Source organism: Cyprinus carpio, chromosome B16 (genome assembly GCF_018340385.1).
Source record: "Cyprinus carpio isolate SPL01 chromosome B16, ASM1834038v1, whole genome shotgun sequence".
NCBI lineage: Eukaryota > Metazoa > Chordata > Actinopteri > Cypriniformes > Cyprinidae > Cyprinus > Cyprinus carpio.
This window is the reverse complement of record NC_056612.1, coordinates 27425517-27497605: the sequence shown is the minus strand read 5'-3', so window position 1 is coordinate 27497605 and position 72089 is coordinate 27425517. Positions and strand designations below refer to the sequence as shown.

At 32.6% G+C, this 72089-nt stretch overlaps 1 long non-coding RNA gene and 1 pseudogene across 1 annotated transcript; both read right to left on the bottom strand.

Moving 5' to 3' along the window:
• Nucleotides 1-35962: 35962 nt before the first annotated feature.
• Nucleotides 35963-38804, bottom strand: LOC109082395 (annotated as a pseudogene).
• A 630-nt stretch (nt 38805-39434) lies between these two features.
• Nucleotides 39435-42666, bottom strand: LOC122134299. The gene is made up of 3 exons (XR_006156783.1): nt 42634-42666; nt 39829-40013; nt 39435-39727 (listed from the first exon to the last, which is right to left on the bottom strand). It is a non-coding gene; the product is annotated as an uncharacterized LOC122134299 (long non-coding RNA).
• Between the last annotated feature and the right edge of the window lie 29423 nt (nt 42667-72089).

Here is a 72089-nt window from a genome sequence, read left to right as displayed (position 1 = left end):
CAGCTTTCACAGTCTCTAATTAGCCAGCTAGTCAAAGTGCAGCCTTAATTAGGCTCGGTGTGTGAAGCCAACGCGACTGTAAGGCCTGCAGTCGAGGGCAAAAACGACAAGCGCAGGAGCGCAGGACCCCGCAGGGCTGGTCTTAATGAGCTGAACTGCAAGCAGTGCGTGGGACGAAGGTCAGCTCTCACCCGCTCCACGGAGTAAGTGAGAGGCTCTCTGCCCCGCGGATCCGGTTCAGTCCAGCTCAGCACGGCGTAGGTGTCGCTAAGCTCACAAACGCACACATCGGTGGGGGGGAACGGCACTCGGATTTGACCTGTGGACAGTAAAGAGGAGACACTGAGAACGGTGCAGAACACTGGCAACATACAGCATGCAGAACAGAGCAGGAGAGCGAGGGACTCATGGAGACTCATGGAGACTCATACTAGAAATACAATAAACATTAACTGAAATAAAAGATATAATATTCAGAAAAGATATAATTTAACCTCTTAAGACCCTGCGACCTCATATGAGGACATTATATTTTAGTGAATTTCTCTGAGACTGTACATGCCACAGTTTTAAGTCTGGATGTCCTGTACAGAACACATTCAGGGCTTTTCAGAGATACCAAATGATTGGATGTTTCACCATGACCACTCCCTCTCCTTGGTCATCAAAAATGTCTGAAATTAATTTAGTGACATTATGGAAATATGATAATATTTTGTTATTATCATTTAAATCTGTCTAATTTTTAAACTGTGTGTCATAAATCAACATCTCAGGAAAATGTTATGGGTTTCAAATCAAAATATGACTTTCTGTTACAAAACAGGACGTTGATTTCATAGATGTCCACATATGAGGACACCGGGACAAAAAGCATGTTTATTATACATTTTGGGAGCCATAACAAATGAACTGGGAAAGAAATTACATTTCAATATTCTATGAAATATTATATATTATTATGAAAATCATAAATATAATATTGCTAAGTATAAAAAGGCAACATTTCTCATTGTTATTCAGTCTACAATGAAAAAAATATATATTAAATTGTTTTAAGGTAAATGATTGCAAACAATTTATTTTAGCTACATTTAAAAAATAAAACATGTTAAAAGTTAGTCAACTAAAATTGTTTATTTAAATGTACCTAAAATAAATTGTTTTCAATCAATTACCTTAAAAAAAAGTAAATTCAATGAATCATGTTTTTTTCAGTATAATTCTAGATACTAAAATAACGACAACTAAATATATTAAAACTATCAAATAAAAATTTATAAAAACTATACATACATATATTACAAAAAACTAATAACAATGACAAAAAACCCAATACAATTACCATAACTTTAACTAAAATTAAAGTGAAAACAGAAAATATAAAAATAAAAACTAATTCAAAATATTATTAAAAACTATAATAATATATAATTTTTATTAAAATAACATTTACACAACAAGGCAATACAAACTATTTTTCATTAAATATGGGTTAATATAACATAAAACAAAGCAAAAGCATTTGACATTAAAATTTATTTTCAAGAACATACATTTCACCTGATCAAAGACAATATTTGACCTGCAATATTCCCCCCCCCCACACACATTTTTAGTGAAAGAAAAATGTCCATAATAATAAATAAATAAATAAATTACAATACAAATAAAATTCAGATACACCTATTTTTTCAATAAATATGGGATAAGACAACATAAAACACTCTCAAATTTGTCATAGCAACCAAGTTTGCCATTAAAATATATTTTCAAGGACATTTAGGACATCAGTACTTGACATCAGTATCTGACCTGTAATATTTTTCTCATCATGTTTTCGTGAAATAAAAATGATAACATTCCAAAAATTCAAAACTTTTGAAATGACAAATTTTGCACAATTGCAAAAGTGAGTTTTAATGGGGTTTTTTTATGTACTTTTTCAGTAAGTCATAGACAAATATTGCCCAAACAAAATATGCATAAACAGTGCTCCCAAGATGCATGAAGAAAATATATCATCGTAATGAATGCATCAAGGGTTAAGCATTTTGATGCATTTTTATGTATGGCTTCATTGCTAAACTATACTGAAATCAATTGACAGTCAATTTAGGATGCTTTCTTAGAAGACAACTGCCTTGTAGATCACAAACAGCAAGGACGCTCACTAGGGTTTGGAACAGAGTTCATTTATCTAGTGATGAGGATGCATGCAATGCAGACTAGAGTTAAACTACATTGGGCTGCACTATAAATTTCTATGCATGAATGCAAAACACACACACACTGCAGTACTTGGTAAAACCTCTCATGCTTTATAAAGAACAGGTTCATGTCGGCTCTTTGCATCTCCTCATAATGGCCCACGAGTCCCTGGTGTTGCCATGGCAGTAAGCAGCACAGCATACGACATTTAAATCTTTGAGCTTCAGACACATATCATCATCTTTTTAATGCTGAGTGCCAATAAAACTGCCTCGGATTTTATAGGTATTGCCTTACAGGGGAGCCCAGACCACCTGCGAATGCTTTATATGAGATCTGCCCTCTAAAACAGAGCAAATTCATCATCATAGCTGTTCGCCGTACATTTTTTAGGGTGGTTAATTCGTGAAAAAGCAATAGGTCTCAGACGAGACGTCAGGAGCAACAAATCTGTAGTTTAAGGATGAATCTCACGAATCTTGTCGATAATATGTTCAGGCCATGTTTCCCTTTAAAATCAAAGAATAAACTTTGCATAAAGAAAATTAAGCATTGGGAAATTTATTTTCATGACAATTGAGCTAATTTTTCACTAAAATTCTCATGCAATGTATTCCGCAATGTTATTATTGTATCATAAAAAAACATTTTCATTACTTGAAATAAATATTAACTGGAATAAAATACAATGGAATAATAATAATAATAATAAATACTATACAGACATATAAAAATAGATATGACAAACATACTAAAATTACTAAAACTTGAACTAAAATGAGTTGAATTGAAATGAAATGAAAACTGAAAATATAAAAATAGATATACTTATAAAATACCAATAAAAACTATAATATGAAATCAATAATACATAAACATAATATAATATTATAATATTTATTTATTTATTTTTTAAATGTTTATTATTTTTAATGGTGAATCTTATTACAGTAGATTCTGCCTGCAATATTTATTTTTCTCATTTAAATTAGAATTGATGGCAACAAAAACAGCCATTTTACATTAATTTTATATACATTTTATTTGCAAATTAAATAATAAATATATTTATTTTTACTTTAAAGTAATGATTATATAAAGGTTTACTTAATTGTTATGAACATAATGTTACAATTAAAACAGTATATATATATATATATATATATATATATATATATATATATATATATATATATATACATACATATATATATATATATACACATATATATATATATATATTATTGTATATATATATATATATATATATATATATATATATATATATGTATGTATATACACACAATTTCTTATTTCTTTTGATTTGACTATTTTTCCCTTAAATTCTCATTTATGCAATGTATCCTGCAAGGTTATTATTGTTAACTAAGACTAAAACCAAAAAAAAAAAAATATATATATATAGTAAATTTAATATACTAAAATACCATTTTTTTTTTCTTTTGATTCTAGCACGAAATGCGACAGAAATGTTCTTGACCATTTTTGTGAGATTCAACCCTAGAGTGTGATTTGATGCAATGAAATACCACATGTTAAAGAATATCATCGCAATGTACAGTAAATCCGAGCTCGTCTGTGAGTGTAGAAGCGTGTATTTCTTCTTATCTCTCCACTCGACTGCATCAGTGTGAACTCAGGAGCGCTGTGATCTACTCACCCTCCAGCTGGTCCTTAGTGATCACAATCTCTCCACCTTCACCACTGACAGACAGAGACGAGAGCAAAGCAGGAGATCAGAGATACAGACGGATGCTGCTAGTCTCATAGAAGAGACTTTATTCAGAACTCATGTACAAACCCCTAGCAACAATTTAGACCAAAGTTTGTCTATATAAATTTCAACAAATATTGTCTATTTTGTCTTGTGTGTATTTTTATATATTTTTTAAATTCATCTATCCTTATTTTTATAAAGAGTATTAGCTATTATTTTTGTCTAACAAAACAATAAATGGCAATAAATGTCTTTCTGATTCTAAAACTCATTAAAGCACAAGAAGGACAAACCACATGTTAGGATATTTAGAAATTCAGTCCACTTTTCACTCAAACTATTACCCTTATAATATAGTTTCATAATGAAAATATAACTGTATAAAAAAGGCAAAACTGAAGCATTTTCTCTGGTGTTCTCAGACTTTTGGACTCCATAAATATGCATAATAAGATGCAATTATCTGCAAAAACTAAACACAAGCCAACAAGTCTGAACACTGTAGAGTAAAGCAGGATGTTGCTAGGAGACAGGAAGGTTAGGCTCTCGTACTCTCTCACTATGATGTCTTTCATTTCAAGTTTTATCCCCCGAAACAGCTAGAAGCTGCTGGGATCTCTCTCAAGATGAGAGCGACCATCAGAGGAACACCACGGATCATGAAGTAACCCTGCACAGCAGCGGCTCCGTCTGCGCTGGGAGGAATCCACCAGAGGTAGACGTAATCCCGGTTCACACTCAGACAGAGAGAGAGAGAGACAGACAGACAGACAGAGAGAGAGAGAGAGAGAGAGAGAGAGAGAGAGAGAGAGAGAGAGAGAGAGAGGGAACAACACAGCATATAGCACTGAGCTTGAACTTTCCCGTTCTTCAGATGCTTCTCCTGAAATAAAGGCCCTTGTAATCTCAAATGCATCTCTTCTTTCATTTCAGAAAAGATCTCAGCAATCTCAGCTCAGATTTGACAAAAAAAAGTGAGAGCTCAGTATGAACTCATCAAACTCTTACAAGATCAAATGATCTGAGCTGCTATGCATATTTATTTTAGCTCTATGCATGTCAGCAATATACTCATTCATCAGTGTTATTTTATTATTATTATTATATTATTATTTTAGTATTTAGATTTGTTTCTTTGTTATATGCTTTTGTCGTATTTATCATTTTTTATATGTACAGTACAGGTCAAAAGTTTGGAAACATTACTATTTTTAATGTTTTTGAAAGTAGTCTCTTCTGCTCATCAAGCCTGCATTTATTTGATCAAAAATACAGAAAAAAACTGTAAATATATTGTGAAATATTATTACAACTTAAAATAATAGTTTTCTATTTGAATATACTTTAAAAAAATAATTTATTCCTGTGATGCAAAGCTGAATTTTCAGCATCATTACTCCCGCCTTTAGTGTCACATGTAACATCCAGTCTATCACATGATCATTTAGAAATCATTCTAATATTCTGATTTATTATGAGTGTTGGAAACAGTTCTGCTGTCTAATATATTTGATGAATAAAAGGTTAAAAAGAACTGCATTTATTCAAAATAAAAACAAAATTCTAATAATATATATTCTTATAATATATTTTCTTTACTATCACTTTTTATCAATTTAACACATCCTTGCTGAATAAAAGTATTGATTTTATTTAAAAAAAAGAAAGAAAAAAAAATTACTGACTCCAAATTACTAACCAGTAGTGTATATTGTTATTACAAAATATTTAAATTTTAAAAACATAGCTTCTTCTTCTTTTTTTTTCTTTTTTTTTACTTTTTATTCATCAAAGTATCCTAAAAAAGTATCACATGTTCTGAAAAAATATTAAGCAGCAGAACTGTTTCCAACTTTGATAATGAATCATCATATTAGAATGATTTCTAAAGGATCATGTGATAATGATCCTAAAAATTCAGCTTTGCATCACAGAAATAAATGATAATTGAAAGTATAATAAATTAAAAAACAAATTTGAAATTGTAATAATATCTCACAATATTAAATTTTTTTTTCTGTATTTTTGATCAAATAAATGCAGGCTTGATGAGCAGAAGAAACTTCTTTCAAAAACATTAAAAATAGTAATGTTTCCAAACTTTTGACCTGTACTGTATATATTACTTGTTTTTATTGCAGTTTTTGTTTTGTTTTATTTCAGTTAGTTAGTTTTCTTTGAATTTTCTTGAGTTTAAAATTTTCACCTAATATTTATATTTCATTTCAGCATTATTTAACTTACTGAAAAATTATTTGTGAGAGTTTCAACTTTAGTTAGCAACAGCAAAACTGTAATGACCGTCATTACATTACAATAAATATTTATATTTAATTTTATTTCAGCTTTATTGCAATACCAAAAATTATTTTTAGTAGTTTTAGTTCTAGTTAACAATAACAAAAACTGTCATTCGTGTAATTTTTATTCCTTACTACATAAATAAATAAATAAATAAATGGGAACTCCATTAATTTCATTTAAGCTTATTTATATTAAGTGTTTCATTTATTATTTACTTCAATAATTAAAGTTATTTGTAATAGTTTTAGTTTGTTAACCATAACTTTCATCCATGTCTATTTTTTATTTCTTAATAATAATAATATAGAAATAACCAGGAACTTCAAAAATTCCTTTTTAATTCATTAATCCATTAATTTTGTTTATTTTTTATTTCAGCTTTATTTGAATACCAAAAATTATTTTCAGCTGTTTTACTTTTAGTTAACAATAATCATTCATGTCTATTTTTATTTCTTAATAAAAAGTAAATTACTGGGAACCCCATTAAGTTTCCCTGACCTATTAATGAGCAGCTTCTGAAAAATGAAATTTCTCTCCACAGCAGAGTTAAGCTTACTTCAGTAAGTTTCTTAGAAGAGGATGGCTGCAGGGCTTCTCACGCTCTTATTTGTTTAATCGCCACCAACAAGGATGAAACAGACTCATAAGAGCAACCTCCGGCTTCTTCCTGTTACCTGGAAGATTTGTAATGCAAATTTTTCCTCTGAGATTAAGTGAGGACGTCACGCGCAGCAGAGTGAAGCTCGCTTTCTAATTACTACACTGCAGGCTTACAGAGCGGCCCACTTCCTTTGATGAGACAGGAAATTCAATTCCCGTCCTCGTCTTGCTTTTAAGGACTTACGCTGACAGGGGAACTCTGCTCTGGAAAGAACATCACAGATTCATGAGAATTAAGTCTCTGATGAGTTCAAGTTTTACATTGCTTAATTAGGAGAGGCAGGCGACAATTGTAACACACTAAACTTCTTCAGTCGCCAATAATCTGGAGTGATGACACCCAACAAATGATCAGTCAGGGGCAAAAAAAATGATTTTGTGAATTGCTGCATGTTTTTTTTTTTTTTTTTTTGAGATGTCCAATACTTTTCCGAAGCCTTTCAGTTTAAGCTCGTATATTTTATATGGAAGCCCATTTTCAACACTGAATACAAAATAAAAAGGTAATTGCGACTTTTCTGTCTTTTTTCTCCCAGTTGTGAGCTATAAAGTCAAAATTGTGTAACATGAAGTCGCAATTGTGTATTATAAAGTCAGAATTACGAGTTTATATCTCTCAATTCTGACTTTTTTCTCACAATTGTGAGTTTATATCACAATTTTGACTTTTTTCCTCACAATTGTTGAGTTCGTATCTCTCAGTTCTGACAATATACATATATCTCACAAGATATAAACTTGTAATTGCATGGAAAAAAGTCAGAATTGCAAGAATAAAAAAAGTCACAAATGCAAGAAAAAAGGTCATAATGTAACGATCAGTCCACTGAAGGCGAGTGTAGATGAACCCAAGTGCAGTTTATTTACAAAAGGTGTAATCCAAAGTCCAAACAATAATCCAAACAAGATACACAGACTTGACTAGAACAGACTAGACTCACCGACAGCAGGCTACAACATTACATTAATACACGACAAGCGCCAATGACAAAAACATGACTACTTATAACAAACAATCCAGGTCACATGACAAGAACAAACCAATGGGAAAAAGACACATGACTAAAGCAACCAATGAGAACAAACAGAACTGATAACCACACGACCAGACAATAACCAATGAGAACATGACACATACACAAAGCAGAGATACATGAGGGCAAGGGAAGCATGACACAAACAACAACATCAAACTACAAAATAAAAGACATGAAAACATGAACATGAAACAACCCAAAACAGACATTACACATAATTGCGGGAAAAAGTCTATATACTTGCAATTGTGAGAAAAAAATCTGAATTGCGAGAATATAAACTTGCAATTACAAGAAAAAAGTCAGAATTGCAATTGCGAAAAGAAGGTCACAACCGTGAGATACAAACAAGCAATTGCAAGAAAAAAGTCTTTATTGTGGGAATACATGTCTGAAAACTGAGATAAAAAGTCGTAATCAATTTTTTATTCAGTAGGGAAACTTCCACAATTTTATATCTAGATTGAAGTTATGAACTTTCTATGACAGATTCTAATGGTAGCTATCAGTCGGGGTGATAGTTACACTAGTTATAAAACAAAAACTGCGTGACAATCTAAGAGTAAGAGTTTCTGAGGATCTTTGACATAGACGTAGGCTCTGTCTTCGACGGTCCCGTCCCAGGTGCGCAGACCGATGCTGTACAGGCCTTCATGTTCCTTGTGCACTCGCTTCAGGGTCAGTCTGGCAGATCGCTGACCTGTCTGCAGCTCCACACGACTGGACTGACGCAACACCGGCCCTCAGCAGACAGCGCATCAGTATGTGTGTAGTAAACAAAACAGTGCTTCATTCACTCATTCATTCATTCATTATTGAAATCATGGCACCTTGTGCGTGATGTCAAATTGTCCACAGATTTGTAGTATTACTCAGAGATGTTGAGAGACAACGGCTCTGAGTAATACTACAAATAATGCAAAATGTCAATAGTAAACACTCAATTTTCAGTTAAAGGCATGCAGTTCATCATTGAATTTAGTGATGTCATCATCCAGCTCAGGGTTAGGTTAGAAAAGATGGAAAAGATGAACAAAAGATGTTGATCCAGGAAAATGTCTTGCTTGGCAAAATCACGGCGATCTTAATCAGATCTTGTGTTAAATGTTTGCTGAAATAAATACCGGAAAAGACCGATTTGCGGCTTTTAAAAATCGATATCGAATCAATGTCATTTAAAAAAAACAACAACTATTAATCGAAAAGTACCATTTTTTAGAAAGGAACATTTAAAAGAAGAATTGGGAAGAAACAATAAATTATTAATAATTTAATGCCATTGTGAGTTCATGTAATTCAATAAAAAGTAACTGTAATCTGATTATGAGCATTTTAAAATGTAATATACTCTAATTACAAGTACTTAATTTTTGGAATTTGATTAATCAGTTACTACCCAGCACTGTTAATATGTTACTTTTATAAAGTTATTAAATTATTAAATGACATCCCTCCTCTAGAAAAATAGTCACTGACAGTGACAGTAAACGCCAATAGAATGATCCTAACGAACCATACATCAACTAAAAGCTTATTTATTCAGCTTTCAGATGATGTATAACTCTCAATTTCCAAAAATGTAACCTTATGACTGGTTTTGTGGTCTTCTTAGGCTACCCTTTTTTTTAGCTCAAAAAAAAAAATTTAAAAATGCTTGCACTTGTCCATCCAACTTTTTTCAATCTTTTAACAGACATGAAATTATCCCATGCAACTCATTCCATATTCCAAGTGTACTGAAGGCATATGGTAGGGTTTGGAGAGAAACAAATAAAAAAATGTAATCTATTATTAAGCAAAAGAAAATTCATGCATTTATACGAGTGTGCGGCAGTTCGCATGCCTTGAAAACACACAAAAGAGTCGTCTTGAAACATCAAGACAAATAAAATTATGACTTGAAACACAATACTTTCTTTACTGAGGTGAATATTTATTTTCTAAGACAGTCAGACAGTATTATACAGCCTAGAATGGCTCATATAATCACTAAAAGCGGTCACTCACTTGACGTACCGTTCATAAGGTTCGCAACATAGCGTGAGTTTGTGTAGCCACTATTATATCACTACATCACTATAGTCATGTAGTACTGTATATACATTGTGTTCCCCCTTGAATTTCCCGTAAAAATCAGCATTCTATTTCTCTGATATAAAACTACTCTTACAGTTTTGTCCACAAGGCCCACTTTTACCTCAGAAAGAAAAGAATGATGCCTTGCTGGCATAGTTACAGGAATCAAGTCTTTAATGTTTCAATTCAGTCACTTTTAATTACATTTATGAAGTGACAGGCAGTAAGTAGCTTTTGTTCATGTCCTTCATGCCTTCGGCAGGCTGTGAAAATGAACGTAGGAAAAGACTCAATTAAGCCATATGTTGTACGAGCGAGAGAAAATCACTGGAGTGTAATGGAAAAACTGTTCTGTTTTCCTTCAAGCTTCCATTCCTGGCAAATAGCACCGAAAACCATCCCAAGGATGAGGACAAATATTAGTGTAATGAGACAAATGCCACGGCTGTCACAGAGGGCCGATGTTGACAATGTTTGAGAAGACGTGCTATTTGTTTAGCTATGGTTCTCGGTGAAGGGACAGGGAATTGAGGCGAGATGGAATTGGAAGTGATTCGATAACACAATTCAGCATGCTTGCAAATGCAAATTAATTGTGATGTTGTCTCATATCAGCAGAAGGGCTGTAATGGGAATTCAGATTTGTTTGAAAATGCTGTAGCTATATTGGATGAAGTAATGAAGTCGTTTTGCTCTAACCGTGTGCTGCGCTGCAATAATACATGAAAAAGTGTGTTTGCATACAAAACTCAGTGTAACAATGCTAGGCTGCTGTGGGTTCAGGCAACATTTTTAAGAGTGCATCTCTCCTGATCCAAAATACACCGCTGTTGAAACGTTTGGGGTAAAAATGCAGTAAAAATGTGAAATATGATTCTTCAGAAATCATTCTAATATGCTGATTTGCTGCTCAAGAAACATTTCTGATTATTATCAATGTTGAAAACAGTTGTGCTGACCAACATCTTTGTGGAAAATGTGCTACATTTTATTTTCCAGGATTCACCGATGAAAGGAAAGTTCAAAAGAACAGCATTTAGTTGAAGTAGAAATCTTTTGCAGCAATATAAATGCATCCTTGCTGAAGTACATCAAGTAAATTAAACAATTAAAATTAGAAATGTTGTTAGAAATAATAATAAAAAAGATTTAATATTTTATTTCATTTAACATCTAGTTTATATATATATAAACTAGATGTTAAATGAAATAAAAGAAAATAGAATATTTAAATCTTTTTTTATTATTATTTCTAACAACATTTCTAATTTTTTTTAATTTTTTTTAACACCATTTAATTATATATAATTTATATATATATTTATATTATATCGATATAATAGATATATATATATCTATTAGTATATATATATATATATATATATATATATAATGGTTTTAGTTTACTAAAATAATCCTGCTACATTTCAGTCTGTTGTATTATAAAAAGCTTAATAATATAATTATATAACAGCTCATGCTTTTATGGTGTATTTAGTATTTACTGGTCCCCATTTACAGTACCTTCACTATATTGAAACAAGTGACCAGGGCTGTGTTTCCCAAAAGCATCGTAAGCCTTGTTGATCGTAGCTCTATTGGTGGCAATGGGTCTACGATGTACTTAGTTTTGTGATTATTTTGGTTTTGGGAGATGAGGATCAGTATGGTCTGGAAAAATATAGCTGTAGGGGTTAGAAACAGCATGAGGGTGAGTAAATGAAGCCAGAATTTTCATTTTGGATGAATTATTCCTTTAAAACTAGAAAGTGAATGCACTCAGGTGTCTTGAGATGTGCAGAGCAGCGATTGTTGTATTTTTAACGCTGCTCTCAGTCTTTGGTGTGTCGATCCTCGAAGGTCAGAAATTGACTTGGTAGCAAGATGCAATGGATTTGTAGTAAGTGTTTTATTTGGATTGATTTTATTTGTTATTTTTTAATGTTGTGACCTGGAGAGGATTTTATTTTTTCCAAAAGTGCTACTTAATTTTATCACACTGGACCAAAACTTACTGACTTTGCTCAAACATTGCATAACAACTTCCCCCAAAAATTTTATTTATATATTTTTTTGTACTTTTTCTGGGATTTTTTCCCACCTTGTGGTGTTTCTGGTCAAAAATTACCAGCCTACAAAAAATAGCTTATAATTCGCTCATTATGCTATATTTTCAACAAATATTTCACAAAAATTAGATTTAGAAGCAATTTTTTTTTCGAAGTATGACTTTGTGCCATTTTAACTACTTTATCTATCTATCTATCTATCTATCTATCTATCTATCTATCTATCTATCTATCTATCTATCTATCTATCTATCTATATTTAAATATTAAATAAAGGATGAAAAAATGTCACACTGTGTGCTTAAATGTTTAACCAGGAAATATTTGAAATGCTTTTATTTTGTACAAAATGGCACAAAGTCACACTTGTGGGTTTCCTGGTCAAAATGACCGGCCTACGATTAAAAAGAAACATAAAAGCTGTCCTAATTGAAAGAAAACAAGCTGACTGATTTTTTTTTTGTATTTTTTCCGTTTAGTACAAAATAAAAGCATTTCAAACCACCAAGCTTCCTGGTTAAAAATTAAAACACAGAATGCAGATTTAAAATATTTTATTTAATATTGACAAAATCGATAATTGTTAAAAATTAAAATTTTCAGTCAAAAAACACTGAAGTGCATGCAGATCAGAATGAGGCCTACGGATTCAATCGTTTAAAAAAAAAAAAAACAAAAAAAACCCCCCCACAAACCCCCCACACCACCCCATTTAGTACTTTATGCGCATTTTGGTACAAAATAAAAGAAAGACTTAGTGATAGTTATTGACTAACGAGTGTGATTAACTAAGCAACGTTTTGAAAGATGGCTGTTTCCGTGTAGTGATAGTATTGCATAACGAGTGATTAACAAGCAACCTTTAAAAGGCCAAGGTGTTTTCTGCACAGGGAAAAAATAGTAGTAATTTTTTAAAAACAGTTTTTGGAGGGTTGGTTTTGAAGTTGAATTTTCTTTGGGGTCTGAGTTTTTATTTTGGTTTTCAAGGAGGTCAGCAGGAAAGGGGGGGCTCAGCGAGAGGTTATCATAGGGGTCGGTTTTAGGTGATTTAAAACGTCTGACTGCAATAAGAAGTTGCCTTTCTTTGCTTTGACACTTAGCAGTTTTGTTTTAGTGCAGTGGCGCCGTCAGAAAGATGAGTGCAGAGTCTCATATGAATGCATTTATGTCTAAAAACTAAGCCTGAAAGACAGAGAGATGTGAAAAACACCATAATGGTCCAACTTATTTACACATGAATGTGAAAAGGATTAATCCAGTTTCAGACGGAGACTGAAAACACGTCTGCAGAGACAATGAATACTCCCTCTCATTCCTGCTCTTTTGTTATTTCTATTCAGCCGATCATTATATAATCCTAATTAAAGCTGAAAGTTTTAGGATTTTGTGCACCAATATTTCAGTGCACTCTTTCTGTGACTAATCAAGTGTATGTAAATGAGCGTCACTGATCATGTGACAGATTTTCATCATGCAGCTCCAGTGTGCTGCTGGCATTAAAAAAACAAAAACAAAACAACAACAACAACAACAACAAAAAACACATAAATGGTTAATCTGATAATATAAAAGGGATATATTATGATTACATATTAAAGGGGTCATATGAATGCTGCTAAAAAAGACAATATTTTTGCTGTATTTGGTGTAATGCAATGTGTTTTATGCGGTTTAAGGTTAAAAAAACACATTATTTTCCACATACTGTGCATTATTGTTTCTCCTCTATGCCTCGCCTTCTGAAACGCGTCGATTTTCAAAAGTCTCGTCGCTCTGAAAAGAGAGATGTGCTGTGATTGGCCGGCTATTCAGTGCGTTGTGATTGGCCGAATGCCTCAAGCATGTGATGGAAATGTCACGCCTCTTAACATATTGTGATGCCTTGTCCTGCTGGAGTGACAAGACATAAACATAAAACCCATTATAAACGTGATATAAACATGATTTCTAGTTGTGTCTTCTTTCGGAAGGCAAAAACAAAGTAGCTTCACTCTCCGCCACCCCTACGACACACCACATGGGGCTGACACACACAACCGGCCTTGAGTGAGCCGCCGCCGGCCGGCTTGAGAAACAGAGCGCAAGGCGGATTTTCTATGGTACCTGAGGAGCGTACCTTTGGGTCCGTCAACCACATGTGATGACGACCCTCTGGAACGTGGACCCACACCTACCATCCCTCAACGGTGAATCTGTGAAGCTGATCCGTGAGTCCAACAGTGCAAAAGTTGATGTAATTTTCCTCACAGCGGACCAGCATGGATCAGCTGCAGGCATGATGCGAATGCGGATATCGTCCCCTCCTTTGGAAGGCCAAACAAAGTAGTTTCCGCTTTACAGTCACCGTGAAACACACACTGTCTATATGACATGGCGGCGGCTGCAAAAAACTAATACTCCAATATGATATAAAAAGCCACGTCAAACTACTGTCGTTCTTTCTATTGCCCGTCACGACACCATCTCCTGGCGCCCCCCCCCCCCGCCCCCCTCCCCCCCCCCTGGGCATTATGCAAATCTTCCCACTACTGACGTAGAGATGTGGGTGTGTGTGTTAGACGAGCCGCGTTAGGCCGGGGCGGTGGACGAGTCTCAAACTTTGACCATAAAAGAATATCTCTAAATATTTACAAACAATCAATTAGAGGAAAACGAAGGAGAGATACAACAATGTGCTATTATCGAACGCAAAACCAGTCAAAGCAGGTCACAGGTATATTTGTAGCATAGTTTACAATACATTATGGGGTCGAAAATTATCCATTTTTCCTTTTATGCCAAAAACTATCATTAGGATATTAAGTAAAGATCCTGTTTCCTTATAAGGATATTTTGTACAAAGAAATATATCCAAACTAATTTTTGATTAGTAAATGTATGAGAGCATTGCTGTGTAAGAAACTTCATTTGAAGAACTTTAAAGATGATTTTTCTCATATAGTTTAGGATTTTTTGCATCCTCAGAATTCCCAGAGATTTTAAGAGTTGTATCTCAGACAAATATTGCTCTTCTTACAAACCATACATCAATGAAAACTTAATTTTCAGCCTTTCAGATTCATTTAAAAACAAAAATTGACCCTTTAGGACTAGCTTGTGGGGCAGGGTCACAACCTCAAGATATACATTTCACTAATGGTCATTTGTCTTGACAAAACAGCATGGATATTTTTCAGGCTCGTTAGTGGGAACATGAAGACGGAGAATGACACTTATTCATAAGAGTGAGATAACACGCCTTGATCTGGCTATTGTCGGTCTGCTGTCTCACCTGTCACTTAGACTACCCGACGGCCTCGGACACTTCATCCTGGTGCTGAGATAGGGAATTTATCATCATACATTTTTTCAACGTCATCCTGGCGTATGAGGCCTGATTTCAGACTCGGCTAGCTAGCAAGCAGACTCTTGTCGCTCTCAGCGCTCCTTCCTCGGTGCCAAGGCAACCCCGCCGGCAGGAGCATTCATTCCTCTTCCTATACATGAGGATGATCGGCACGGGCTTCCATGAAACAGCGATTACCAGCCATCCAAAACTAAAGCCGCTGCCGGCACGCTGTCAATTTGCAGGACACCTGTTAAGCGTGAGGGCAGTGCACACAGCAAGTACTTCAGGTAAACCTGTTAAGCGTGAGGGGTGAACACAGCAGACGTGCCCTTCTCATAATGCTAAGCGAGGGTATGAAGGTAAGATTTGAGGGGTGATTTGGTTAAGTTAAGGTATGTTTGTAAAATGTAAAGAACATGTTCAAGTCACATTTCAATATACAAAAATATAAGCTCTGTTTGCACTTGCACAGTAATGAGGAATTTGGGAGGGAAAGTGCCTCTTGGTTATGACAATGTGGCCACTGGGAGACCACCTGTTAAAATAATAAAACCTGCAAACTATCCAGTCTATTTTCATTCTTTTAATTTTGACCTAGACAGATTTATTCATATCTTCACTTAATGTATATTCCAGAACATCCACTTTTATTTCTTTGGAATTTTTTGAAATATAATACCCAGCTTTAGGCATTTAGCACCGATTCCTGCAGGGTTTTTCTTGCTGGATGAATTTGCATGTGTCCTATATTTTTAATGCAATGTAACCCAAAACTGTGTTTATGTTTCAGTGTTTATTTCTGATGCAAATCTCCAGCTGAAACTTTGAGAGATTTTGATGCAATGAGTTGATATGTGTTACCAAAGACATGTTCACGTGCTGCTAAAGACTTGTAGTGTAGTGTGTGTGTGTGTGTGTGTGTGTGTGTGTGTGTGTGTGTGTGTGTGTGTGTGTCAGTACCATTGTGTCGGAGGCTGTGGGAACTTGGGGTCCGGTCAGGATCTCCTTCAACAAGACCATGCCATCACTGGGAATGATGGGTGGATGCTTAGAGTAGTCAAGAGTACACACAAATACTACTTATAGAACTACCATTTTAACTGTATTTTACTGCTTTGCATTAAAAACATGTTAATCAACAAATAACACAAACAAAAAATGAAATAAAGTAAAGCAAACCTAATATTTTGACAACATTATCAAGAACATGTTCAGTTCATATATACCAACAAAATCAATTGGAATGAAGGAACGAATGAATGAATGAATGATGAATAATTAAATTATTTTGCTGAAAGAAATTCAAGGCTTACTAAAAACAACAACAACAACAACAACAAAATATTGCTATTTTTTCATTGTGAGAATAAACAAACAAACAAATAGGCTGAAAATATTTTAGAAAATATTTTGATTACATTTTGCTTAAATAAATTTAAGTGATTTTTTAAAAAAACTATTTCTATTTTTTATATTTTTATTTTTTTAAAATGTAATAATGTAAAAAAAAGAAAAATATGTATTGATTTTTTATTTTTTTTTTTTTAAATTTTTTTTTTAGAAATTGTTTTTTTTTGATATAGGTTATTTTTGCATCAGGATTTTTGTTTAAAAAAATCTCACTGACCCTAAACTTTTTAATGATATATTTGTCTTTCTTAAGTAATAGTGTCCTGTGTTTAAAACAGCAAACCCATTTGAATACATCAGTAAGTAAATAAATAATAAACCGACGTACCAATGCCGTAAATCCCAAATATATTTTGGCCACAAAATAATTGTATTATTTATTTATTTATTATTTTTACAAAACTGTTTCTGCATTGTGACAATAAATGAATCCAAAAGGCTGAAATATTTTAGGTAATATTTCGATAATTAGTAAGAACATGTTTTCAGGTAAACTATTCACCCCAAAATGCAAATAAAATGAATTAAGCGAATACATATTTAGATATATTTGTAAAACTTTTTTATTTTTTCCCTTTCTTTTCTTTCTTTCTTTCTTTATAAAATGAATACATTTATTTCTTCTTTCTCTTCTCCTCTTTCTTTCTTTCGGTTAATTTTTTTTCATTGCGTCATTTTTTCTTTTTACAACCTTTTGATTTTACCAAGAACATGCTCATGTTATTTCACCCCAAAATGAAATGAGTCATTGTGGTTTGTTCAGTAATTGTGTAATTCAGTGAACAGTAGTGGGCGCTGTGAGCACTAATCAAGCTCTGACAGTGAGATTACTGAACATCTAGTCTTTTCTCTGTAGAATCATGATTTAAAGTGTACATGTATGGCCGTTACAGTATGTTCAGTCTTTACACTAGAATGCGAAGCCTGCTGATGACAGTACCTGATGAAATAATCCTTCAAACCTCAACAACATCTTCCTTCAGATAATATATTCTTGCACAATTCTTTCATTTTGTGCAGCTGCAAATGTGTAATATATAACTCCTTACATTTGAACCTGTTACTGCTAATAGATGTTTAAAGCAGCATCACTGATATGGAGAGAGAGAAAGCAAGAACGGTGATGTCTGTACCTGTCTGTCATTCTGTCATTCTCGCACTGAAAGCTCTGTGCATCTGGTACAAACAACATTCACAGACTTTTTCTACATATTATACTCATCTCGATTTAGTTTAAACATCACTATACTGTTACTCATATTCAGGTTAATTCAGAAGATGCACACCAAATCTCGTCCTGTTTGATTTTATTTTTAATTAAATTAATCTAAATTGAATTGTATATTTTATTGTACTTTCTAAATTTACATTAGTGTATGTAATGTAATTTAATTTAAACTTTACTGAAAGGTTAGGAATATAGTTTTATGTTCAGGAAATGTACAATGTATCCCCATTGTTTGTTTTGTCCTTTTAATTTTAAGTACATTAATCTTATTTTTTTATATTTATTTATTAGTTTAAAATTAAGATTTATATAATTTTATATGTATATTTAATTTAATATACATTTTTGGTAAGTTAATTTATTTAACTGAAAGATGTTGGAATATATTTGTGTTCAGAAAATTTAACAATTTAGTCCTATTTTTATTAATTATTTTATTGTTTAATGTAATATAATAATATATTAAATTTATTTATTTAATTTAATTTAATTTAATTTAATTCATTCAAATGTAAATAATTGAATGTTCAATTTAATTTACATTGTATTTTCCTTATTTTATTTTCAAATTAAAATGTATTCTAAGTTTAATATTTCTTTTTCATTTTACTTTTAACATTTTTTAAATGTTTAAATGTAATTTAACTTTAATTTTACTAAAGGTTAGGAATATATTTGTGTTTCAGACAAAGGCAAATCGAGTCCTATTGAATTGTATTTTTATATTTTATTAAATCGAATTCATCTTATTATTTTTTTTTAATTTTAAAACAGATGTATATTTAATTTTTATATGTATATTTCACATGTAATTAAATTGTAAATATATAAATAATGATTAATTTAATTTACTCGAAAGATTGGAAATATAATTTTTTGTGTCCAGAAAATGTACTACGCTAGTCCTATTATTATGTATTATTTTTTTTTTATTATCTTTATTTTAATATAATGTTATATTTTAATAAAGCCCTGTGAATGTTTGAACAGTATATTAATCTTTCTTAAATAACATTGTCCTGTTTTAATACAGCAAAACACATTTGAAAACATAAGTAATAAATAGTTAATTAAATAAACCTACTGTACCAATGAGTAATGCATAAATAAATTATTATACAAAATTATTAATTATTATTATTGTTTTTTTTTTTAAGTTGACAACAGTTTTTTTTCTTCTGTTTTTGTTGGGTTATTATTTTTACTTGGCTTGATATATCTGTTTGTACCAATATAGATTCTGATGACAGACTTTGGAATTTTGCTTGTTCTTGTGCATGTAGTTTCTTTTAGAAGTATGTATTTGATCAAAATAACGTTAAAATAGTTGCGCGTTTCAATGTGTTCTATTTGTGATTTATTTTATTTATATTGAGTTGTATTTTTTGGAAGTTTAGTTTTTATTTTTTGTATTTTCATGTTTAATTTGTATTTGAATATACTAAACTAGTAATAGCCTATATTTTCTCACATAAACACACAATCAGCACGGACAGCCGAGGTTCAAAGAAAATTTCCACTTGTATTATGAAAACTTTTTGTGGTGTTTTATGTGCTCTCAGTCTCAGATACAAATCCTTTCGACACAGTTCCTTCAGTCAATCCAGATCCACACATAATGTTCAGATCTGTGTTTATTAAAGGCCGTCCCGTTCTTCAGAGGACATTTGGCGACTGACACAATGACAAAAGCAAATTTAATCTGTATGTTTGCGGATCTAACTGTGTCCGGAAAAGCAACAAAAAGAAGAGGAAGTGGTGACTGCGATTTGTTTTGTATTATGTGTTTGTGTGGAGTGTGGATGTTTGAGATTCATTTGACGAACAAACACGGGTCGTTTTGAACTTTGACTGTCAAATCGCCAAAGAGAAGTTCAAGTAACTGGAAACTCACCACTTTGGCCAACAATTATTGTATTATTGCATGAACTGGAAACGTAAACAAGGCTTTTTGTCAGTTAACGGCCTGTGCGATGCGTACAAGATTGAGTTATGCTTTTTGTTTTTTACTGTATGCTGCCTCGAATTTTGGCCAACAGCGTGGAATTCTCATGAACCGTCAGAAAGCCCGAAATTATATTAAGCTCTGTTATCCACTTAAAGTTTAGAATAATTCAGATTTTTTTACGAGTCTCTTCGCTCCCAAGGCTTCATTTATTTGTTTAAAAGTAAGTGAAAGAGTAATTTGAATATTTATTACAATTTAAAATAGCTGTTTGCTGTGTAAATATCTGTTAAAATGTTATTTATTTATGTGTTCAAAGCTGAATTTTCAGCATCATTATGCCAGTCTTCAATGATTCTTCAGAAATCATTCAATATGATGGATTGACTGCTCAATAAAAACAGTTTCTGATTATTATCAAGGTTGAAAACAGCTTTGTGCTGCCCAAATTTTTTGTGGAACCTCATACACTTTTATTTTTCAGGATTCACAGAGAATAGAAAGAACAGCAAAAGAACAAAGACAGCTTTTTTAGAAAATAACCTTTCTTATAAATGTCTTAACTGTCACTCTTGATCAATGTAATTGGGTTCTTGAGAATAAAAGTATAACTTTCTTTAAATCAGAATATTAGAATGATGCCTAAGTGCACCGAAGAACTGGAGCAATGATCCTGAAATGCAGCTATTGATCACACAAATCATTACATTTTTAAAGATGTTCAAATAGAAAACAGTTATTTTAAACTGTAATAATATTTCCAAATTTTACGACATTTATTTTTAATCAAATACAGCAGCCTTGGTGACGAAAGCGAATTCTTTCAATAAACCTTAAAAGTCTTAATTACTCCAGATTTTGACGTGGCACGAATACTGTATTACAATGTGCAATTTAACATTGATAAATTAAGCAAAGGTACAAACAATATAGGCAATGATGCCTTAAGCATGTCCTTGCCATGTTTGTCTGAGGCTTGTGTGTTTATTGGTATAGATCTTGCCTTGAACGTCAGAATAACCGTACAGCACAGAGAACACCTGCGCTTCCCATCATAATTGTCATATTAACTCCACATACGATCACAGCACATGACATCCCTAAAAACCCCCCCAAATGTGCAACACTACGCAATCACTGTTCTCATTAAAGGAGCAGCTCACCTGAACATTTTAGCACCTAAAGTCATTTATTCACCCACAATATGTTCTTTGGTGTTTAGGCAGAATGAACAAACACGTTGTACAAATCATATGTGAACCCTGGATCCAAAACAAGGGGTCAATTTTTCAAAATTGAGATTTATACATCATCTGAAAGCTGAATTAAAATAACTTCCAATTTTTGTCTGGTTTGGTAGGAGGACAATTATTGGCTAAATACAACGATTTGAAAAATCTGAATCTGAGTGGAGCAAAAAAAAACAAAAAAAAAAAAAATTGAGAAAATCGCCTTTAAATTGTCCAAATGGAGTTCTTAGCAATGTCTATTACGAAAGCAAAAGTAAGTTTGATATTTTACTGTAGGAAATTACAAAATCTCTTCATTTACCATCACTTTACTTAAATCCTAATGATTTTTGGCATAAAGACAAATGGATAATTTTGCCCCTACAATGTATTATGGCTATTGCTACAAATAGCCCCCAGCCCACTAAGACTGGTTTTTGTGCCTAGGGTCACATCTACTGTATGATATGGGTTTTGAGACCAAAACAAGGACCCAACTTTAAGTCATTATTCATTGATAATATATTTCTGGCGCATATTCACATTTAACACACACTGCGTTTGTCACAATTATAACAACAAAGTTTTTGTAGGAGGTACCGTGGGGTAATGTACTATTGTCCACATCCACTTATTATAATTACTTTGTGTGTTTTGGGGGTTTTTTGGATTCCTAACGTGCACGCTGTAAATATTATATGATCAGTCATGGTTTGCCGTCTTCCTGACTTAGATTCCATCCTCAAAGCTAAAATAAAGTAAACAGCAGATGTCAAATATTCCTACCTTCTCCCTCCTATGCAGGTGAAACATTTTTAAGCCTAGATTTTTTACTAATGTCGCCATATGTGGTGTAGGGATTAGAACAAATACAAAAAACCAACAAAAAAACACACACCAGTCCGAAAGCTGTGGTGCATCAAACCCAAAAAAATCAGTATCTGGCAACAACACTGAACATTATAGCCTCCACTAAGAATGTTGATAATTATTGGTGTGTCTTGACACCAGCTGCGCTCTGGATGGATTGACCGCAGTCTGAAGGCTGGTGGTAAATCAGCGGATGATTTACATTGGTTTCATGAAGCTGTGAAGGCATTGGTGGCTTGCTGGGCGGGTCAGGCATGTCTCTACCCTGATTTGGAACCTTCTCTTCTTGATCATTGATGGACATCTGCATTGCGCTTGAGAACATCTGCTCCATCTAGCTGCTCCTGCCTATAGCTCACCGTTACTCGTTCTGTTATGACATTGCAAAGCTCTCATCAGCAACCTTCATGGAGCAAAGCAGCACACCAGCTGTCAGAAAGACATAGAATCACAGCCGTCACAACCACACCGGAAATTCCACAGCCCATTTCCATCGCATGAAAGCATATTCATACAGTACACGTTGCAATGTGGAAGGGATGGTATGCATACCATAGCTACTGCTCTAACATGTTTAAACCCGATGTGACTCACAAAACCTGTCACAGGAACATGACCCAGTTCACGCTACCAATATTAAAAGAAAAGAAGCTGGTTGGATAATAAATGAGTACTTTTTTAGGTCCCATTCAGGGTTATAAACAAACAAACAAACAAAAAAACAAAACACTTTGATTTTGAGCAGTTGCAAAAAAACAAAAACAACAAAAACAAACAAACAAACAACCAAACAACAAAATCAAAAATTTTTATATTTTAGAAATATTTTGCATAAAAATGAAGCCTGCTTAGAATTCAGGGTTGTTATTCAGGAGTTATTATTATTAACTAAAACAAAACAAGTATTATTTGTACATAAAAATAAAACATCAAACTGAAATAGAACGGAAGAATATAACAAATATTAAAATAGTTTTTGCAGGTAGTTGCCAAGAAAAAATAAATACAAGAAAAGATATGTTTGATAAACAAATAAAATAAAATAGACAGAAGAAGAAAGAAAGACAAGATGTGTTTTATATTAAAAAATAATAATATACTTGTATGTTAAATATTAATATATTTTCATATTTTTATAATATTTAGCAATGAAAATGAATGTTGAAGGGCCATTTAGAGTTATGATCTGAAACTAAACCTTAACTAATAATACTATAAAATTAATTAGATTAAGATTAATATAAGTATAGTAATAAATATTTTATAATAAAAGCAAACATAAGATGAAAATAAATTGGCCAGTTCAGTTGTTATATATCACTAACTACAGTAACAATGAAAATCCTACAGGCTAAAAAATAAAACCAACATTATTTTTAATTATTGGAATAAAATAAACATTAACTGCAAATACAATCAAAATAATTTTTTAGCTTTGTTACCAAGGAAACATTGTCTGAATTTAGTTTTGTTTTTTTATTTTTTTTTTTACTTATTTTACAGCTGATGACCTGACCACACAGCACGACACACACAAAACAAACACCCACACACACACGCACGGCACACGACACACTACACACACAGCACACACACTCCACACCCACATGAAAAACTAAAATAAATTACTGAAAATACTGCACTAATTCATAAAAAATTCCATCTTCGTTTAAATGTAACAATCTTTCAAGGAAAACGTTTTTTTTTTTTTTTGTGTGAAGATGTGAACTTGGACATGTGTTCCATGAGCCTTCCAACCACTACACACTAACTACAGCAGGTGAGAGTGGGAAAAAGATAAAGAGGGACCAAACATTGTGTCAGAATCCTGTTAAAAGTTTCCCTTTGTGAGAATAAATAAATCCATTAGATGTGTGGCTAGATGTGGCTCGTGAGAGATCCCACAGTCAAAGATCAACCCGTCGCCCATGCCCAACATGAATCAGGTCGCGTCTGAAGGATGGCTTCATTTTACCCAAACGCTACAGCAACCACCTGCTGTTACCATCAGAGGCACCTCTGCTTTAAAACACCAGATTACATCTACAGCCCGGGATTGCCCTTCCCCTCTCAACCCTGGCACCACTAAGTTGTGAAACACGGCTACTAAAGGTTGGCTGTCGCAGCACAGACATAGAGAGAGAGAGAGAGAGAGAAGAGGAGAGAGAGAGGCGACAGAGAGAGAGCGGAGATGTCATATACTGATAGGCAGGTGTCTGAATCCTCTAAGAAATTGAAATCACGGTTCAGAGAAATGCGATTATAGAAAAACACTTCTGGAGGTGAATGGATGAACAGACTCAGACGGGAGAAATATAACTCCATAAATGCCAAACTGCAGGATTTTTTCTCTTGGCTTTCCAGGACGCTTGGGTTACCATGGAATGCAAAGAAGCACGACTAAAGTGTTCATTAGGAAATTTCGAATTTATGAACAAAAATGTGAGCCGGTGCTTACCTAGCTCGGGTGTTTACTCACCCAAAGTCCAACGAGGTATTCACGATACACAATAAAATGACTAAAATTGGTTAGGTAAGTTAAAATTAAAATGAAAGCAAAAAATAACAACTGATATTGATAAAAAAATCATAATCAGCATTTAAATAAAAAAGTTTTAAAACCGTAACACTGGATACAATAATACTGGAGACCACATTTTAATTATTTTAAATTTATTTAGCATTATTTTCCATAAAAGTTGAAGCCTGATTTACATGCAATTTTCTGTTACTGGGATGCAAAAAAGAAATGAAGTAAAATAATACCAAAAATAAACATTATTGAATGATAAATAATTGTTTATCTCAAAATAATGAAATTAAAATTAATTGTTTTCATAGTATGCAATATTATATACCGATAACTGGGTTATTAAATGAAAAACACATATCATGAAATGAAAATTAAAATAAAATAACTATAAAACTGCCTTGAGTTTCTGTCTGTTAAAGAAATAAAGAAAGAAATAATTAAATTAAAGAATTTATTTCTATGTATTTGGTCACTCTTTAGTTTGAATGGAATTGTGGGCTGTTAAGATAGACACATATGAATCAGTTCAATTCAGCAGCCTTTCTTGTTGGTTTTTCAACATGCAATATTCAGCATGACACAAACTGTACAGGAAAAACAAGTTGTGCAATGCACTATATCACTGAACACATGGGGACCAAACCGTGAAATAGTGTTGTAAAATTATCAGTGACAGTCAATTAAATTTTTGTGATGATTAGTATTTTTGCCAGCATTTTCAGATGGAGAAACCACTGTATCTTCAAAAGTACGTACTAAAGCGGAGGAGAAACCGCAAAACAGATTTGATGTTTGGAGTTAGGAATCCCACTCACGTTTAGTCAGGCCTTTTAAGATGATGAGGCAGAAGAATCTCCTCCTAACCTCGACCTTTTCATTTGTCTCTACATCTTCCTGTTCAAGTCTCCTTACGGTCTCACCTCCTCTACACTCTCCCGCTTCTCCTGAGGGATACGAAGGTGGTGTCCTCAACCGCAATAGATCCTATCAAGGTGGTAATGATACAGAGCGAACAGCAGGCGCAGCCGATCAATTCAAAGCAGCCAGATCAGTACTTACAGTGAGATCATGAGGACACAAGACCTGGAATCACACGCTGGGCCGCTGCATTGTGGGATCGAGGAGGCTTTGGGAAAAGCGATCTGTGGGAAACATGATGAAGATCTCATCGAATAGTAAAACATGCTCAGATCTGACATTAAAGCTTTTTGAAGAAGAGATCAGATGAGATTCTACAACGTTTGTCCTGTAGTCCACAGTATTCGATTTTGGAAATGACCCCAGATCGTCACTAAGAAAATCTCACTAATTTTTTAAACCCTGTGCTTATTTGACAAAAGACATCAAGTCTGCAGGCGTTTTTAAGCTTGTTTTGAAGTTTAAAAGCCGTTGTAAAAATCACTATAACGCTGGTTTTGAGTGGCTTAGTGTCTTTAATATAATTCTTAAAAATAATATGATAAAACACACCAGTGTTCACTATAAAGTTGCCTTTATAAACATTTATAATTGAAATAAACATTATAATTTTTTTTTAAATGTTACTACAGATTGACAAGCACACTAGTTAAAACCCTAGTGCATTCAAAAAAAAAGGTATAAATAATTAGTTTAACCTGAAAAGAAAATCACATATACTTAAAAACTTATTTAACATAATTTAAGAACAGAAAAAATTTCAACTATTTCTGAACCACAAAATATAGCTTAACAGAAATTAACTAATTTAAATAAACATTAAATGGAAAACTGAACAGTTTAAAAATAAAAGGTAGTTCAAAAAATTAAATAAATTACTATTGTGCTGGAAGTACTGAAATTAGTATAACTAATACTGAACTATATAAAAAAAGATCTAACAGAAATATTTAAAAATAATCCAGACTGATGAACAAAAATAAAAGCAACAAAATTACGTTTTAGGAAGAAGGACACAATTATTTTAATTAAATTGCCTAATTTATAAAAGATCAAAAGTAATTAAACTGAGTAGACGAGACTATAATATTACCCAAATAACATTGAAATTAATGGGTAAAGTCTAGAAAACTTAAAGTCGAAAATTGATGAAAAATGAAAAGCACAAAAAAGAAAAAAAAAAAGTTAAAATAAATAAGATTAAATATGAAAATGTAAAAATAAAATCTAATTCAAAATATGAATAGATACTATAATAGTACATAAATAACATTGATATGAAAATGTAAAAATAAAATCTAATTCAAAATATGAATAGATACTATGATAAATAAGATAACAAATAGGAATAAAGAAATATACAAAAAGAAACTGATGGAAAATGACAGCATAAAAACATTCATAATATAAAAGATTCAAAAATAAGATAAAAAATAAAAATTAAAACGGAAAATGAAAATAAAAGTAATCAAAATATAATAGATTACTATAATAGTACATAAATAAACAAAAATTAATTCAGTTAGTTGGACTTAAAATAAAATTATTACAATGAATTACTGAGCTACAGAATAGCATTAAGCTACAGTAATAGCAAAAGTAATTAAAAAATATATAGTTTAACATACATAACTCAATTGTCACTGGTGTGTCACATTTACGTTTATCATTTTTTACAAATCAACTACAAATGATGTGTATTAAATGCTTTGTTGTGTTTATCTGCATTTACAGCATCTTTAACTGCAGTTTGTGTAATTTAGAGACTTTATAGCAGTGCTTAGCGAGTGTCACCTGTATGAGTGTGAGCAGACAGTGACGTGTTTGAGTGTACAGTGTGTGATTCGGGTAGAGTTTAGGGTGTGAGCGCTGCTCTGGACTCACCGTGTTATTTATAAGCATTTACTGCACCTGCTGCTCAAATACCGCAGTGAACAATGCCAACCACTTCTACCGTTTCATCTGTGACATTGAGACTAAGAATAAATCTCGTTACCAGAACAACAGCAGGCCAGCTTTGTCTGTTCCCATTGTGATAAATGAAACACAATCCAGGAACATGCACTCAAATCTGTCCTGTTCAGAGACACACGATCTGAATGTCTGACTGCGTCTGATAATGCGTGATAGATGTAAAAAATCACACACACATTTAAACAAAGAGCTCAACAAATCATGAAAAATGACTTTATTTACTAACCCTCGTACGGTCTCAAGCATGCCAGGACTGCCAAGGACACAAAACATAACAAAAACATGCAGCATTAACCATAACAGTAGTGCATATGACTATATTAAAGTCATTAAATACTTTGTGCATTGAATCAAACACAATCAAATTGAATGTTATTTGGAATTTTTTTTTTTAACTGATAAAATAATAAACTATAATATCAAATTTATTTTTTTTTTTATTTATTTTGTAGCATTTAAATTTTAAAATTTTTCTTTCTAATTTTTTTTTTATTCAAGTATTTTTTTTTTTTTTTTTTATTTTTGTTTTAAAAATGTTATGTTATTAACTATATCACTATTATATAGTTTTTGTTAATATTTCGAATTTTGTTGTTTTTTGTAAGTTTTACATACAGTATTTTAAGTAGTTTTTATTTTTTTTTTTTTTATTTTAGTTTTTTTTTTTTGTTTCATTTTATTTATAAATTAATTATTTTTTTTTTTTTTATTGTTGTTATGATGTTGTTTTTAGTTATTAAATTATTTTTTTTTTAAATTTGTTTAATTTTATTTTTTTTACATTTTAATTTATTGTACTTTTTTAAAGTAGATAAAACTGAGAAATGTTGCGGGAAATAAATAATTAAAAGTTTTTTAAGTATTATTTTTAAAAAAATATTTAATTTTTGGGAATTGTAAATAATTTATTTCATTAATTTTTTTTTAAACTGCAAGTTTTTTTGTTTTTTTATTTTTAAAAAAAAAAAAAACAATTAATTATTCTATAAATCACTATTTAGTTTTTAATATTTAGAATTTGTTGTGTTTTCGTTTGTAAGTTTATATATTTTAAGAGTTTGTAATTTTATTTTTTAAATTTTTGTATTTCAATTCAAAAATGAAAAAAAGTTTTTTTTAATTTTTATTACAGTTTGCTTATTTTTTTTAAACAATTTTTTTCATGGTTTTAGTTTAAAGTTAAAATATAACCTTTTTAATGCAAAAATAAACGAAAAAAGGTTGCAGTCAAACCTGGTGCATTGTTCTAAAATGCAGGGGACAGAAAAAAAATTTATGTTATTTGCAATGTTATTTTAGTATCCGATATACGTTTATTTTTTTGGGTAAATTTTGAATTAGATTCTATTTTATATTTCCTATTTTTATTTTTATTTTTATTTTTACATTTTTATAGTTTCCTTATTCATTTTATTTTTAGTATTTTTTTTTGTATTTTTTTTTTTTAAATTTATTTTTTTTTTTTTTTTTTTATTTTTTTGGTTTTTTTTTTTTTTTTTTTTTTGATTGATTGTGTGTTTTTTTTTTGTTTTTTTTTTTTAATGCATTTCGCAACAATTTCATGAATTTCCAGCATGTTGCTTTGTGGTGGTTGAGTAATAACCCTGCTGAAAATCTGCGCAAGGATGCAATCAATAGGTGTTGTTGATAAATTGGGGGCAAGGAAATATTGTGATTTTTTTTTTTGAATGATGCTGTTTTTGTTTTTTTGGATGTAATTGAGGTGATGAAAATATTGACATTTTTTCAAAAATCACATTAAAATCCAAAAGGGAGGAAGAGTGGCGTGTGTTTGTGTGTGCGTATGTGCATCCCTTTAAATAAACACCCTTTATAAGCTGTTTCATAAGGGGAAAGTGCCGGAGGGAAAAAAAACGCCCAAGCTAATTTCCCCATTTCCGCCCGCTAGTCCTGCTTTGCATGGAGAAACCTTTTTCTCGACAAAGGGAAAATCAATCAGAGAGAGCCGATAAATAAACAGCACAAATCCATTTTGCAGATCTTTGATTAAAAAATCATTTAAGTTACCTTACGCTTTTTTTCAGGACACAAATGTGACAGAGCCCAGGCTGATTTAATGGGTTTTTAAAAATTCTGTAAAAAAAAAAAAAAAAATAAAAAAAATTACATTACTTGTTTGACTGAATCAAGTCCGGGTTCGGTGTGACAGGTAACAAGATCCGGTATAACCTGCGCTGACATACAGTAAGCCTAGCCATAGTAAAGGAGTCACTATTTCATTTGATGTGACATTCCAACGAGATAATGGAGCAATGTGAGTTCGGATGAGAATAATTTACTACTAAGAAAAACGTTATAATGACATCAGGCAAAAATTACAGCAATATTAGTGATTGGCTCTATATTCAGTCATGTTGTCGCGGATATTAAGCGCGACTACAAGTGTGATCTTGCATTTATGCAAACACAGTTGAGCAATTGTGAGGATGGGTAAATATAAAAAACTGAACAACCATTGGTTGTCTGATTAACACCACTCTTTGTGCAGAGCTTCTTACATTGCTGCCTCCGTTACTCCATCCAAAAAGCCTCACTTTAGAGACTATGAAGAGGAACATGCGTGTCTTTTTTAGCTTCCTTCCTTAAAGCTTTATTTTGTATATTTTGTATCTTTGTTTATTGCTAGTAACTTTCATCTATCCATGTGCATTTCCAATGACGGCGTGCTCAGTGGCGGTGGAGTGTTGGCTGTGACTTAAAGGTGTTTTGAAAAGAAAAATAACTTACTTCTTGGTACATACAATGGCCGTTTCAGTCGTCTTTCAATATAAGTCGCTATACTGCTGTCGTCGCTCTATAAATTGTCTCTTGTTGTCATCTAATGGTAGAGAAATATAACTAATCACCATCGAACACACACCGTTTCCCAATACTAAATACTATTATTTATATAAATATTATTTATTGAATAATAAGACTTAAACAACAACAGATATACAGCATAAATTAACATTAAAATATAATGTTTATGGGCCTTTGGCCCTCAGCCAAAACTCTAAGCTCTGGAATGAAATAAATAGAGTAATGAGGCCAGCAGGACTTGCCGGTTTAGATTTACCCCACACAAACAAAATTATCGAGAGCGTTGGGGGTTTTTAGACGACAGAAGTTGTGTAGTATGGAGGTGAGGCTGCTCTGATGCGGTTGTATCGAGCGCTGAACGAGGCTTGGAGCCCTGGAAGCTCATGATCTCCGCATACACGTTGAGCAAATTTCAAACATACGTGTATCTTTATTAACAAACTGTGCGTACAGTTCTGTGAAGTCTAAACATCTGTATCCTCTACTTAAAAAAGTCTTACAATTGTTATCTTTTGGAAATATGGCTATGTTATCTCACTTGTAATGGATTTGAAAAAAATGCACGATAGTGATAGGTGAAGTGGGAGCTTTTTCGAAAAACCCGCCTCTGAATCAGTTAAGACACAGATTCGGGACTTCAAAGTACGGTATCGCACAGGAATCATTTGATTTTAGAATGGGGACTTGGAGAGGGTTCGCCACTCAGTATTTGATGGAAACTTTTGACTTCAGATCCTGAACTTTGGAGTGGGTTTGTGTGAATAATTTCGTAAATTGAATGAATTCACGAGTGTAAAAATGAGTGGTACGCTGCGTATACTTAATTTAGATTCAGAATGGAGCACGGATTGCGAATCATTAGATTCAGACCTGGACTTCGCAGCGCGTATCGCAAATCTTTTTCTGATTTCTGAACAGTACAAAACATAAAAATATTAAGGCAGTGCAGTTATAAAAGCAAAATGAAAGAAAGAATACACAAATACAAATCCCTTTAGAAAATTATGACTTTATTATAGTTAAAGAGTAGTAACCGCTTTTCTTTCTTTTTTCTTTTTTTTAAGTATAACCAGTTTTACAACAGATACCCATGGTTAAATATGGGTTAGTGGGGTAGCAAACTGTTAATTGCGTTGGTTACCAATGATATAACTAGGCCTATACGCGCCTATCTATGTGGTGTGTTTGTTTGTTTTTTTCACCTTAAGAGGACACATACAGAGATGCAGTTTTCACCGCTTTAGGATTAACTGAACTTTGAATAGTTTGTACTCGTCAAGATCAACCACAATAATAAAGTGAGGGTTTTACAAGCAGTATTTTTGCTTTATGTGAAATGTAGCTAGCAGGAAGTTTATTTTATATTTATTTCTCTTTTTGAGTAGTCAAACAAATCCCAAAGAAAAGCATCTTTAAAGCAGAAAGAAAAGTGCAAAATGGTAGATAATTGAAAAAAATCTAGACTAAAATTTCTGTGTGGGTACATTGGCAAAACAAGTGAATGTGACAAAAAACAGACAACTCACTTCAATGACTGACTCTATATACACCTTACGTCCATAGCTTTTTGTCTGTTGTGCTGCCCGTTATATGTCCCCCATCACCAATGATGAAAAAAGTATAAGAACCTACTCCTAGTTTTTTCTTACGCGAAAGTGTTTTGGGAATTTGGCTATTAACATTGAAACATTTTAATTATATTCTGCTGAAATGCAACTAAATGATGTGTTCATTCTGATGAACGAGATTCAAAGAGTCAGTAAAGTTATCCGCACCTATATCTCATGGGTGGACCTCTCAGCCAATAAGTTTTGAGAAACAGAAAGAACACTTGTATAAATTTATAAAACACAGCTGATTAACAGCCATGTAAACCCATAAAAGCCTTTATCTCACAGCTTCCAGCTCTTTCACCTGTAATCTACTCACCTGCGAGGAGTGAATGTTTAATCACTGATCACAAATAACTGCCCGACCACCTGGCACTGCTCTACACATTGTTCTAAAAAAAAGTAAAATTAAAATTAAAATTCCAACCTTCATGCACCTGTTCTATTTGATTATCGCTCATTATTGTTCAGGACATAAACATTAATTACCAAGCACAGGATGAAACAGACGGCGAAATAATTACCAAGCACAACAGTTAAAGAACTGAATTTAAAAAGTCAGATTAACAAGTTACCACGACCTAAAACAATCACCAACTTCATAATGGGCTGTTAAAATTGAAATATATTGTATCTAGTCTATGTATTTTCGGGGGGGAGGACTTCATTCAAAGAATATGATCTAACCCAAATTTCCAGCACTGGGAATCTGAATTAATTACGCCTCAGAGGACACTGGAGATAATGAACTGATGAGAGACATTATTTTCCAGCACTAGTTTTATTACGTACATTTACTCGTCAACTTCCACTTGATTGAGGAATCTGAATGAGAATCCAAAACAAGTCTGGAGATCAGTTAACCGAGTAGACAATGTCAAAAATGTCATGTTTCCAACATCGATAATAATCAGAGTAGTTGTCTTGAACCAGCAAATCAGCACATTAGAATGATTTCTGAAAGGATCATGTGACACTGAAGACTGATGCTGCAAAATTCAGCTTTACATCATAGAAATAAATTTATATTTTAAAGATATTAAAACAGAAAACCATTATTTCAAACTGCAAGAATATTTCACAATTGCATTATTTTTTTTCTGCATTTTTTGATGCAAATTATACAGCCTTGTTATAAAATAATTACAAAGGCCTTGTTTATATAAAATATATAAAAATCTTATGTAAACGCCAAAAACGTTTAACAGCATGGCATTATACAATTTCCTTCTGTTTTCCAGGTGAAAGGTATACCTGATTTTGTCAGTCGCACAAACAAGACAGACGAACGTTGTCACCTTTAGCTGAATAATTTTCTCATATTTATCACTGGTGAAACAGTTTATGAGTGTGCGATGAAAAAATTACTCTGACCTTTGCATTGTTTGCTCTTCTGTACAGTCTAATTAAATGTGGACGAGATCGTGTGCTGTCAAAAGCAGGTGGTTGTGTTTTTCAGGTCAAAACTAAGCATAGATAATTGGGACAGGAGGCTAATAGGCGGAGGAGTTTACTATAAGAGACCTACCGAATAGAACCAACTAACGAATTCACCAATGGACTCATCAAAAATTAAATGGGAAAGAACACAGAGTAGTTAAAAAAAAGATTTTTTTTTTTTTTTTGTTTACCATGGCCATATAAATCGAATACACTGCCAGGCCGACTATGAGATGACCAGTACGCATTTTATTTATATAACATAAGTTGACAGTTTGGGGATCACGCTCTGTAAAAACATGCCATAAGATTATGGAAGATTAGACTAGTGTTGTTTTCCCTGAGTTTTCTTTCCCCGAGAAATGGACAGATGATGATTAACTGCAAATTACTGGCAACCTGACATGAAATTACTGCCATGACTTTCAACTTGCAATTATATGATTGTTTCCTCCATAACAACGTGCTTTTGTCAGTGGTTCTGAGGTATGCGCAGCCACCCTCTACCCTTCCTCATAGCTGCAGACTGTAAAAATCCCCATGAAGCCTTTCAACACCGACTCCAAGGAACATGAGAGTCTTTTGTCTGGTATGCAAATCATATAATTCACTGGAGCGTGGAAATGTTGCCAACACTATGCTTAAGTACGTGTTTTTACGGACATGCCGTTCCAGGGTCTGTCCAGTGTTTAGTTTAGAGCTTGCACAATGAAATAAGACCCAACCTTTCAAAGTTATTGTTAAAATGTTTTATGAAAGTCAGCATGAAATCAAAATGAGCCTCATAAAATTTCTTACTGTAAGTGATTCATTACTGCATGCTATTCTTTTACTGTTCCTCCCTTTTTATGATCAATATCAATAAAAAACTGATCAAAATCAAGTTTGCATGACATTTTGTTTTTTCTCATTTGGTGTGTTTTACATGCAACTGGGTTTTCATCAGTCAGAACGAATCCAATCTGATTTCAGATTCTGAAAAATTCTGTTTACATGAACCATAAATGTTGCAATAGGATTTACATATTCATTTACATGTGCATTTCATGTAGGCCTATCATTGTGCATGTGCAAAAAGGTATTTTTTACTCAGATTGAGCATATAGTTGAATTCAAGCATTTACAAGCCTATTTTTTTCCTGTTAGTCGGATTATTTCATGTCAATTATTCCATGTCAGATCAAAGCTCAATCAGATCAATTGAGGTGTTTACATGAAACTTGCTTTTCAGTCCAACTGGTGCCAATTATATCCCTATTATAAACAGAATAGACAAACGTTTCTTGAATTACCTTGTTTCCCTAAAAATTGCATCAGAAGTTAAATGGGTTGTGGACTGGTATTTACATGGCATGACCTTCACTGTTATTCAGCATTAGGTGCAACAAATTATGGGCAGAACCAGTCAATGTTGTAAACAATGATTTTGGAAAATGCAATAACAACAGCAATTACTGACATGCATTTCAGGTTTCTGTTTCTCGGCATTTTGACTCATGCATTATGCATTAAATAAGTTAAAACAGAGACATATTGACAAACTGGTGTAATAATTGTTGTGATGGTGGTGATGCTGATATGCTTAGTTTCAGTCAAAGTTAGAAAACACTCATTGCTTTTGAAATTCCCTTTAGGGTCATTTTGGTGTCATCTCAACTCAAGGTGTCTGGTCAAAAAAAAAAAAAAAAAAAAAAAAAAATATAATATAAGATAATATATATATATATATATATATATCATATATATATATTATATACTATATATACAATTACATGCTATGGATGAATATTTACTGAGTAATCCACTATTTTGTATTTGCACTTTGGTTTTTTGACTGCTGTTCATGTGTAAGAGTTTAAAAATTTTACTTCATTGAAGCCAAACTGAGACCCAATATCTCTGGAACTGAGATCATATTGGGCCTTCAAAATATTGAAGATTACAAAAGAATACCCTTTCATACTTCTTGAGTTTCAGGCATGCAAACTTGGGAAAAAAATCACAAAAATCAAATTTTTCAATGGTCACCATTGACACATAATGCAACAAAGATTGCTTATGAAACACAATTTACTAATAGATCTACCAATCTCTGTTTTATATTAACATGATGTAGCTGCACCATTTTTTCTAAATATCATTTTTCCCCTACATATAAAACATGGCTCCAAAATCAGTAAATATGTAATCTATATGGCACATGATAATGTTTGGTCTTTTCATCACTATGTTATGTTTTTTTACAAAAATCAGGCGATTGTTTAGCTGGGGAGGTGTTCTACAGTATGGTTTGATTTCATACAGATTTTCAAACTTTAACATTTGTACGAACTCATCAAACGTTGCGCCACTTCATACCGCAACGTACCTGATGCAATGAGCTGGCAAAACCAAAAAAGATGATCGTTTAAACATTGTTTTTTTATTTGCAATGGACGTACTAGATGATCACTGAGAAGAGCAGAATCTCCGCCGGCTAGTTTGCACGGCAAAAGTCAACCCTGCGTCTCCACCATTCCACCTGTCCAAAAGATCCCACCAACCCTAGTTCCCTCTTCATCTATGAAGGTCCTCATCGGGTTCAGGTTGAGGTCCTGTGAGGTGGTTCCGTCCTCCTAACATAATCCTCTGGTCTTGTTGTCCCTCCAAGGAATCCCGGCAGCCCATTTTTTTTCCTGTATTTTGCTCGACGTCACAACGTCGAAACGTGTACAGGCAGGTAGGATGACTACACCTGGATCCTTCTGAACTAGGTCAGATAGTAAAGGAGTTTTTTCTCCAGATAAACCTTCTGAGTCCTGGGAAGGTTCTGGAGAGTTTTCACCAGTGTCACACTGGAATAAACAGTTGTGAAACTGCAGTGCACCGTTTTTAGTGGGTCTAACTGGTACTACCAGTGGGCCGCTGCTGTTTTCGGTGTCTGGATGGCCTATTGAAAAGCTCGAAATGAACTCTGGACCAAATGAATCCAAGTGAGTTTCATTTGTTGTGTCATCAGCTGATGGTTCGATGGAGATCTTGAGAGGCACAATCATGCTGTAGTGCACAGAAGACTCTGGGCTGTTCTGGACCGGGATGTCCGGGTTGATCGCGGATCGTGTGTCCACTCCTGGTCACAGGGCTCCTGGGATGCATAAGCATCATTAACCACGATCTCTGACTTCGGTGGAGGAAAAACAGCCTGTGGTTCAAGCTTTACAACAAATCCGGAACACACTTCCACTTTAGAGATTTCGTCTCTGGGATCTGAACATAATGCAGGACTGCTGTTCTTTTCCAGGATCTGTTTAACAGAGAGAGGAGAGAGTTTTTTGAGCCTATCGGATATTTAGGATATATATTTATATTTTTAAATAAATTGTTGGTACACCAGTCTATCCCAGGTAAACTTGGATCGACGGTAGATCACTTAAATCACTTTTAACTATGTTTCCCAAATTGTGAGTTGATGAAAAGCTAATAATCATTTTAAAATAAAAACCATTCAAATAAAACAATTACTAAAAACCATTTAAATCACAAAAAAATCATCTTAAAATTTTAATCTAAATGAAACACTAACTAAACATCAACTGAATCAAAAAATATCACATTAAAATAAATAATTTTAAAATAAAAGCAAATCAAAATAAAACACTAAACAATCTATTAAATCAGACAAAATGTCACATTAAGATATACTGGAAAATAAAAACATAAAAATCTAAATAAAACACTTACTACAAATTAATTAAATCATAAAATGTAAAATCAAAATAAATAATAAAAAAATAAAAAAATAAACACCTGCTAAAAGTCAATTAAATCAATTCAATAAAATTAAAATGAAGTGTTTTAAAATTTAAAATTTGAAAATAAACACTTATTACCAATGAATTAAATCAGAAAAATGTTGAATTAAAATATATCATTGCAAAATAAAAACTATTTAAACACTACAAACTAATTAAATCATAAAATGACCAAAAAAATTACAAAAACAATCAAAACATTTACTAAAAACCAAACATTTCAAATTAAAATAAATAATTTTAAAATAAAACAATCAAAATAAAACTTTTAAACAATAATTTAAACCCCAGAAATAAATAAAATAAAATTATAAAAATAAATAAATAAATAAAATACTAAAAAAGTGGTTAATGCATGTCATGTGAACATTAACCAACATCAGAGAACCATGAACATGCAAATGTGCTGTTAAGTTATTGAAATATTTACTCTACTTCAAGTAAATATTGTAGGTCAGAGATTTGGCTGACAAAGAAGTTTGGAAATCCCTGACTTATAAAATTCACAAACGATCATATTTAATTCTAGATTTCATGTATTTGAAACAGAATGAAGCAGAATTGATTCATCAAACGAGTCGTAGTCCACAGAGAAGATGTTTTTTGAATCCAAATATTGACTTAATTAATTAACACAACTACACAAGGTTACACAAGAACTCAAACTGAGCCACTTTACTGAGCAAATATCAACATGCATGATTTATCTTTTCACATCACAAACGGACTTTTTATAATATCTTAAAATCCAAAACAGGGTAAATAATCCATGAAAGCGCAGAAGTGCTCTAAGGAAAATACGTGACTGTTGATCTGGCAGCAGATGTTTGTGCTTACCATAATCGACATGATAAACTCATTTTGTGTTGCCAAGAGCAATGTGCAGATAAGATGCATTCCTTCAGGTGCTTAAGAGAAACATGACACTCTTGTCAAACAGGACTTTTTACTGCCGGTAAGATGGGAGCCCATTACAGGTATGCTCACCTGGAATTCCCCACAGCGAATATGAAGCAATCACTTACCAGCGCTTTCGGTAAGGAGCTCTTTCCCTTTACTGACAGGTGGCAAAGCATGATGGGTAGGACGATCAGCAGCAGCAGAGCCAGCAGACAAGGCCATATTAATATATGAAGCCAGGGCTTAGGTGCTGAAAGACACAGAAATTGTAGATGAATATAAAGTTCAGTCTGGTGTCACTTACAAAATCTGCTGGCAATCATATATAATGACGTGAACACACTGTGAAATAAGGATTTATTTAATTTCAACAACTTTGTCTCAATTGCTGTCACTATTTTGCATACTGGCCATTTATGTTTAAGAAAATAAAAAAGAATTAAATAAATACATAAATCAGTAAAAAAAAAAAAAAAAAAAAATTGTTGCCAATTGCATATAATGCTATTTTTTTTTTTTTTTTTTATAATAATTAACGGTTAAGTGTATGTGAATGAAAATAATATAATTAATTGATTTTTTGGTATTTGTATATAATCTAGCTTTCCTGTTATATAACAATAAACACTGAGAAATAGGTTACTATTTAATTTTAGCAACTTTGTCTCAACTGCTTTCATTATTTGGGAACATACATGGACATTCATGTAAAATAAAAAAAAATAATAAAAAAAAAAAAAAATTAAAATAGAAAATATCCAAAAAAAAAAAATAAAAAAAAAAAAAAATCACTAAAAAATAAAAAAAATATAAAAATAAAAAAAAAAAAAAAAAATAAAATAAAATAAAATAAAATAAAATAAAATAAAATAAGAGCAAATGAATGAAAAATAAATAAATAAATAAATATCTAACATTTGTATATAATCCATCTTTCCTGTTATATAATAGTAAACACTGAGAAATAGGTTTTCATTAATTTTCAGCAATTTTGTCTCATTTGCTATCATTACTTTGCATTAAATATACTGGCAATTTATGTCTAGGAAAATAATAAAAAAATAAAAAATTGTAAAAATAAAAAAAAAACAAATAAGTAAAAAATGAATAAATGAATACAAAAATAAATATGTAGTTGACAGTCGTATATAGTGAACATTTTCTGTTACATAATAGTAAAATAAAATGACTGTCTCATTTGCTATCATTATTTTGCATTCTATACTATACATTAATATCTAAGAAAAAAAAGAATAATAAAAAGAATAAGCGCAAAAATGAATGAATGAATGAATAAATAAATACATAAAAACTAAAATAATAATAATGTCAATTTTAGATTTAGTTCGGGTATTAATGAAGGGAAACAATAAAACACTGAAAGCATGAATTGTTTTCCTAATTAATGGGTGTTCGGATTCAGTCATCGGAATGTGGACTAGTTTTCTACACATCAATCAAAGCACAAACTGTTGAGTTACCTGAGACAGTCACACAAAATAGAAGCGTTTTCACTGGCACTGGACCGACCGGGATGTGTGAGTGTATATAACACATCACCACAGTACTTCACGTCTGTCTCCTTGAGCCAAATAAACACTGAGCGAGACGTGCCCTCAGACACCTGCAACTAACACAGAAAGAACTGCTTTGAAGGACAATAAAGTTAAGTAAGTAACATGAATCCTAATGGATCCTAATAACGACTGGAGGAGAATCAGGAATAATAACCTTTCCAGCCAGTGACTCGGGATGTGTCAGACGAACTGTGTACTTAACGGATGATCTCAGGAAAGCTTTTCCCCAGAAGCTGATATTCTCAATAGAGTGGTTCCAAGCGGCCATCGGCGGCGAGACCGTCACATTCAGATAGGTTTGGTTCGATGTTACTGACAGCTGCGGAGCTGTGAATGTGGCTGAAACGAGTAAAACAGAACGGAGACAGATTTTGAGAAACCATTCAAGTAGGACAGTTTTTAAGATTTAAGATGTTGTTAAAAGGGACAGTTCACAGAAAATGAGAATAAGCTGTTAATTTACTCACCCTCAGGCCGTCCAAGATTAGCAGAACAGTAAAGAAGATTTTTAGCTGAAACCGTAGCCCTTGGTGATTCATTAATTCCAAGTCACATTTTTCAGAGTCAAATAAAACACATCACGCAACACAAAATTAATCACAGTGGCTCCTGGCGATATATTGAGGTCTTATGAAGTGAAACAATCAGTCTGTGCAAGAAACTAAAAATTATTTTACAACATTATCACCTGTAACCCAGAGCCTCAGGCAAATGAGAAAATAGGATTATTTTCCGTGAACTGATTCTTTTGAACCGTTTGTTTCAATGAACTGGTTCACATCACTAGATGGTTTATGTAATCACACAATGACATCCAACATAGGCTCATGGGAAAAACATGCCTCTACCTACATTTCTGTGAAACTACGGTTCAACAAAACAGCTCAAATCCACATAAGGAAGTTAAAATAGCACGGCTGCATCAACAAATGCATTTTTTATATCACTTTTGCATTTGTTGACACTATCAGGTAGGTTTAGGGGATATTTCCAAGACGATACAGCATTAACTTTTAACGACAATAACCGGATATATGAATTACACTGCAAAAACTGCTTTTCTTACTTAGATTTTTTTTGTCTTGTTTCCAGCCAAGATATCTAAAAATTCTTAAATCAAGAAGGATTAGTAAAAATTAGTGTCTTGTTTTCAGAAAAATAAGTCAAAATTAAGTGAGTTTTTGCTTAGAACAAGCAAAATAATCTGCCAATGGGGTAAGCATTTACCCAATTTCATTTTAAGCCAAAATTCAATTTTGACTTGTTTATATTCAGACAATAAAACAATAATTTTTACTTGTCTAGAAAAACCTTGATTTAAGAATGTTTCAAAATAAATGGATCAGTATTATTTTTTTTAAAGACATTAATACTTTTATTCACAAGGACTTTAAAATCATGCTAAAAATTCAGCTGTGACTCACAGAAATCGATATTTTAAAGTATGGTAAAAAAGAACACCATTATTTAAAGTTTCACAATTTTATAGTTCTTTCTATATTTCTGATCAAATAAATGCAGACTTGATGATCATAAATGACTTCTTTCGAAAACATTAAAAATGTATCCAAACTTTTAACTGTTACTAAATAAATATACACAAATTTAAAATGAAATGTTGTATAAATAAAACAGTTAGAAACCAGCTCCTAATGTCTAGAACAGGCCGTGGATGGTAGGTTCATTCATTCATCACAGGATCAGATATACGGCGGTATTTCGGCTTACACTTGTAGGGACTGTCAAGGTGTCTGAAAAGTGAGTTTGATTTGATCTGATTTGAACTGGTTCATCTAGTTCACCACAAAGAACCGGTTCAAAAGAGGCCATGTACACACTGCAAGTTTCAGGAGTGAGTCCCATAAATTATCGTAAACAGCTGTCACTCTCAAATTTGTAACCATAGCAACATTTTTGCCGTCTGGTACAGTATGTGCCATTTTTTGGCTAAAGACTCTTTTTGTCTGTCGATTTGAACTAAACTACCACTGATAAACGTGCTGTGTTTTGTTTATGCTCGGGAGGCTGCTTTAGAGAGCGCTGTCTTGCAGTTGTTGCCATGTCCTCATATTTACAAGCACTTTTAGGCATGTTGTTTGCTCTTAGCTCATAAAGCCAGGCACTTTATGGAGTTAATAAAGAGGTCTGTTGCGGATATGAGACATATGATTTTTTGGTGCTATAAAACAAAGCATTTGGTGTTGTTTTTGTGTGCTTGTCCTTGTTTTTTATTTATTTATTTGTATATATATATAAAGATCTGGCAGCTTACCTGACACTTTCACCCTAGGGCTTGTGAGCCCGATGCGTGCGAAATATTACTAAGATTAAGACTTCTTTCATTGTTTATTTTCTTGCATCTCACATACAGACTAAGATACCGTTTCACAGTGCTAGAAGTTCAAAAAGCCCCAAGTCTAACAACTAGTTCTTCAGTTCAGTTCCATACACACTGCATAGTATTTCTGTCACTACCTGTATTTTTCGTGAGTTAATGCGGTTGTCACTCCCGTATTTTAGTGAATTATGTGTGTACAGAATGCGATTAAGGAGTAAAAGTGGAACTGACGAACCGATTTAGCTTACCCCAGTGTGTACGAGAGGCCAGAATGATTTTATTCGTGAACCAGACATCAATTCAGACTGTTTACCTACAGTAAGGCTCTGGATTACAATGATGTAAAAATGTTAGGTTTTCTTGCACAGACCGATTGTTTTCACTCTCATAAGACCTTCAATAGGAGCCACAGGGATTAATTTTGTGTTGCATTTTATAATCACCAATGATCCAGTTTCAGCTAAAAATCTTCTTTATTGAAGAAAACAATTTGCCCTCTTTTGTTAGTTGCCTGAGCCGTGAGTTAATTAAGAGCATGTTTCATTTTTGGTGAACTATCACTTTAGCTTGAACCACAAACATATTTTGAAGCCTGAAGAGTGCAAGTCCAAAAATACTCACTTTCCCAAAACGGAGTTAAGTTCACCTCTCCTATCAACGCCACCTGCGGTGAGCTTGGCATGATATTTAGAGGTCCAGCATCGCTCATCACATGGGTCATCACCTCTCATGTCACCAAACAGAGGGAGATGTTCTGACACCATGGCCACTGGGTTCATACGGGTTCCATAAACTGCAACAGAACACGACTTCAGTCAGAAGAAACGACAGCAGATACTCACTTACATCTATAAAGTTGAGTGACAGACACAAAACAGTCTCTTTAGGAATGAATACAGCACCCATTAATGCAGATCTGTTTAATCAAGCGCAGAGGAATGCAAAAGAAAACTCTTTTACCAACAACAAGCTAACCAGATTCTATTTAGCCTAAAACTAGTTCTCCGCTCCTTTGTCTGGTACATCATTACACACCCTGTTTACTGTGTGCATATGTTTTATCGTGTTTTATAATGTTGTATTATATGTTATTGTTTGATGCATTGCTATCTTTGGAACAACTGAAGTTATAAATACATTAAGTCATGAGGTGAATAAATGCAAATTCTCAGTGCAACGACCTTAATGTGGAAAAAGTGTATTTGTTGAATTTGTTAAATTACATGTAAAAAATGTCAGTTAATACAATTTTTTTAAATTAAAATGAAGAAAAGCGTATTTCTAGCAAATATAAAAATGCACTTCTAGAAAAAAAATTTATTATTAAAAATGTAAATATTTTATATAAAAAGATAAGTTTAGTACAAATTATTTTTAATTAAATTAATTTTAAAATTATGATTAAAATTAACATTAATATTATTTATATAAAAATAAATGAAAAATGTATAACTATAAAATATTATAAAAAAGAAAATATATATAAAAACTAATTATAACATGAATTTTATTTATATAAGTATTCTATAAAAATTATTTTTTTATATATATATTTTTCAATATATGATGTATATCTTTGATCAATAAATTATATTAAAAAGCAGACACACGATGGAGTACATGCACTGAACTATTTGCTGTAATCATATATCTACTATGTATTACGGGCAAAAATAAGAAACGAAAAAGCATATGAAAAACCATTTCCAAGCACAAAAATCTCCAATATGGGTGGAATGATGTGGGATTTCTGGAGCTTCTGAAGCTTTCGTCTCTCCATCCCGTTCATCTGCGTCTGCCCCACTGACCCTCCAGCATGCATGTCTGCTCAATCCGTTCCCATCCATTTATTATTCCCCATCAGTTTCTCGTACAGCGTAACTCTGCTGGTGCAGAAGATTCGGGCAAGGCCAGAAAGGGCCGGCAACATTTCGCAGACGCAGCTCTTTTGCTCCGTTTCTAATTGCAGGTCAAGAGATTCACAGCCCGGTTTTTTACTTTTTTCTGACCACGGCATGCGCTCCTTTGGGCCTTCACAAAGTCACGAGTCACAGACTTCACAGTAAGGAATGACAGGGAAGCATTAAACCCACGGCCAAATCATATATTTTTAAAACACTACAGATTATTTCAGGTCTTTTTTAAATGATAATGCCATGTGAGCAGAGGCATAAGCATGATATTTGCATAAGAACAGGTACTGGAAGAATGGAAATATACTTTCATAAGAGGAAGGAAAGTCAGAGGCAATATACTGTGTAGAATGTGTGCATTTTCTTCAACTTCAGTGCTTGTGTTTTTCTTACAATAAATTGCTCCCATTAATTCAAAGGACTGTGGCAAACCCCTATTAATTCATCTCAGTAGTGTTCAGCAGTGTTACTGTATCCAAAATGTAATATAATGGATGTGAAAAAAAAAATGCTTATGTCTGTAATATTTATCACCAATATAGTCTTTTGTTTACACACACACACACACACACACACACAACACAAATCACAAACACACACACACAACTAACACACACACACACCACACACACACCACACATATAATGATTGCATCGATTGTATTTTATCATATATAACTTTGAGTACAATATATTTACTAAATATAGTTATTAAATTAGCTTTTTAATATATGTTAAATGTTCTTTTATATTTGACATTTTAATAACAATATTCATGCATTCAGTGGTCTCTTTCTATGTATATTAATAGAGATTAATGTACTATTTAACAATATATATGTAATAATAATAAGGCACTTCTAATATGATAATTATATTAAAAATCTCTTTATCTTTGAAATTGTACCTAGCATGCTATAAATGGAAAAAAAGGGGGTCGATGGAGGGTTTATGAGGGGAAAGCAGATGAGGTCCAGGCCTGTTTTGCTCTTGTCTCTGTCACTCACAGGTTGTACTGGATGCTGTAAAGAAGCGTTTTGAACTCCGGAACATCAACAGGATCCCAATGGAGACGCTGAAGAAAATTCCTGGACTCTCAAAATAGGCCTTTGTGCGATTACAGACAGCTCTGACCCCCAGCAAACCTGCAAGACAGAACAATAAAGTCGAGATGGTTTTAGTGGAGTCTAGGTGAACATAGCTTCTGTTGTGTTGTGACCATCTCAGTTATATATGCAAAACAACTAATGATGGTTCTGGTTTCCTGAATGTCTTTTGTCTAAAAGCAAAGAGGACACTTGTCCCTCAGGTCGTTTTTTTGATTGATACTCCACAGCTGACGCAGGTAGTTAAACAGTAAGGGCAATAAGATACTCAAGGCAAGACGCTTACTTCACGAATACGCATGCCCTGAGTACCAATTATTTGCTTTTATAAAACAGTGTTTTTACCGCACAAGACAATTATCGCTAATCCAAAAATGTCCTGTACGTTTTGACATGTAATTTTTTTTTAAAGTTAAATTCCAATAAATGCCTCCCACCGATAAACAATGGTGCCTGACAGTACACCGTAACGTTAAGTAGAAATGTTCAGGTGTAACATTCCTTCATCTTTTCCATCTCCAAATAACAACAACACAACAGGAAATGTTCTCATCCACAATGTGTTTTATTTTTTAACACAATATCCACCTTATTCTTGTTAAAAAGGTATACACATGCTTTTCCGTCACTCATGCGCTTCCATCTATTTTTATCTGGAGCAAAACCGCTCCTTCTGCTGTTGGACTATCGCACATTGGGGTGTCTTATAACCATATTCTTTAATGTTTTATCTTAAAATAAACAATTGTTTGTAGGGCAAACAGTTTTTTTACTGTATGTTGTCATTCTGCTCGTTATACAGAAACCGTTGGGTAAAGCGGGCATCAGCCCAGTTTTTTCTTTACCATGAAATACAACACACCTGCTGACCAATTCCAAAGGACCTGGAATCTAAAAGTTTTATAATAATGCGATGGGGAACAATCGATCCATTCTACTGACTTGGATCTTTGAATCATTGATCAAAATGAACAAATCATTTCAGCAGAATATAATTAAAAGGTTATGTGTTAATAGCCAAGTTCCACAACACACACGCAACATTTCGAATAAGACTCCAATAAACTTATAATGCAACCACAGACAAATTTAATTATGAGAAACAGAAACGATTAATTCACTGTTTCAGGTTATGCAGTCTGTTTCTTTTGTGGTGTGAATGCTTCCCCGGCGCCAGTTAGATGCTTACAACAAACCAAAAAAGAAGTGATTTTTCCTCATCATTTGGATAAGTTTAAAGCCTCTTTAGTACTAACATTCAGTGTGTAACCATCATGACAGGAAAAAATGGCGCACTATAAATTGTAAGAAATTGAAAAAAGCTACAGTTTGATACCAGAAACACATCACATAACAGTGTTTTGTAACGGACGCGTCTGAGGGATTATTAAACGAATTTTCTGTATCAATACTGCTGTCACGTCACACCAGACAAATCCAAATGAAGACTCCTAGAGGTGAACTAAATCATTTTCTGTTTCCTGTGTTAAAGAAATCAACAGGATGTTTGCGCCTGCTCTGCGATCACACACGGAATGAACGACATCCCACGCTGAGACACGATAGATGTTCCGAGTTCTAGTAAAAGAATTAGTTCAAATGAACGAATCGTTTCATGGGGGCGGGTAACAAAAGCTATCAAGAGTTATGTAATAAGATTAATTTGTTAAGAGTAAACTAATAAAGTACGCAATTACTTTTTTAATTCACAGTAAAATATCTGATTACTTCTCAAATAAGTAAACGCCAAGTTACTTTGGCTTTTCCCATTTATTGACTGAAAGCTCTCCTGTCCCCCATGTGTTTTACTGAGTGACAACCTGTGATAAAATTTATAATTAAATATCTGACCCTTATTTACAAAGCTTAAATAGTAATATCAAATTTATTACATATTTCACTTGCACAAAAAACATGCCAAAAACAGATTCAGTATTCCTCAAAATGAATGCAAACCTGCAATAATTAAATGAACAAATATGCTTTTTTATTGAATTAAATCATCATTTTAATTAAACGATATCGTTAATACCGTCCTTCGATTGCTCCAATTCCAAACCATATTAATAAGCAAAAATGACTTTAAGATAAACATTTATTTTTCTTTCTTTCTTTTTTTATTGCTGCAGAGTGTTGAACTTTCTTCTCCTGCATTCTATGCTTCATGCAATCCTGAATGACTGAGGGTTATTCATTTCACTTTTGGTGCGAAAGAGCCTTTACATTTGCCAAAAATATAATTTTTATCTTAAACCAACTAATTAGCAAGGCCCTGCCCAGATGAGAAACAGTAAACGTAACGCCATTACTTTCCATAAAAAAGTAACTAAAAAAGTAACTTTTTTTTTACGGGAGTAATGCAATATTTGTAATGCATTACTTTTAAGAAGTAAAACTTTCCCCAAGAATGCACCACTTCACTCACTATTTTTAACACTAAACACAACCACAGACAGAAGCTCCTCTGTTGAAGAACAATGAAGTCTTTGAGCGTCAGCGCTTGACTCTCAGATGATCGTTTTGAAACACTAACCAGCAGAGGAAAAACAGCGTCCACAAACACTCTCAAGTTCTTTCTTTAGGATGTGTGACAAACAATCACTAGATCACTAATATATAAACCTTGTAAAAGCTACAGGGCTTTTTCAAAAACTTGCTTCTCGAACAAACTTTCCTTTTCTAGTTTTCAGACGGTCGAGGGACAGAGTTTGACGAGCCGGTTCTAACAGCGAGATGATGATCCACATGGTTCTCCATCGATTATGAGCCTGGATGAATAATCTCTGCATGTTTGGATTTTCCTTGAGGAAAACTGAACAGCTCCAGATACACCAGCAGGATTTTGCAGAAAGTGTTGCTCGTGTAAAGAGATAGTGAAAAGTAACACTCACATCAAATGTGAATAAAACTCGCCAGGTGGAGTGTATTTTGAGTAGAAACAGAAACATAATACAAGGTGTAAACTGAAGTAGTTTATCCGTGATCGTATCTGCGACCTGACATGACATGCAAATCACATACTGACGCCTTCTATAAACTCTATCTCTATCTAAAGTTTATCTACAAGTCTTTTTGTTTACAGAAAAAGGTTTTTCTAACTATGCGGAATATTCAAATTCAGTCCAGTCACCAAACGTACAATTTGACTCAAATTGCACTTTAGTGTCATTGAGATACATTTACAGTTTTTATTAATAATTTTAAATCATTTTTATTTTTATATTCTCTGTTCATTTTAATTCTGAGGTTTAGTCACTTTTGTCTTTTTATAATATATTTTTTTAAACATGTCTATATATTTTATTACTTTTTTATTTCAGTTTTTTATTTTATTTTAGTCATTAATGTAGTTTAATATTATTTTAGTTATCAAGTTAAAATAAAAATGAGAAATGGTGCCTTGGCAGCTATCTGTTTTATTTAATTTCATTATATTTTATTTTTTTTTTTTTTTTTTTTTTTTATGTTTTAATTTATTTATTCAATAAATTCTTTTTTGTTTTTTTTATTCTTTTTATATATTGTTTTAATTCAATGTTTTTGTCACAAACACATATTCTATTGTAATTTTGATTGAATTAATAATAATAATAATAATAATAATAATAATAATAATAATAATAAATCATTAAAAAAAAATTAAGTAAAACTTTATTGTTTAAATACTTTTAGTTTTTACAAATATATAAATAACATATGATTTTTAAAGAAATACAATGGAAAATACAGTTTTGTGGTCAGTAAGAAAAATATATATGGCCTACAGTTTCTGAACAGTTTAAAAAAACACACACACAAGGAAAAAAGCAAATTTCATTGTCGTTAAAAAAATATATATAATAATAAAAATTTACAAAATTGAAAGAATAAAAATTAAATAAATAATAAATAAATTAAAAATGGAATATTTTTTTTTAAATGTGAGACAAAATCATCACAATTAAAAGAATAAAAAAAATAATAAAAAAATTGTTAAATGTGAGACAAAATCAGCACAATTAAAAGAACCAAAGACTTAAACTACTTCAGTCTGTGAGCATTGAATTTATTTAATACATGAAGTTTCACAATTTGAGTTGAATTACTGAAATAAATGAACTTTTCCACAACATTCTAATTTATTGAGATGCACCTGTACGTGGATTCTTATTACTCACCTGTAAAGCAAAGCAAGAAAACAGTAACTCTCAGAGGCCACATATCCAGACGAGTGAAAATATCTCCAATTGAGAAGCTTCCAATAAAGATCCAATGGTCAGAGACACAGTCCTCTCATTATTTCCATGAGACGCTTCCTAGAAATCTCATATCCACAAATGAGAAAAAACTCTTATTAAAGTCAAGTCGGTGGAGACATTCTTCAATCGTTGTTCATTTTGTGCAGTGACAGAGTCGTCCCCGGTTGTCCATCTAGCGCTCCTCAGGTGTGCCTGTGAACTTTGGAGCGTCTTATCAACACCTTCCTGTTTTCTGCTGTTGGCCTCCACCCATTAGGGGGGTCTGTGTATGTAGATGACTACATAGACATATAGAGTGGCGTCTATAGAGGGTTGAAAAAAACTGAAACTGGAAATGAAGCACTTCTCAGAAAGGTGCGGGAGAAACGAAGCACGCCTTTGGGCGGGATGTGGGTAGATTCAGCTGGCATGTGCTGTACTATATTACCTGTAATGACGCTAAACATAATCATTTTACTGCATGACATCATGTGGAACAGAAACTGTGACCAACAAACTAAAGCAAACAAATTGTGCACTTTAATTTCAATTAAAAAAATGCACATTATTAGGCTTTGACCCTCTTGATGTGCATTTTGAGCACATGTTGGTCTAGAATTAGATATATTTGCATGTCTATCAGTGGACAGGACTTATTTACTTATTTACACATAAAAAAAGGGGAAGAACTAAAAGTTTTTTTTTTAAAAATATGGTTTTCTAAAGACGAAACCCTTAATTAAAAGCAAGTCTATTATTAAAAATAATAGTTTAGTTTTTTTTTATTAAAATAATAGATGTTTTAATAATAATAATCAATATATTAAATATCAGTAATCAGATGTTTTATTTATTAATTTATTTTAAATAATCCAAATGATTTTAATATATATATATATATACACTGTATATACAGTACAGGTCAAAAGTTTGGAAACATTACTATTGTTTAATGTTTGTGAAAGAAGTTTCTTCTGCTCATCAGCCTAGCATTTATTTAGATCAAAAAGACAGAGGAAAAACAAACTGTAATATTGTGATATAGTTATTTACAACTTTTAAAATAATTGATTTTTAAATTGATTATACTTTAAATTATCATTTATTTCTGTGATGCAAAGCTGAATTTTTTAGGATCATTATCACATGATCCTTTATTACCAACCATCATTCTAATAGATGATTCATTATCAAGTTGGAAACAAGTTCTGCTGCCTAATATTTTTTCAGAACATTGTGATACTTTTTAGGATACTTTGATAAATAAAAAGTAAAAAAAAAGAAAAAAAAAGAAGCTATGTTTTTAAAAATATAAATATTTTGTAATAACAATATCTACACTACTGGTCAGTAATTTGGGGTCAGTGTCTTTTTTTTTTTCTTTCTTTTTTTTAAATAAAATCAATACTTTTATTCAGCAGGATGTGTTAAATGTTTTAAAAAGTGATAGTAAGAAAATTATATTATTAGAACATATATTATTAGAATTTTTTTTTTTTTAAATTTTGAATAAATGCAGTTCTTTTTAACAACCTTTTATTCTCAATATATTAGACCGCAGAACTGTTTTCCAACACTCATAATAAATCAGAATATTAGAATGATTTCTAAATGATCATGTGATAGACTGGATGTTTACATGTGACACCTGAAGGCTGGGAGTAATGATGCCTGAAAATTCAGCGTTGCATCACAGGAATAAATTATTTTTTTAAAGTATATGTAAATAGAAAACTATTATTTGAAGTTGTCAATAATATTTCACACATATTACTGTTTTTTTTCTGTAGTTTTTTGGGATCAAATAAATGCAGGCTTGATGAGCAGAAGAGACTTCTTTCAAAAACATTAAAAATAGTAATGTTTCCAAACTTTTGACCTGTACTGTATATATATCTATATATATATATAGATATATATTTAAATAAATCTGAAACCTTTTTTGTTTACATGCAGAATAACCCTAACATTAAGCCACCAAAATAAAAATATGACAAAGAGTGGTATTTTAGTGTCATAGTGAGATACTATTTTTATTAATATTTTGTTTAACTTTATTATTTTTATATTTTCCATTGTAATGTGATTTTGGAACCGCAATCCTATCAAACCCAATTAAGGAAATGAAAACCTAGCAAACCGTGTACGCCATACTGATGCAACAAGTGCTTTCAGAACACAACAATGTAAGAAAGCAAGAAACATTTGTGCTCACATACTGGTGTATGTTTCAGGGTTTAGACCATTGAAAGACATGTCTAGTCATTCCAGTTCTTATTTGCTGTTGAGTTGAGCTCTGTCACAGAGACACATGTGATTTCTTATGACACCTTTTTCACTGAGATCTGTCAGGCAGACATTCTCTGCAAGCTATTCCATAAAAAAATCACTATAAGCTTTAATCTCAAACAGATAGTGAGGATAACATCCAGAGAGTGAGCAGAAAATATCCTGACACTCTCGGAGTGAGACAGAATTCATACAGTACAAGGAATATGGTGCATTGCAAGATTATTTTGGATTGGGATATATACTGTATATATACTATGATAACTATAAATTCCAATATAATTTTATTTATGATTTTAAGCTTATGTTTACAATACATCCATCTTCAACAACCACAAGGGTCACAGACTTAAAAAAAAAAAGAAAGAAAAAAAAGAACACACCAGAACAGATGCAAGTTTCTTAATTTACTAATAAAACACACACACACACACATGCACCCACACATATGCATGCACACGCACACACACGCACATGCACGCATGCACACCCACACACATGCATTGCACACGCACGCACACACACACACACACACCCACACACATGCATGCACACGCACACACGCATGCATGCACGCACGCACGCACACACACACACACACACACACACACACACAAATGCGAAAATGTAAGCCTCTTATGACATTATGATGATTAATTACCTCAATTCAAATTTTATAGAAAAATAAAAAGGCCCTCATTTATTATTATGATGTAAAATAATTATCTTAGTATAATTGCAAAGTAAAATTCAAGTGGCATGATTTTTCAGAAATCGTTCTAACATGCTGATTTTGTGGCTTAATATTTTTGGGGAAATACATTTTCTTTTTCATGATTTTCATGTTTAATTAATTTATTTTTTTGGTCTAATAGCACTTGTGGTATTTTGGGACCATCAATGTTTTATTTCAAGAAACAAAACAGTTTTCAATGGTTTTAGTTTAATTTATCGATAATAACCCTGGTCCACTATTCAGCAGACATGAGCTCACAGAAGCATATTGCACTATTTTAATTGCATAACAATAAAAAGAGACACATTCTAAACTAGATGTTGCATGTTTTTAATTGCATATTTAATTTAAGTGCATTGTAAACTCCAGACCGGCAACATAAGCATCCAGACGACACAAAACCTTAATTTGTGTGCTGACTTCAGACCAGGTGCGTCTGAGTTTGATCTGCAGGCTGTGGATCATCTTCCCTCGCCTCACTGAGACGATTCAAAGTGACTGTGTCCTGACTCAGACGCAGCTTTGAAGTCATCGAGCGCTGGAGGAGACGGAGATCTGAGCTCCTCAGAAACCATCGCTGACTTTCCTCCAACGCACCGCCACAGTCACAGTCAAGTCACAGTTGATCCGTGCATCAAACACAGCTCACACAAACACACCTGGAGACTGGTCTCAGTCACGACTGAAGCTGTGTCTTATGAAAATCAGCTCAAAACATCAGGTCTGGAGGTCAAGTGTGTCATTTCCGCATAGCACGGGAATTACAACCTGTTAGTTGAATAGCATGTTGTTATTATAGCATGGGTTTTGCCAGGTTATGTGTGTCTGACCAGAAGAAGAGTGTGTGCATTATTTCTGCAACTATGGAATATACATTTCACCTTATATCTACAAATAAGAAAAGAAGGAAAGATAATATGCTGCGATGAGATCTGATACTGTGGACTTGCACTTGAAATGAGGTCAAATCGAAATCTTTTATTTTTTTTTGCGTATTTTGCTTCAAGAACAAGAAGCCTATTTTTCTGTGACATCATTTTTTGTACTCAATCCAAAAAAATTTAGTTAAAAATTTACATTTTCTGTAATGTATGTATGAGTATGTTTATATATATATTTTATATATATATTTTTTTTTTTTTTTTTTTTTTTTTTTATATAAGAAAATATTTATTTATATCAACTGTTAAACAATAATTAGCAATAATATATCAATACGTAAGTCTATCTATCTATCTATCCGTCCGTCCATCCATCCATCCATCCATCCATCCGTCTGTCTGTCTGTCTGTCTATCTAATATTTTTTTTCTGTTTTCATAATTTTAGTTAAGATTTTGGCCATTTTTTTTGCCATTTTCATTAGGTTTTATTAATTTATTCATTTTACTAATTGTTTACTCTCTACATAGTTTTAGTTTTTTTAAATGTTTTTTATTTATTTATTTCAGTTTTAGTAGTATTTAAACAAAACTAAATAAAAATGCGAAATGAGATCATTTTTATTTACTTTCAACATTACAGTGTGATGGTGGAGTGGAGTTCCGCCCCCTTTATTGCGGCTGAGGGTGAGTGGACTATGGAGTGCCAAAAGTGCCAAAATGAGGAATATCTTATAGACTGGGAATCTGAACTGGAGGATGAACTGCCCCCTCTCCTCTCTCCGATGTCTCCGCTGGTCCCATCCAGCCCTCCTTCACCATTGGTTTCCTCGTCCAGCCCTGAGGATGCTTCCAATTCTCCAGTGCCTGTTCCCGAGTTAAGCCCAGGAAGGGCTCCAGCCCCAGAGCTCGCTCCAGAGTCGACTCCAGCCCCAGAGCTCGCTCCAGTGTTGGCTCCAGCCCCAGAGCTTGCTCCAGTGTCTGTTCCTAGAATGTGTCCTCCAGTGGCTGTTCCTAGAATGTGTCCTCCAGTGCCTGCTCCTAGAATTTGCCCTCCTGTGGCTGCTCCAAAATGCCCATCCTCCCACCCACTCCTGCCTCCTCCACCGCTGTCATCTGGCATCCTCCAGCGTCGCCGTTCTCTGAGTCTCCCTCACCTCCGCCTCCTGCATCCGAGGCCTGGACTCCGTATCGGCCCGTTGACCTGTGGGCTCCACCATGGCTCCTAGCATCCTCCTCTCCACCGTGGCCCGGCAGTCCACAAGCTCCGCCTGGCTGTTGTGTTTTCCCCTCATGTTTTCCATTCCCCATGTTCTCTGTGACCCAGTTTTTGTCTCCCATGATTGTTGATTAGTTCCCAGGTGTGTCTCCTTACTCCCTTGTTAGCCTGTCTTTATAAGCAATGTCCTTTCAGTTTAGTTTGGTCGGGTCTACAAGTCAGTACGTGTGTCTTCCTCCTGTGGTCCATGTTGGATTTACCCCTGTGTTGGATTAATAAAGACTCTCTCGATTATTCTCGACTCCATATTCCTTCCGGCACAGTAGCGTAACAGTCTTATTCTGAATTCTTATTCTAAATCCTTTATTTTTTTGTTTACATTTTTTTTTTAATTTTTTTCTTTTTATTTGTTATACATTTTTTATATATATTTATATAAAATACATACATATAATAAGGAAATATATACGACACAGAGATAGTCATATAAAAAATATTAAGGTCTAAATTTATGTATGCGAGCTGCATATAAAATTTCCATCCATTTGGATTAAACCGTTTTAACATATTCTAATAAACTCCTAACTCAAGGCATTTATTAATCAATTTTAAAAGTGTCACTACATCGAATACCTGTTTAAATAACCATGAGCAAATTATAAGGCTCAACCAGTTGGTTTGAGTTGATTAACAATGTCATTTAAATATCTAAAGGATACTAAAGAGAGTCTCCTTTTGCTCTGAACTCAGTCTCACTGCTGTCTGAGAGAAACAATAGAGATCTCACTGAAATCTCATGGGATTCTTCATTTCCTGCAGGATAATCCAGGCAGCTTGATCAATTCAATTCAATTCAAGTTTATTTGTACAACGCTTTTCACGATACCAATCGTTGCAAAGCAGCTTTACAAAAAATATTAAGTTTCTACATTGCATTTAGGAGTAGGTTATTAGCGGTGACTATGGCAGAAATGTACAGTATGAAGCATGCACTTAGTTACACATTACATGTAATCAAACAGACAGTGAACACTATTAACTGCAATGATTTTATGAAGAGTTGGATCCAGACTGAAGCTTGTGTAATTCCTAGTTGCCTCGAAATGCAAGTCCTGTGGCAGAAACAGAGAAGCAGATCACACTTGGATCAATTTCGTCTCTGCGCTGACACATCGAATCACTGACCTTGAGAAACAGTTTTCTAAATTCCATTTGCCATGACATTTTCCTTAACTATTTATTATGGTGTCACTAAAAGCATGTCGAATGATAACAGCTTCTGTAAAATGCAAAAAAAAGACAATTATCCGGGTGCTAAAAAACTTTGATATATTAAAATACCGCCGCTAGACTGAGAAAAGGCGAGATGGATGCATTAAATGCAAGACTGTGAAATGCTTACCCTTCAGGGTACGAGAAATGATCAAAACATTCAGTGAAACACTGCTTCAGATACCGAACGAAACCACACAGACAGGAGGAACGCCTCGGGAATTTCAGCGAGGGAAACTTCTGAACACAAAGAGAGAAACAAGGTAAAAGCGCTCGTAACTTTCAAGTCACTTAAGATCTTCTGTGGCAAAGCTTTTAAACAATGTCAAATCTCACTGATCTCAAACCCAGAGCCCAGAAGCTGCAGAGCGGCACGATCAAAACACAGCTCGCCTCAGAAGCCTCTCGCAACTTATTCCTGTACTTTCTTTAGAAACGATGAATCCTTAAAAGTATCTGTGTGGCATAGATATAGAGTTGGGCTGTGCATCAAAAATGCATGATATATTTGCAATCATATTGATAGCGATTAAAAAATTAAACAACACTTTCAATATCATGATGATTTAAATGTGCTTTTTATTCCTAAAAAACACATCTAGATGTAGATGCATGAGAGCATTAAAGCATTGCAGTTCAACTAAAAATGGCAGTTTCACTATTATTTATTCTCCCTCATGCCGCTCAACCTGTAGACTGCTATTTATTTATTTTTAAGAGAGATTGATTTAAATCAATTTATGCATTTGTCTCAAAACAACAGACACTGTCAAGCCCCCAAAATAACAAAAGAGAAGTACAATAACAGCACTAAAAACAGTCCAAACAAAATAAAAAATCCATCTGTTGTGCTTTTATTTTATAGTTTCTTCCCCCAAAAAATGTCTTCTGAAAACTCAATAAAATGCAATGCAATAAAATGTAAACCAATGAAATAAATACAGTCTGATAGTTTTATAGTTTTCCCTTAGACAGCTCAGCTTTGACCTTTTTACTGTATATATCCTGCAGTTTTCTACAGAATTTGTCATAAATTTTAAGATGGGATTAACAATGCCACCAAAAATGACAAAAATTGCACAGATATTTAAAACGCAGGGGCAAAATGTGTTAAATTTGTTGTATGAAGCATTTTAAAACACAAAAAATAAAATAAAATATAATTTGCATGAAATACCCTTATAAAAGTTCAAATTTGGCCCTTGGAATTGAGTTTCAGGGAAATTACTGCCCATAATTTCTTCCTACATTTTTTCTTCTTCCTCGTTTCTAAAAACAGCATATCTTTCTGAAAAGAAATGCAATGCAATGCAAAATTAATAATACAAAAATAAAATAAAATAAAAAATAAAGCACTGAAAAAAGCTCTGAAAAAAAAAAGATTCTAATCTACTTTAATGGAAATATTTGACAAATACACGTTTTACATAAAAGGACTTCATAAAAGGTAAAACGTGGCCACTGGAATTGATTTTCAAGCTCATTATTGCCCATAAAAACAAAAGTTAATTTCGTCCTACATGTTTCTTACAGAAATGCAATGCAATGCAAAAAAATAAAAAATAAATAAAAATAAAAATTAAAATAAAATAAAATAAAATAAAATAAAATAAAATAAAATAAAATAAAATAAAATAAAATAAAATAAAATAAAATAAAATCCCTCTGAAAAGATTCCAATCAGCTTTTGAGGACATAAATAGTTTCCTACATAAAACAACTTTCTTTCTTTCCAAAAAGAAATGCAATGCAATGAAAAGATACAAAATGCAATGCGTTTGGGTTATCAGTCATGAGTCTTGATCACAACCCAACACTGCTGGTCCTACAGTAAGTCATTCGGACCGAATGGAGAAACACATGCATGTGCAGCAGATGCATGAATCATCATCAGTGTCAGCATCTTCAGTCTTCAGAGACTCTTCGGAGTCTAGAGACAATGACAACATGAACTCAGACAAACAGCCGCAGGACTTCATTTGTCAGTGAACATCAGTGAAGTCCAGCCGGAGCGTCTCTACAGAGAAAACGCTTTAAACCCACTCGACGTGATGTCAGCCACGGGCTGTTATGGCATGTTTTCCATCAGGGGACAGGGGAGATCAATACCGCGGTGAAAATCTGGATCATTGCTGCATAATTCAATAAGCAAAACACACCTTGAAGGCGTCCCGGAGGATTTAGCTCCATCAACCGAAGCCTCGTGAGTGTAGACGCTCGCACAGAGAGTATAAATCACCCGTCCTGTTCACTGTCAGGAGGATTCACTGAGACAAACAGCACCAACAACAGCAGAGATAAGATTGTGAGAGAGGTGGACCTCCACACACATTAAAGCCCATCTCTACTTTATCTTGATCTTTACTAATGGCAGACCGCACTGTCACGTATACTTCTCAAATACTGTTCAGGAAAACCCACTGTCTGTTGCATTCCAGCTTTAAATTATCATCATATCATATTATCAACTATTAAGACATTTTTGTTAACTGAAATAAAGCCGTAATAAATTTTGCATACTAGTTTACACTTACTATTAGGGTTATTATCTTGAACTAAAAATAAAACTATTAAAAAAATGCAGTTTTACCAAATTTAGTTTTATCATTTTTGAATTCTAGTTTTTATTTACTATCAGGATCATTATTGATAACTAAAACTAAAACTATTAAGACATTTTTGTTTATTGAAATAAAGCTGTAATAAATTTTGCATACTAGTTTACACTTACTATTAGGGTTATTATCCTTAACTAAATATAAATCTATTAAAAAATTCAGTTATCATTTTTTAATTCTAGTTTTTACTTACTATCAGGATCATTATTGATAACTAAAACTATAAAGACATTTTTGTTTATTGAAATAAAGCTGAAATAAATTATGCATACTAGTTTACACTTACTATTAGGGTTATTATCATTAATTACTATCAGGGTTATTATCAATAGCTAAAACTATTAATACATTTTTGTAAATTAAAATAAAGCTGAAATAAATTTTGCATACTAGTTTACACTTACTATTAGGGTTATTATCTTTAATTACCATCAGGGTTATTATCAATAGCTAAAACTATTAATACATTTTTGTAAATTAAAATAAAGCTGAAATAAATTATGCATACTAGTTTACACTTACTATTAGGGTTATTATCATTAATTACTATCAGGGTTATTATCAATAGCTAAAACTATTAATACATTTTTGTAAATTAAAATAAAGATGAAATAAATTTTGCGTACTAGTTTACACTTACTGTACTATTAGGGTTATTATCGTTAACTAAATATAAAAGTATTAAAAAATGCAGTTATCATTTTTGTATTCTAGTTTTTACTTACAGGATCATTATTGATAACTAAAACTAAAACTATTAATACATTTTTGTTAATTAAAATAAAGATGAAATAAATTTTGCATATTAGTCTACACTTACTATCAGGGTTATTATCAGTAACTAAACATAAAACTATTAAAAAATGTAGCTATCATTTTTTAATTCTATTTTTTACTTACTATTAAGACTATTATGGACAACTAAAACTTAAACTGTTAAGCCATTTTTGTTAACTGAAATAAAGCTGAAATTAATTTTTAGATTTCTAGCTTTTACTTTCTATTATGATTATTATTAAAAAACTACAGCCATTAAGACATTTGTGTTAAACACATTTGTTATTTAATTTAATTAATTTTAATTTAATACAATTTTGCATACAAGTTTAAACTTACTATCTGGGTTTTAATTGTGAACTAGAAATAACATTATAAAAAAATAATTAACTGAAATAAAGCTTAAGTAAAATAAAATATAAATATTAGATTAATAAATAAAACTTAATATATGTGAAAATTTAAAATTTTGCTTTGGAATATGTTTAAGTTAAATTAAGTTAAAACATTAAAGTATAAAATACATCAAAACACATAAACAAATTAAAATAACAAAAAAAAAAAAAAAAAAAAAAAAAAAAAAAATCCAATTCAAAATATGAATACAAACCGTATGTATTATATAGCAGTATATAAATAATACTTTAATATTTATCAGCAGATGTGAACTGTATGTTTTTACACTTGTTTATGTTGTTGTACACGAGTAAGACGCTGTGGTTAGATCAGTGACAAAGACTACACACAGATGTCAGAGTGGCTTTTTAGTATGTTAACTTCTCTAATGTCACAAAGGAGAAGTGTTCGCTTCCCTAAACGGAGAACACTGAGTGCTTTGTGTGGTCAGAGACAATATTCCCTCAAAACTCACAAGATCATTTAACACTCAAACCATTTAACGCTTTATCTTCTATTATCTTATATCTTATATTTTTTGGTTAAATCTTGCAATTATGAGTTCATATTATAATTTTTTGTTTATATCTCGGATTTATAAGTTTTTTTTATCTCATTTGTTTGTTTGTATCTCGCAATTATAAGTTTATATAATTGTTTACATCTCGCAATAATGAATTCATATCATAATTTTTTGTTTATATCTCGGATTTATAAGTTTATATCTAATATTTTTTGGATTGTATCTCGCAATTATGAGTTTATATCTTATATGTTTTTGTTTACATCTCGCAATTATGAGTTCATATAATTTTTTGTTTATATCTCGGATTTATAAGTTTTTATCTCATATTTTTTTGCTTACAGGTACATCTCGCAATAATGAGTTCATATCATAATTTTTTTTTTGTTTATATCTCGGATTTATACGTTTTCATCTCATATTTTTTGCTTACATCTCGCAATAGTGCGTTCATATCATAATTTTTTGTTTATATCTTGGATTTATACGTTTTTATATTTTTTTGTTTTACATCTTGCAATAATGAGTTCATATCATAATTTTTAGTTTATATCTCTGATTTATAAGTTTATATCTAATATTTTTTGGATTGTATCTCGCAATTATGAGTTTATATCTTATATGTTTTTGTTTACATCTCGCAATTATGAGTTCATATAATTTTTTGTTTATATCTCGGATTTATAAGTTTTTATCTCATATTTTTTTGCTTACAGGTACATCTCGCAATAATGAGTTCATATCATAATTTTTTGTTTATCTTATATGTTTTGGTTTGTATCTCACAATTATGAGTTCATATCTTGTATGTTTTTGTTTACATCTCGCAATTATGAGTTCATACATATCTTTTGTTTATTTTTCGGATTTGTATGTTTTTATATATTTTTTTTGTTTACATCTCACAATTATGAGTTCATATCATAATTTTTTGTTTATATAAATTTATACGTTTTTATCATTTTTTTTGGTTATATCTCACAATTATGAGTTTATATCTCGTATTTTTTGTTTACATCTCGCAATAATAAGTAAATATCATAATTTTTAGTTTATATCTCGGATTAAGAAGTTTTTATCTTATATTTTTTGTTTGCATTTCGCAATTATGAGTTTATATCTTGTGTGTTTTTGTTTACATCTCACAATTATGAGTTTATATCTTGTGTGTTTTTGTTTACATCTCGCAATTATGAGTTTATATCTTGTGTGTTTTTGTTTGTATCTCACAATTATGAGTCAATATCAAAGGGTTTTGTATATATCACACAATTCAGATTGTGTTTTCATTATTTTTCATGGCAGAACCAAAATAACTAAATTGTGAGGTATAAGATCTGAATCGCAAGAAAAGCCAAGGGTACTCAATATCCTAAACCTAACCCTGTATTCAAAGTTTATACTATATAAAAAAAAGTTAGAATTGTGAGATAAAATCTTTGCAAAATCCTTTTGTGTGTGTGTGTGTAATTGTGAGAAGAAAGTTAGTATTCTGTGTTTATAGATGCATCAAAAAATGCCGTTAAGAGTTTAACGTGCATTAACAAAACTGAGTCAACTGCTTGCATGAGAGATGCTTCTTGAAGTTGCAACGTTTTTTTTTTTTTTTTAGGTAGAGATGAGAAGATAGTGAGTAGAGAAATAGTGATAGAGAAGGTTAGGAATGGGGCATCGTGGTCGTTCGAAGAGGTCAGTCCTTGAACTCAAGATGTCAGTCGATGACCTCGAGCTCTGTGTTTCTGAAACGTTTGACCTCAAGCTGTGATCTATAGTGAACTCTTTTTTTGACTTTACATCAAAGTTGTGCTTCATCTCAGAGCTGCTTGGTTTGGTTCATGGCTTGGAACTCTATTGAAGCTCTTTCAGTTGTGCATATGAAGAAAATGAATGGGAGAAATCTTTCCAGGACCGAAGCTGTTGAAATGGAAGACTCACTGCTGTGCTTCACTGCTCTTCCCGAGAGAGCAAACTAGTCATTCACATGCCATCAACTCAACGGGAGGCTCCAGAACAGACTGTGATTGTGGCCCACGTGTGACACTGATGCATCTTTCACACCCTTTATTATAAAACATACAGCTACGAGTCTGAATTCTGTGCCACCTTCAAAGCCGCTGTAAAATGTGTCAAATCACGAGGCTACTTCACTCGGTAGCAGTCTACAGGTTTATGAACTAGATTATGAACTTGAAACAAACATTAACTAAAAACATTAAATAATATATTTTTTATGTTATATTTAACTTAAGAAAAACTATTTCAGCTAGTTGCAAAATGTCGTTTTAATTGAATTTGATGTACTAAAATGACTAAAACTAAAATAAAAATGAATAAAAACCTAAACAGAATCACTGTAATGTGTATCTTATTTTTTACTTTAATTGCACTTTTTTTCATTTGACTTCTCTGAAATAGTTTTAGAACAAAAATAAATACACAAATGAATATTTGCAAAACTCTACAACACAAACTTTTTCATAGTAAATAAAACAAAATGACTAAGGGCTGTTTTAGTATAATTTGAGAAACTGTTTCAGTTTTATTTATATTTTAAATTTGTTTTTATTTTTGTATTTTTCATTACATCATTCTAGTTAAAGTTTTAATATTTTGTTTTGTGTTTTTGTCATTTTGCTATTTTTATATTGCAAAGTAGTTTTATTCATTTTATTTATTTTCTATTTGTTTTTTTTTTGTTATTTATTTATTCAAGTTAAAAATTAAATAAAAGGGGAAGAATTTTTCCATAGCAACTAGCAGAAATTAAATAATTGAAATAATATATATTCATGAAATATTTTATATATATATATACAGTACAGGTCAAAAGTTTGGAAACATTACTATTTTTAATGTTTTTGAAAGAAGTCTCTTCTGCTCATCAAGCCTGCATTTATTTGATCAAAAATACAGTAAAAACAGTAATATTGTGAAATATTATTACAACTTAAAATAATAGTTTTCTATTTGAATATACTTTAAAAAAATAATTTATTCCTGTGATGCAAAGCTGAAATTTTCAGCATCATTACTCCAGCCTTCAGTGTCACATGTAACATCCAGTCTATCACATGATCATTTTAGAAATCATTCTAATATTCTGATTTATTATGAGTGTTGGAAAACAGTTCTGCTGTCTAATATATTTGATGAATAAAAGGTTCAAAAAGAACTGCATTTATTCAAAAAAAAAAAAACATCTAATAATATATATTCTAATAATATATTTTCTTTACTATCACTTTTTATCAATTTAACACATCCTTGCTGAAATAAAAGTATTGATTTTATTTAAAAAAAGAAAGAAAAAAAAATTACACGACCCCAAATTACTGACCAGTAGTGTATATTGTTATTACAAAATATTTATATTTTAAAAACATAGCTTCTTTTTTTTTTTTTTTTTTTTTTTATTCATCAAAGTATCTTAAAAAAGTATCACATGTTCTGAAAAAATATTAAGCAGCAGAACTGTTTGCAACTTTGATAATGAATCATCATATTAGAATGATTTCTAAAGGATCATGTGATAATGATCCTAAAAATTCAGCTTTGCATCACAGAAATAAATGATAATTTAAAGTATAATAAATTTAAAAACAATTATTTTAAATTGTAATAATATATCACAATATTACATTTTTTTTCTGTATTTTTGATCAAATAATTGCAGGCTTGATGAGCAGAAGAGACTTCTTTCAAAAACATTAAAAATAGTAATGTTTCCAAACTTTTGACCTGTACTGTATATATATTTAATTTTATTTCAGGGAACGAAAATGTTTTTAGTTTTGGTTGACTATGATAACCCTGATGACTAAAGTAAAACCAAAAGCTGAAAGATTAACTGTGTGTTAGTATGCCAAGCGTGTTTCTCTCTGAATATAATATCTTTAAGAGTAATGGGGCGGATAAGGGCAGAACATTGTACAAACACAATTAACCTCATGCGCAGTTCATCATGCTAATACAAACACACAGTATTATGGGATATTGTTTTAAACAGCTCAGTAACACAGGATCAGATGATGACTGAAATCAATGAGCCAGACACGCGTCAACACTGTACATCTAATATAAATATCCTGACAAGACAAACGCGGGTTTCTATTTCTATAATGCTTCTATATTAAGTCCTGCTCGGTTTAAACCTAAATGACAAGACACAGGTGGCCAGAAAATGAAAAACGTCTGTCTGTCTGCTGTAATTACCTGAGATGAGTCTGGAAAACAGTGTTTGTAATGTACACATGCTAGCAGGTGAGTGGTCCAAAACACCTCCGGCATACACAGAACAAACCCAAACATCTGCATTAATAAAACAATAAGCCACTGGAGGCTGTTACAGTAATCCGCTTCACACCCAGCACAACTACACGCTTTAATTTAGGTAAACTCACTTTAACACATGGCCTCGAGTGGCTTATTGTTTTTGAACTGCAGACAACAATGTTCAATAAACATGCTTTTATTAAGGGAATATTTAACCCAAAAATAATAACTCTGTCATCATTTAGGCCTAAACTCACCATCATTTCGGTCCAACCCTGAAAGAAACGTTCTTCTGTGGAAGATTAAATAAGATGTTCAGTTGAGTGTTCATGCTGCTCTTTCATAAAATTAATATGGATGAGGATTATATTAGTTTATATATATATTAAATAAAATATAAATTTATGCATTTAGCAGACGCTTTTATATCAAAGCGACTTACAGTGCATTCAGGCTATCAATTTTTACATATCATGTGTTCCCGGGGGAATTGAACCCCCAACCTTGCGCTTGTTAACGCAATGCTCTACTACTTGAGCTGCAGGAGCACTCATATATATATATCTTTTTTTTTTATTGAAAACTTTGTAGACAAAAAAAATATATATCTCACAATTCTGTCTTTCTATTTAGACTTTCTATTTTGCAATTCAGAAAAATAAATAAATAAATAAATCAGAATTGTGAGATATAAACTCAGAATTAAAATCTGAAAAAGTGATAAAATTAGTTAAAGTTGCAGTTACTTTTTTTTTTTTTTTTTTTTTTTAATCCTGTGACAAACAAGCTTCTATAATCAGGCTTTTATGAGCTCATATAGTATGACATAGTCAAAATATGAAGGAAGAAACAGCTTGATTCCATCCAGAGGCCCAAAAAGAGCAAAAATAAGCAATTTGGTGCTGATGCTGATATTAATATGGCTAAAAAGTCATGCAGTTCTTATGCTTGTAATGTAAATCAACTGAGATCTTTATAACAGTACACCAGGTACTGACATAAAATGATCTCAATATCCATGGTCACTCTATATCTCCATGTATGTGTCTCAGTAAGATGAGATGAAATGATCCAAACATATAGTGCAGTGATTGAGAGATGAAGAAATAAAGGCTCCTCAGAAGATGTGAGATGTTCTGGAGGCTTGTGAAGATCATTCCTCCGCTGAGGAACAATGAAAGTAAAGCTTCTGGAAACAAACGCTTCTTAAAAGATCCTGAGGATCAGATTTGAGACTCACTGATTTCTTTAAAAGAGAATCAAGTAAAGCGGAGCTGCTTCAGTCCAGTAAGTGTTCATCTGGAGATACGACTACACGTATTCTGATGTTTACCTGCTTTAAATTAGTAAAGATTTGACAACAAAAAGACACATGAAGAAGTTTAGCCTCTTGTGTGCTGCATATAGCTGCTGCCCACACATTCATTATATTTTAATGCCTTAAAATAAGTGCACTAATTGTTAAACCCACACTCTTTTAAAAACAGACCTTTATTTCCTGCCTGGAACCCTTTTATGTATTCTTCTTCATACCGATTGTACCTCAACTGTAACTTCATTCCCTTCTCAGATTTGCTGACCTCAGCAGAGAGCAGCCGATTCACTGGATCTATTCGCTAACCTTTCACCGTCCTCGTCTTTTCTCTTCTGCACTCGCTGCTATGTCTTTGTAATTCACAGAGCTGAGCAGAAACTCTCTGATAAGATTTGGTGAGTGAAGGGAGAGCGGGTTCATCTGAGGATGACTGATTGCTCTGGGGTTGCCATTTGTAAGAGACGACTGCAGCTTTCTGAAAGCTTCTTGTGGGTAAACAAAGAGATCTCGATCACGCACTCGTGCTTCAAATACACACATGCATAAATGAGCTGGGAAATACACCAATAGTCCCCTTCAGCATCTGAATTAATCACAAGCTTATGTGGCATTTTAGACATAAATACTGCATTCAAATACAGAGTGAATCCCCTTAAACTACTTACATGTTTGTATTTATCTGAATACTTGCAATAAACAAAAATGGATAGCTCAGTGATTCTCCAGATGTTAACTGATGGACTGGAGTGCTGTGGATTATTGTGATGTTTTTATCAGCTGTTTGGACTCTTCCTGGCACCCATTCACTACTGAGCAAGTGATGCACCCATTCTTCTGACAGATCTGTCTGATAAAGAACAATCTTGGATGCCTGAACATCTTGGATGGCCTGAGGGTGAGTACATTTTCAGCAAACTCATTTTTTGGTGAACTTTTTGTTTAGGTTGTTTACGAGTTACCGCTGAGTTTTCAAAATGTACCTCTGTTTTTTTTGTGATTTTCTACCACCGCATGCCAGAGTCCAGAAGAAACTGACATCAATGCATCCTTGTGAAAAGCATATCACATCACAATAAATTCAACAAAGTAACAAAAAAGTCTAAATGCTGTCAGTGGATACAATTGTATCCATTTACATTTATCTATTACTGCTAAAGTAATGAGCCAGACTGCATCTCTGAGATTTTTCTCAGTGCAAGTGAAGTATATATCACAGTCACATTATATTATGTGCAATTAGATTTGCATCTCCTGAAGAAACAGTGGCGTTTGCAAGACAGCAAAAGGAATATTGAAGTTTTAGTTTCTGTGTAAACGAAACATTGTCGTGATGCTGCGCCTGTGCAGTTTAAAGAAAGCTATAGATGAGTTAAATATACACAAAGACCACCAATCATAATTCAGTAATAAAACACAGGAAAAAATCCAAGTCCCAAATATACTGTGTTGTTCAAAAGTCTGATGATGTCTAAGATTTTTTTAAATAGTCCCTTATGGTCACCAAGGCTGCATATATTTTGATCAAAAACACAGTAAAAATTTGGAAATATTATTGCTATTTATAAGAACTGTTATTTATATGGATGTATTGTAAAATATAATTTATTCCAGTTATGCAAAGCTGAATTTTCAGCACCATTACTCCAGTCTTCAGTGTCACATGATCTTCAGAAATCATTCTAATATCCTGATTTGCTGTTCAAGAAACATTTCTGATTATTATCAATGTTGAAAATATTTTTATCATATTTTTGTGGAAACAGTGATGCATTTTATTTTTGGAGATTCTTTGATGAATAGAAAGTTCAAAAGAACAGCATTTATTTAAAATAGAATCTTTTGTAACAAAAGTATTTACTGTCACTATTGATCATTTTAAAGCATCAGTTCTGCATAAAAAAGTAATTTCTTTCATATATTAAAAAAAAAAAAATCCTTACTGACCCCAGATATGCAAGTCTATGTGCAAATAAGAAGAAATTAATTAAATGAGAGACTCTGAGACTCAAATATCTTTGTTAAAATGTATAAAAGAGATAAAAATGGCTGGTATGATAGTATAATATGCAGATGAATTGAATGCTGAAAGAAGATCAGCACGGAGACTGTAAGGTCAGGCTTTGAAAACCAAACTTGATCAATTCAGCGCTCCTCCCTGGTTAGCAAGAGAAGCAGAACAATGTCATTGTAGCATCAGTGATGAAACACAATGAATGTGTTTGCCATTTGCATTCATTCGCAGTCGAGTCTCACACTGACCTCGAGCTTCACGTTTCATTCCTCATATTTCTCAGTCTGTTTTGAGCTGAAGATACAACAGGTAACATGATTCCCCTGAGAAGACCTGTTCTTACATCAGACTCTCCTCTTTCTGAAGACATGAAGAACACATTGACACAAACCAGAGATGTTTACCTTGCTTGAAGGGAGAGCAGTTTTTTTGGGATTCCCATGAATTATGCATTGTGTGTCCGACGCATCTGCTGTTTTCACAATATGAGATGTGGCAAGATATGAATGTTGCCTCCATAAATCAGTGTTATTTTGACAAGCTTTCAACTCAAAAGCTGAATAAATGGGGCGGTGAAGCTGCTTTAGAAAAATGGCCAGAATTGCGTACGCTGATGATGTTCACTAGCATCGCTGATTTTTATCGTTACTGTCAATAATCAAAGACGCTTGCACCAGCCATGCATCTTATTCATTAACTTGAGCATTTCAATGAGAGGCTTAAACATTGCGGTAAATGTAAAATGTAAATTTCAGTCGAAGCTGCTGTAAATTCTTCACTGACAAAAACATGCTTGTTCTTCCTCAGTATTTTTACATTTGTGCAGTGTGCTAAGATTCTTAATCAGACTTTGTTGGAAGCCACAACCGTTTATATATACAGTTCCGGTCCTTATTACGATTGGTTTGAGCCAATATACTATAAAATATCTACGAACTTTATTTATATATGTGTATAACGTCAACCATATATATATATATATATATATCTATATATATATATATATATATATATATACTGTATATAAAAGCTCAAGTCATATGAAGTACTTTAATTATGATTTAATGATTTGTTTTCGTCCTTTTCAGCTCACAATCAATGTCTGAAAACTTTTAGAGGGGTCTTATGAAACAGAAAATGAAGATGTACCAACTCTTTCAACAATTTCTTCAAGTAATAAAAGATATATCAGAGCTTTTTGGTAGAAAATAACAGGTGCAGTCCTTGAAATGTTTCACCACATTAATAGATTGTAAGTCAACAATCGCTCTTGAGCATCCTTTGATAAAGTATTTACAATCCCAGACATTAGACAAGCCATGCAGTCTCTACACAGCTATACCTGTATCTCTTAACTTTCATCATATATAGGACTGATGTTTGCAGTACAGAGAGAAAAACATTTCATACAAAGGCTCAAGGACAAAATACATGAGGTTCAGTTTATAAAGCGCAAGATATTTCATGCCCAAACAAACCAGAGGGAAGAAACTTTGATTTCCAAGCTTTTCAAGCTACAAGCTATTCATAATTTACAATAATTGGCTGCATGACAAACCAAAGAGGTTTTTTACCTGAAGGGAACTGGATGGCACGACACGAGAACACAATTGAAACACATTTGTGCACCTGAAATGAGCAAACAGAATAATTATTCACACAAATTATTGAGGAAACTGAATGTAGGTCTATGCATATTTATGCCAATAATGTGCTACTGAAAATATTAAACTTTTTGATACAGATGTGTCAAAAACTCTGATACTGAGCAGAAAAAAATGAGATATACATATATAGAGAGCGATATAGCTGTGGTACAAACCTTATTGCTAAAGTCAACAGATTTTACTAATAGACCCACCAATCTCTGTGTAAAAATAACACCATGATGCTGTCATCTTTATAGTCATTTTTTCCTTCTGGAATTTGGCTCCAAATCTGAAAATTGTCACTATAAAACAGATAGTTCCGGTCCTTGATTTTGATTGGTTGAGCCGCGTTCGAAGCTGTTGTAAATTACTCTACAAACATACACCTTTGTTTACATGTGTGTGTTGCTTGGTAACCACTCTGTTGGAACCACAACTGGTTCTGAGGATCGGAAGAATAATGTTTGTATTAATATCATTACACTTTATTTGCTCTGTTTTATTTTGTGAAACCTTACTAGGTATATGGAATAACCGCTTCGTGTCGTGCCTAACAGCGCTCCTTAGCTGTTATAAATTCACTGTAAACCACAGCTTCTTGTGGCTTATTGCTTTATTTTGACCCCCTATAAAAATCAGTGGATTACTCAGTGATGAAAGCCAAAATATTAAATGTCATGTATGTATATTCACCATTTATGTGTGCCTTTTTTCAGAAAAAAATATTCACAAAAAACGTTTATTGATGGATATTTGTTCTTGCTTTAAGCATAAACTCACTTTATTTATTTTTTTACAGCTTATTAACAAATTCAAAAACTTTTAGCCAAGGAAGTTTCTGAAATTTGGTTGATTCCCAGGTCTAATGAATATTAATTAGGTGATCTGGTCAAACCAGCTCATCGTAGCCTCCGCGCTTCAGATGCCCCACGATCCATCGATGATGAACTGTGTGATGTGATAGGTGATGAGAATAATTGATTTTTTGTAATTTGTTTGTTGAATGATGCTTTTTTTGTTTTTAGAACTGCATGCCCTTGAGAAGTACAATCTGCTGACTCATCAGAAACGCCACATTTTAAAGTATATATTCTCCTACAGCATGACCCAAAGGTCACAGCGCTCTCATTTTGAGAAATTAGCATCCTCCTCAGAAAAGGACTCTCGTACCAGATTGCAATCGCATTAACATGTCAAGTGACCTCTTTCACAAGCCTGGAGTTGCTGATGTGATGTATCGATCTGCGAATGTACTTCAGGTCACGGCGTGGCAGTGGAATAAACAAGGACAGCGTTAGATCTTTACTAAACTAACCGCAACAATATCAGTACAGACATCTGCACCTCTTCACCCCACCCAACACGAATCTGATCCGTACGAGCTCTCTGTGTCCTCTGCAAACCTACAGGCCATGTTTTGATATTTTGACATCAAAGAATTAATTAAACCAATTCAAAACTTGACTTAAAATTCTCCACTTTTGACTTCAAAGCATGTAAACAGACAAGAGGTGCAATCACACACCAGAACAATGATAAATTGTCAGGGTTAATCAATCTGTCCACGGTTGAATGTCTGACATTAATTTCAAATAGGAGTTTGGTTAATCAGGACTTACGAGCTGTCCAAAAAAAGTATTATGGATGAAAAAACATTGAAAATATTGTTTGCTTCACTTTTTGTCTCAAAACTTAACAGCACTTGCGTTTCTTGCAATTCCTTGCAATACTACAGCAGCTTACTACTTCAGTTCAGTGCATTACATACTATGATTTCCAAAAAGTTAAATGGTATGCATTAGGGATGTAAATGATTAGTTATGTTGAAAATGCCGTTAAAAAGGAGGGTCATCTGTATTTTGTACATACTCTATACCTTTAAAAAACAAAAAACAAAAACAATAACCTATTAAAATGCTATTGAATTGCAATCTAGAAATACAGGAAACTACATGTATTTATTAATTTCTGTAAAATTATTATTTACATTGCGGTCAAAATGTGTTAAGAATTTAAATGTCGGTATGTATGAATTTATGTTAGTGATCAATTAATGAATTGATTGTTAATAAATTATGAAAATTTCTGAAAATTTTACTTCTAAACTGAATAAAAATTCATGGAAATCTGTTTGAAGTTGTATTTTAAATCTTTAAAAGACTTAAATTTACCATCATAAAACCTGCATCAAATGCTGATACAAAAAAAAGGCAGCTTTTTTTTATTACTTCGGCTTCATTCATCTCACTGGAAACAAAAGGTTAAGTGAATTGCATTCTGGGTGTCTTCTGCACATTTTGGCAAATGCCAGAGTATCTTATGCATACAGAAAATTTGCATGCTTCACACAGCTTTAATATGATCTACTGCAGAAATGGTAAAAGTAGTATGTTAGTATGCTATTCCACAGCCCAGCCATAGTTTGATTGATTATTCAATGCCAACAGCTGCGTTCCTTAACAACAGTTCCGTGTTCCACTCATCATCTGCATGATGCCATCTGTTATGTAATATTGCCTTCATATCTCCAGATTGTCTGCTCTCATATATTTACTCAGGAACAGGTGTAAAGCATCAGATGTGCTACAGTTATTCATGTATTCAGTTTCTTCTGCAAACGTCTTTTGGTCCAGAAAGGCCAAGTCATTATTAGTTAAATTAATATTTCAGTAATAGTAATATTGTAATTCACATGCCTCTAAACAACACAAACTGCAGCTGCACACTTTATATATCGGTTAGACCATCTCTATCAGTCTAAATTTGTGCTTTTTTGGCTTCAAGAAATGCTAGTAAGACTTCAAGACAAAAGGTTTTCTTACGCAAGACTAGGTTTAAACCATCTCCTGATATGGCAAGGCGTTTTAATATTTATTCCTTAAAAC